Here is a 72,089-nt window from a genome sequence, read left to right on the forward strand (position 1 = left end):
TTGTAGACCTACGGGTCCGTAGTTAGTAGCTAGATGGCTTCCTCTCTCTTTTGATTCTCAATACAATGGTCTCTTGGAGATCCATATGATGTAACTCTTTTTGCGGTGTGTTTGTTGGGATCCGATGAACTTTGAGTTTATGATCAGACCTATCTTTTTATCCATGAAAGTTATTTGAGTCTTCTTTGATCTCTTATATGCATGATTGCTTATAGCCTCGTATTTCTTCTCCGATATTTGTGTTTTGTTTGGCCAACTTGATCTATTTATCTTGCAATGGGAAGAGGTGCTTTGTGATGGGTTCGATCTTACGGTGCTTGATCCCAGTGACAGAAAGGGAAACGACACGTATGTATCGTTGCTATTAAGGATAACAAGATGGGGTCTATTTCTACATAAATAGATCTTGTCTACATCATTTCATCGTTCTCATTGCATTACTCCGTTTCTCCATGAACTTAGTACACTAGATGCATGCTGGATAGCGGTTGATGTGTGGAGTAATATTAGTAGATGCATGCAGGAGCCGGTCTACTAATCTTGGATGTGATGCCTATATAATGATCATTGCCTGGAAATCGTCATGATTATTTGAAGTTCTATTAATTGCCCAACAATAATTTGTTCACCCACCTTTTGTTATTTTTCTCGAGAGAAGCCACAGTGAAATCTATGGCCCCCAGGTCTCTTCTTTATTATATTTGCTTTTGCTATCTAGTTTTATTTGCTTTTATTTCTATATCTATTAAACCAAAAATACAAAAATACCTTGCTGCACTTTATTTGTTTTGTGATCTAATTATCCAATCTATTGCAACTTTACCCCGTTTCTTTACCAATTTCTGGCGGCTTTACCCAAAAGGGATTGACAACCCCTTTAGCACGTCGGGTTGCGAGTATTTGTTATTTGTGTGCAGGTGTTGTTTACGTAGTGTTGCTTGGTTCTCCTACTGGTTCGATAACCTTGGTCTCATCACTGAGGGAAATACCTACCGTTGTTGTGATGCATCATCCCTTCCTCTTTGGGGAAATACCGACGTAGTTCTATCAGACATCAAAAGAAATTTCTAGCGCCGTTGCTGGGGAGACATCATCAACATCTACCAGGTTCCTAATCACAAATCTCATCTCCTCGCAATTTACATTATTTGCCATTTGCCTCTTGTTTTCCTCTCCCCCACTTCATAAAAATTTGCCGTTTTAATCGCCCTCTTTTTCTTTCGCCGTTTTCTCGTCAGATCTATCTTTTGCTTACATTCATGAATGATTTCGGTATGGCAGCAACAAATGATGACCTAACTCCTAAGATAGGACGTACGGGCAATCTGGATGCTAAAACTTTTATCTTTGGGCAAGGGAATGTTATGGGGAAAGAACGTATCCAAGAATTTTCCAGTTGTGTTGGAAATTTAAGTCTTGATGATGCTCCTATACTTACAAAGACTATATCTTATGCGGAAGCTATTTCAGCACTAGTTCTGAAACTTGAAAGTAAATTTATCCGTACTCATCCTACTTTGCAAAGATTGTTTTTTGAGCTTCCCGTTATTAAGAATCCTAAAGCTAAAAAGTTGGCCACTCTCGTTCTTATGAATGAATTTGACTACATAATACGGGAAGCTAGGAAGTCTCTAATTTTTATGGTATGAATCGTGAAAAGCCCGTGATAGATGAGATTCTTTATAATAGTGATTACGCGTCAAGACATTTGCTTGGGGATACTCAAATCTTCGATGAGAATCTTAAAAAGGAAGTCCCCATTTTAGATGTAATCCACCAAGTTTTCAATAATGTTAATCAACATTACTCTTGGATTTTTGCCGGACACCAAAGGGGTTATGATGATAAGCAACTTAATAGTGCTAAAGTCTCTATGGATAATATGTTTTATGTTGTTTTTACAAAACCTCATGACAAAAATTCCTCTAAGGAAATTAAGGACAAAGGTAACAAAACGTAGATCCTTGCTTTATGCCTAGCTAGGGGCGTAAAACTATAGCGCTTGTTGGGAGGCAACCCAATGAATAGAATTTATTTTTGCTTTTTGATCTCTGTTCTTGAGTGTTTGCACAATTATGCTACTATTATGATTTTGTTTTTGGTGTTTAATTTAGTTTTTGTGCCAAGTAAAGCCTTTAGGATTATGTTGGGTGATAGTTGATTTGATCTTGCTGAAAAACAGAAACTTTTGCGCTCACGAAAATAATTCTTATTTTCAATAGGAGCGTGATAAAATACCAATTATTTTTGCAGAAGATTAATGTACAAATTGCTCACATGGTCCTAACTTTTTAGAATTTTTGGAGTTTCAGAAGTATTCGAAATATCCAGATTGCTACAGACTATTCTGTTTTTGACATATTCTGTATTCTTTGCATTGTGTGTTTGTTTTGATGATTCTATGGTTTTCTTTGAAGGGTTTTTGCCATAGAAAAGTTGGAATACAGTAGATATAATGCAAGAATAAAATATAAATTGGTTTGCTACAGTACTTATAGTAGTGATTTGTTTTCTTATACTAACATATCTCAGGAAGGTTTTGTTGAGTTTTGTGTGATTGAAGTTTTCAAGTTTTGGGTGATTTTACGACGGATGAAGGAATAAGGAGTAAGAAGAGCCTAAGCTTGGGGATACCCACGGCATCCCAAGCTATTATACAAAGAGAAGCAAGCAACTAAGCTTGGGGATGCCCGAGGGGCATCCCCTCTTTCCTCCAATGACCATCGGTACTTTACTCGGAACTATATTTTTATTCGTCACATACTATGAGTTTTGCTTGGAGCGTCTTGTATGATATGAGTCTTTGATTGTTTTGCTTTTTGTTTTGAGTCTTGAATCCTTGCTGGACACACCTATTTGAGAGAGCTAAAATTATGCCACGACTTGTTAGAATTGCTCTCTATGCTTCACTTAAATCTTTATGAGCTATGGAATTGCCCTAGTGCTTCACTTATATCTTTTTGAGCACGGTGTGCTTTAGTATTTTTTAAGAAATGATCTCATGCTTCACTTAGATTTATTTGAGAGTTAGTAATTTTTTAAGAGATTCTCTCTTGCTTCGCTTAAATTAATACAAGAGAAATAAATGTTATGCTCATGACTTTCACTTATATTTGTTTGAGCTTATCAAAAGCAACACTTGAAAATTAGTCCCAAAGTGATAGACATCCAAGAAGGATATAATAAAAACTTTCATGAAGATCATGGGACAAAATAAACTTGATTCTTTGTAATAGTTTTGAGATATGATGATGTGATATGTGAGTCATGTTGGTGAGTAATTATGCTTTAGTTAGAATATTGGTGTTAAGGTTTGTGATTCCCTATGCAAGCACGAAAGTCAATAGTTATGCAATGAAATTACATCCTACTTGTGGTGCATTATTCGGTGTTAATTATGCTTAATGCTCGCTTATGAGATGTTTCGTTTCATGGTTGGTCGCTTATCAATCTTTTGCTAGCCTTCATTTCGCACTAAGTAGGATCTCTACTTGTGCATCCAAAACCCTTTAAACCAGTTTTGCCATATGAGTCCACCATATCTACCTATATGCGGTATTCTTTTGCCGTTCTAAGCAAATTTGTATGTGCCATCTCTAATTTTCAAAATAAATTTCTCTTTCGTGTGCTCATACCGCTCGCGAGGCGGTGAGGGGTGGCCGATATTTTCCACGCTACATGTGTTATTCTTACGATGAGTGTTTATTCACTTGTCATTGCACGAGAGTAAGGCATAGGTATTGGGGATGCCCAATCCTGAAATGAAAAATGAATTTACTTTATGTTGTCAAATAATAAATTCATTGGAAAGTGTTGGTATGGAGGGCACCCGTGGATACGGTTAGCCATGGAAAGTGAAGGTATGGTGGAAAAAGGAATAAACTTTATTTTCTGTTTGGGAACCACCTATGATATATCTAGCATGGAAAGTGTGGTGTACTCTAAGTCATTTTTGTTGGTGGGAAAAGTATGCCTCCCAAAATGTTTTTATCTCTCAATTTTCGCTTTGAGCTCTAGCACCTCTACAAATCCCTACTTCACTCCGCAAAGGGCCTTTCTTTTAGTTTATTCAATTTTTATTTTTAATTTGAGTCTCCATCTACTCTTATAAAGCACCAACTAAGGGGCACTATGATCATACTTGAGCATTGGGTGTAGCTAATATGCAAGTATGTTTCATGAATGGATCAATGATTGAGCATAATGGGCAAGGGATAACTTATTTTAGCGTTGTTATTCTGAAAGACATGGTTGCTTGTTGATATGCTTGAGTATTTAAGTTATCATGTCAAAACTAGACTATTGCTGTGAACCATATAAAAGTCCAAATGCCCATGCTATAAAGAAAAGAATATGTGATGAACATGTTAGGCAGCATTCCACATCAAAAATTCTGTTTTTCTCATTTACCTACTCGAGGACGAGCAGGAATTAAGCTTGGGGATGCTGATACATCTCCAACGTATCTATAATTTTTTTATTGTTCCATGCTGTTATATTATCATTCTTGGATGTTTTACAATCATTTCATTGTCATTTTATATCATTTTTGGTACTAACCTATTGAGATAGTGCCCAGTGCCAGTTGTTGTTTTCTGCATGTTTTTACATCGCAGGAAATCAATACCAAACGGAGTCCAAACGCAGTGAAACTTTTTGTGGATTTTGTTGGACCAGAAGACATCCTGTGGGCCGAAGAAGCACCTGGGGGGTGCTCCGAGGGGAGCACAACCCACTAGGGCGCGCCCAGGCGGGTTGTGCCTACCTCGGTGGCCTCCCGCACCGCCTCTTTGCTCTATAAATACCCCAATATTCCAGAAACCCTAGGGGAGTCGACAAAAATCAATTCCAGCCGCCGCAAGTTCCAAAACCACCAGATCCAATCCAGACACCATCACGGGGGGGGGGGGGGTTCATCATGCCCATTGGTCCCTCTCTGATTATGCGTGAGTAGTTCTTTGTAGACCTACATGTCTGTAGTTAGTAGCTAGATGGCTTCCTCTCTCTCTTTTGATTCTCAATACAATGGTCTCTTGGAGATCCATATGATGTAACTCTTTTTGCGGTGTGTTTGTTGGGATCTGATGAACTTTGAGTTTGTGATCAGATCTATCTTTTTATCCATGGAAGTTATTTGAGTCTTCTTTGATCTCTTATAGGCATGATTGCTTATAGCCTTGTATTTCTTCTCCGATATTTGGGTTTTGTTTGGCCAACTTAATCTATTTATCTTGCAATGGGAAGAGGTGCTTTGTGATGGGTTCGATCTTACGGTGCTTGATCCTAGTGACAGACAGGGAAACGACACGTATGTATCGTTGCTATTAAGGATAACAAGATGGGCTCTATTTCTAGATAAATATATCTTGTCTACATCAGGTCATCGTTCTTATAGCATTACTCCGTTTCTCCATGAACTTAATACACTAGATGCATCACTGTTGCGCGTCGGTCCTAAACAAACGGTTTTTAACCCCTTTCCGCGACGGCAGTTGGAATCGTCGCCAAGTGAGTATGTGCGATAGGGTGTCCTTCCCACACGACCTAGAAACCGTCGGGGGATATGGAGCAGTGATCCATAGGCCTTCCAAAATGTAATCGTGTGCGATGCATCACACACTAAATTCTTTCGCACGTGTGGTATCGGTGATTAAGCGTTTCTAATGACGCAGTGAAATCATACGGTCTATCGTAATGAACCGTTTGGGAAACAGTATGTAAGGCACATGGGCCAATATATGAACTGTGTGCGATTTGTGCCCTATCGCACACGAGTTTTCTGCGTAACCCGTCTGCCATGCTAGACTCCATTGCACACATTTTCCAACAATTACCGTCTACGATAATGTTCTATCACAAACGGAGGAGCCACTTCGCACACATACAAGTGTTGCAGACCGTTTGTGATTTGTTAGGTATCATCGACGGTTGCCGCAAGAGTGACGTGTGCTTTTCGTTTGGGATCCCACACGTTTCCTGAAAAAATTACGACTAGGATTGTATTTTGCATTGGGCACAGTTTACTCCCAGTTCTCGTGTGCGATAACGCGATATCACAAACGGTTCCGGAGAACGTGCGCTACAAATCGTTTGCGATCTGCTGTGTACCATCGACGGTTCCGCTACGATTGATGTATGCTTTCCGATGTGGATCGCACACACTCATTTAGTTGAACCGTTTGCGGAGCAATTGCCAGGTTAAAACAAAAATATCCCATTTTGAATCGGCACGCAAAAAGCAAATTCGCCACAATATTCAATTGAACAAATAAACAAAAATATCTGATTTTGAATCGGCACGCAAAAAAGCAAATTCGCCACAATATTCAATTGAACAAATAGTGTCCACATGAAGAACATTCATCAGATTTCGCAACAATTGCAGTTGAACATATGGTAGCTAAATTCCAATGATTTGTCCACACATATATCCATTACATAATTAATCATAGTGTACGAAATATGAACACCTCATCAGATGGAAAACAATGAATCAATGCGTTATATGTTTAGCAGCTAACTCTTACTCAATGTTTCAGGAGAAGGCATGCTGAAATCTTCATTATCACAAGTGGAATTGATGTAGTGATCCAGGAAGAAGTCGCTGATAACTCTCCGAACCATCAGCAATTCACCAGCCGGGAGCGGTTCAGGCGTCCTCGGTTTTAAGATGAGCTGCATTATTTTTAAGATCAGAATGTGCCATATGAGCAGAGTAGAAGATATTAATTAAGATAGACTTACTGGTACTAATTCGCGAGGATCGTCACAACTATCAGCAGATTTGCAGATGGAGATCATGTGTGTGCAAACATAGTATCGACAAAGGTTGGTCCCTGCTTCATGTATTTGTCCTGTTAGGAACAACCTAACCGGTGTTAGATGTATTTTTTTTCTTTGGACAAAATAGAAAGAGGTTTATTTAGAAGCTTGAACATTTGACCAGCGTAAGGAAAGGTATTTGCAGACTGTTGGATAAATTTTCCGAAAATAACGGATTTTGGTGTGTTACCGGAGAAACGATCTCGTGCTGCACGGGTTGTTCCGTCTTGAACAGGTTCCCTGGTTTACTTTTCCACAATGCGAGCACACTGCAAATGATGATGAATTTTGACAACATCAATTATTGAACCAGATATGAATGCAAATTAATTTCAACATCATAGGATTCAATACCTATCCAAGAATTGTTGAACATGCGTCAGATCCTAAGCGTTTGTTGACTCTCTGAGAGAATCGATGTAGTAAATTGTGTTCTTATTTGGAATAATGAATACCAATATCCAGTGATTGCTACATATTAAGAAAGTCATGAACTTACAAATGATGTCGAAATCTGAAAGACAATCAGTGTATGCATGGTTGTTTACTTGACTTACCGTTCATGACATGGCCAGAGAAATGATTGTGCATGGGACGTGTTTTCGAAGATACGGAGGGCCGTGTTAATGGCCCAGTCCCGTCGGTCCTTACCATCTAATGTTGTGCCATTTGCTAATGCATGATCTATGAAATACACAATCTCCCTTTTTCTTCTCTGCGTGTTCAATCCCCTGAGAGGAATAAAATGCAGTTAGCTGTTTATCATTTACAGCTTTGTATGGAGAAGTTGATCAGAGTTTGTTAAGTACTTACAAAATTAGGCATCTAACAAGAGTGGCATCGAGCACGTTGCAGTTGAAGAAGAGATGTAAGTCCTCGAAACTCACATTGATGGAACCAGCATCATGTCGGAAATGATCTCTATTGTAGTGGACTAGCAAAACATGATGACCTATTGACATTTGATCCATGCAATATTCATGTAACTCGCGGCAACTGGAGCTGCACTCATCAAAGTATTCTCCAAAAAGAAATGGCTGGCCATGGACATAATTGTGTGCTTCAAGTATGTCTGCTTTTCTTTTAGCAAGCAACAATTCTACTTCTTCATCATCCATGGTGTCAGAAATAATATTACTCCCCGATTCAAACAAGCTGTTGTTAATTTGGTTCTGGGCGATGAGTGCTTTAAGTAAGAGGCAATAGTTCTCTTTCCTCTTCACTTTCCCACTACGCTTCCTCATGGTCGTGGGTGTAGCCTTTTTGGCCACTTCCTTCTTGGTACTTGAAGCATTTCTAGCAGAACGTCTGGTTTCCTGCATGGTAGACTGCCGAGCAGACGGTGAAGCTTGGGCGGACTTCTTACCAGACTGTTTATCTATGCCGGACCGCTGAGTTGGCGGTGCTGCTGTGACGGACTGCTGGGCTGTAGGAGCAGAGGCATCGGACTGCTGACCATGCGTTGAAGCTATGTCGGGTTTCTGTGCAGGTGGTGCCAACTTGTCGGTGTGCTGAGGAGGCCGTGCCAACGCGTTGGTTTGCTGAGCAGGAAGTGCTGACGCATTGGTATGCTGATCACGCGCCTGCGGACCGACGGACTTATGAGCAGTCGGTCCTAGACCTACAGACTGCTTAGCAGGCGGTTCTGAAGCATCAGACTGCTTAGCAGTCTGTTCCACCAGGTTGGTCTGCTGAGCATGTGCTGTAGCTGGGTCTCCCCCCGCTGCTTCAGCGGCTGGCATCTGAACCGTTGGTGCGTCATCAGCAGTTGTAGGCCTTGCCACTGGCTGCTTTGGGGCGAAGGATGACATGGCCTGTACGCCACAAAGTCGGTCCAGTTGATCACAGGTTGATGCATCAGCCCGCGAGAGCTGCTGTGGCAAGGAGAGCGTCACCGGTTGAGGGGCAACAGTGGTTGCTCTTGGCGGGGCTTCAGGAATCTAATCGATGAACTCTATTTCCTTTCATGGCCACTGGATCTGATTTAACAGTGTTTCTCCCAAGGTCCTTTGCTCATCGAAGTCTCCTAGGACATTCTTCAGGGCTAATTCATAGAATCCAGGCTTTACTTCAGTCACGTAGCACTTCACATAGCCCGGCTTTAATGGCACATTGTCCAAGAAGAGGCCATCCTCCAAGATGGGTGGGTAAACCAACGCTGTTGCACATTTTAATGTACCTTCATAATGTGTAAGCACGCCCTCCAGTCTGTCTTTCATTCCAGATAGATCAGATATAGCATCATCACGAGCAGCTGCAGTCTCAGTGTCGCTGGGGTCAGCTGATGCACAACTACTCTTGTGCAGTGTTGTCGCGCAATAAGCAGCATCATCCATGCCCGCCTCCCCTCCCATCTGCTGGCTATCTGTCAATGTTAGAGTCTTCTGCATCATCATTGACTCCCCAACATCCTTTCGATCAGCCGGATAAATCTCCTTCTTCAACTTTTCAAACAATGCATTCTGCTTCATTTCACTCCTCGCTTTTTTCATGCTGAGCCTCTCTTCTTTGCTGAGTGTGAAAGCCCTCTTGTGCGGGACATTAACACCTATATCCCTTGCACGGCCAGGGAGCTCTTTTGTGTCCAGAGCAATGGACACAATGTCATATGGCCCTGAGTTCCTGTAGAACCTTCCAGGGATCTTGGAAGCGTCTACCATCACTTCATACAGTTTGGCGTCACGTGCGTTTTCAAAGTAATAAGTTTCGTCATCACGCCTCTTTGCATGTGCCCGCAAGTAGTCTCTGGTGCGTTCGCCCCTGATTTCACTAAAGGCCGGATTCCCACCCGCCGCTATTGCTTCTTTGTCCTCTTGTTCCCATATCAGTTTCATGCCGTAGTATCCTGCCACACCCATAAAGTGGGGGTGTATGTTCTTCTTCTGAAGTTCCGATTGCTTGAAACTCTTCTTAGCAAACTCTGGAGTTGCCCTGACCCTTTTGAATTCTGCCCAGTCTGCCTTTGTAATTTGGGGGTATGTGAGGATTGGGTCCTTGCCTTCACTCAAGTACTTCTTGTACAGCACGTGCTTCCAGTTTCTCCAAGCATCCCTAGCCTTCTTCAGTGCAGCGTGTTCCACCTGCATTCTCCACTGCTCTGGAACGTTGAAGTGATCATGATCTCCCGGACTATCCTTCACCGTGTTTCTGTGTCAGCCTTCCGAAACCCCGACAGATTAATGTTGAGCCATGCCCTGCCAACAAATCCACACACACTCCTGAACCTCATGCGTGCTTTATCTGGTTTAGTTGGAGCCCAGGACTTTAAATCAATCTCGGTTACTTCATATACACCTTTAGGCTAGTGTGTGGGCTTCCTTGGAGCGTTCATCCGTGTCCTGACCGGAAGGGTAATTGCTGCAGCTCTATCCCGTTCAAGACTACTTGATCCCTCACAATCTGCTGAAGACCTCTGGTTGTCCGAATCAGATGAAGATACATGGCCTGAATGAGTGTTGTCGCTGCTACTCGGCATCTACAGAGAACACATGCGAAACTCAGGAAAGGAGGATAAGCATAAAACTAACAACTTGGTATCAAGCTTTCTAAACATGCCATGCAATAATTTAGAAAATGTACGGCTAATTTGTTAAGTTTGTGTGACTCAGGCGCCCGCGATCTGTAAATAGGCAGTAACTTATTGGAACAAATACAACTTATATGTAGTAAGCAAGGTAGATAATGAACATATATACGCTCTCCGTTATTTTATAGCCAATTTGGGAATATACGGAACGAAATTGGAAGAGGGATTGCAAGGAAATATGCCTCACCGCGATAGAGAGCAGTAACTAATAGGCTTCTTAATGCAAACCCTGCCGGACCACAGGAGAGGCGAGGGTTACTGCATCGATATGCTTGAGGGTGGCTGGCGAGCAAACGAAGATGGCGAGGCGCGGGCTGCCGCGTGTTGGGAACGACAGTGGAGGTAGGCTTGCCGAGGGGGAGCTGGCGAAGGAGATTGGGCGGACTAGTTGAGTGAAATGCAGGCGGACGGTGGCGGGGTGTTGGCGGCCTAGGTGAAAAGGGTAAAAAATATCCCCGGTCGCCGCTCGCGCGGAAAGGCCTATGCAAACAGTTGCCTCTAAGCGCTCGTGTGCACAAACAGAATAATTTCGTTTGAAATGAAGACGTACTAATTTTGAAATGAAGACATGAGTTCATTGTTTCGCCTCTAAATTTTTCGCACGTAAACCAATCACAATTTTACCACGGGTTTGATTTGCTGGTGCATTTCTGGTCTCGTGTGCTATATGTAAGACATTTTTTGGCATTTACCGTGTATGTTGGCATATAAATCAATTCCTAGCCGGACTGCATTTCCTGTCGAAAGGGATGAGGATTGCCGTTCGATCTAGGAGCATCCAACGGTGCAGACGTACGATCCGTGGGGTTTGGGTTCTGGCCAATCAGAACGCACGACTCAGATCGCGCGCGCAGCGAGGGGGGGCATCGGCCACGGTTTGGTAGGCACACGGCTTTCGTGTGTGAACCGTGTGCTATTTGAAAACATTTTCCTGAGAGGGGCTATTTGAAAACATGTACATGTGTTGTCGAAAGGGATGGGGATCGCCGTTCGATCAAGGAGAATCCAACGGTGTAGACGTACGATCCGTGGGGTTTGGGTTCTGGCCAATCAGAACGCACGACTCAGATTGCGCGCGTGGCAGAGGGGTGGGGGTGCATCGGCCACGGTTTAGTGGACACACGGCTTTCCTGAGTGAACCGTGTGCTCATTGAAAACATTTATATTACCTAACATCATATTTTTCTTCGAATGAAAACACGAGTTCATCGTTTCGCCTCCAATTTTTTTCCATGATAAGAAATCATGAGTATAGTGGAGAGTGTCATATACTAGTATGATGAATATACAGTACATATGATACTAGTGTATGATACTATCTTTAATTAATTATAGCACATAGTATAATACATAGAGAGTATAGTATCATATATAGATCATATTTATTGCCATGCATGACACAAATTAGCATCGCATTTAACATGATACGATATCTACCTACTATATGTTACTCTAACCCTCTTTATATATATATATTTAATTATTTGCCACATCAGCATACTTGCTATTTCCGAGTGCATGACATCGTCGGCTATGATACCACCACTATGGCCAGCCTTATATAGTGGGGAGTATCATATACTATATAGTATCATGCATATGATACTACGTACGTACCTTCATAGTGCATATATAGTATCATAGAGTAGTACTAGATCCCTCTGTAAACTAATATAAAAGTGTTTAGATTACTAAATAGTGACCTAAACGCTTTTACATTAGTTTACGGAGGAAGTATATATCATAGATGACCGTATTTATGGCCATGCATGACACAAACTAGTATAACATTTATTATATATATGTGTTACGATATCTACCTATGTTACTGCTTCTTTGCCACATCATCATATTTTCTATTCCCAGGTGCATGATACCGGCTATGATATCCCCACTACGGCCACCCTAATAAGGCTGGTCGTAATATAGGAGTATCAAGCGGTATGATGCATGCCAACTAGACTTTTTGGATGATGTGGCACACAGTTAAATGATGAAAAGAGGGTGTGTGGGTATAATATCATGATACCGTATCATATTAAATGTTGTACTACTTTGTGTCATGCATGGTAATTAATAAGGAACCTAAGATACTAACTTATGATACTATGCATGCGCGCATTACGGAGGTATTGCCGATCATATACTAGTATCATGCATATATACTCACTCCTTTCCTGTTTATAGGCTTATCTCAAAATTTTAGTTTTTCCATTTTATAAGGCTCAATTTGGTTGTTTCCCATCACATGTCCAGATTCCAAGGTGCATTAAATCATTGCATGCAAGTATTAAGAGAAAGTTGACCAATGCATGTACTTTATATATGCATGCATGTATTGCAATTAATACATTGGAAAAACATAAATTTTTGAGGAAAACAAAAGCATTAATTGGGTGTTTTTGCAAACTACAAAAAGTATTCCACCACTCACCATCTACCTTGGTTGGTGAGATTTTTGAACTGAGCCCTATAAGGCTGGTTGTAATGGGGAGTATCATATATACTAGTAGTATCATGCATATATATGATAGTGTAGCTAGGATACTACTTCCGTAATGCATAGTATCATAAGTTAACATCTTAGGTTGCCTTACTAATTGTCATGCATCACACAAAGTAGTAGTACAACATTTAATATGACACGGTATCATGATATGATACCACATCCTCTCTTGTGTGCCATATCATCCAGAAAGTCTAGTAGGCATGCATGATACCGCTTATGATAATACCATTACAACCAGCCTAAACCGGAAAGGAGGGAGTATGAGACTAGCCACAATGAAGAGTAATACACTAGTAACATACACATATCCCTAGACTATATATGTTACTACCTTCGTAGTGAGTAGTAACATAAGTGTAGTGTCATGCAAAGCTTCATTTCTTAGGTTACAGACTCATATTGCATTGGGACATGTGATGCTACAGTAACTAGCTAAGTTACTGAAACTATCTCTCTCCTCATTAACTTATTACCACATAAGCAAGTTTGCTGAGTTGGAGTCGGTGTTACTGTTGAAGTTACTCTCACTGTGGCTAGTCTGATACTAGCTAGTCGTCTATGATATACTAGCTACCTCACTAAGAGCATGGTTAATAATACAGCCAAGGGTCGACAATAAGAAGTTGCAATGTCATATATAGTCAACCTCTTAGCGGGCATATACAATAATAAGTTTTATATACGTACTAGTTTATCAATAGTTGGCCCACCTTACATCCTCGCAAAGTGTCTTGGGTCTCGTGTTGCAGCTGGCTCTACTAACCAAGAGCCCGCTTCTCTTTTTTTCCTCCAACTAATAAGCACATATATATTATTCTATTCCTTATAGCCAGACTACCCACAGTGGGAGTAACATATGTAGTAACATCACACATATCTTTACCTAATATTAAAAGACGGAAGCTTTCATAGTTCTCCATACGTCATCTTTTTTATCCGTTAATTTTGTGTTAACAAAAAAGATTGACGGCTAAGATTAAAAAAAGGTTGCTTTACAGGAAAACCCCCGGTATTTTGTGAAACGAAGCCGCCATCCAGGATTAAGTGAAAAAATGATTCGCTATGTAAAAAAAACCCGACCAGCATCCTCCTAAACTCACGCGCCTCTGCTCCGACGGAATTCCTGCTCCGACCCGATGCGACGAGGCGATGCCTCTCCTGGCATCGTCCTCGGGCCACTCGCCGTACGCCCACCATGGCGCCGGTGGTGACTCGGCCCCCGCCCGCCCTTGCCGCCTACCACCACCAACCTCACAGTTCTCTCTCTCCGCCCTAGAGCGATTTGGACTGGAACCCGCCCCTCCTTTCCGTCTCCAATCTCAGCATGCCATGTCACCGGCAACAGCAGCTCCTGTAGGACGGATCCAGGCGGGCTGACCCGTGGTACCCTTCTTCTACTGGATCCCCTCCTCTAGTAGCATGCCCTCCACGAGCACGACCTTACCTCCCCAAGTAGGAAGGCGAGCACGAGATCCCCTCCCCGAGAAAGACCACGCCTTGACCTCCACAAGCCACTTCTCCGATGTACTTCAAAACTGCCAATGGACGAACATCAATTTCTTCATATTTCTTCCATTCAGTTTTTGTTTGCTGGGGAATTAGTAAATTGAATGTACAAATAGCATTGTTGTAGGTACGTGGCGTGGAGCAGCACCTTCAACTTCTCATCTGATCTCACCCTACTCTTTGACTGCATGAAGGTAACAATTCATCTCTGGCTCTTTTGTTTTGCTCTGTTTGTCCTGCTCCTTGCCATGGTGGAATTAACAAATGGATGTTTCATTTCTTGACAAAATAAAGCAGGACAGATTACATTAGTTATATAGTTTACTGTTTGAATAAATCAATATGATTATAAATGCCATTAATCTTCCGCGTCATCCCTTTTTATCCGTTAATTTTGTGTTAACAAAAAGATTGACGGCAAAGGTATGATGCATGTGCCTGGAATCAACAATTTATTTTCTTCGAAACCGTCTTCATAATTCATACTGTATTAGAAAGATCCGAATTAGGCCATTAATTTCCCTTTATGTCCACAGAAACATACTTTAGAAGTTAGTTTCCATCATTTTGATGATTCAGAGTTGATTTGAGATATAGCGATTGAAGAACAACATATCCAAATTGTAAAGTTTGAAGATGGCATGTATGCAGTTCAATGCTCTGTACACAACGACGTGGCACAAAATCAGGACTGCAAGCATCCCAATGCGATAAACAACTCGGTAATTTTCCTTTTAGTTTATTTTCATGTTAATCCGTTCTAAAAATGATGTTAGATTAAGAGCAAGTGGAACTTTTATGTCAAAGCTGAGATATCTGCACAACGGGTCTTTGATGCATATTGTAGGCTGATAAAATCAAAACCTTTTCGATAAACTACAGAGTAGCTAGATAATTGTTTTGATAACTGAATAATAAAGAATAGAAAATTGTTTCGGTTACTGGATAATACAGAGTATTTTAGTTCTCATGGTAACAGAAAAGGCCTCAGTTGTAATTTATTTGAGTTTTCATTTTCATTATATGTTTGGTCAAGATTGAGCTTACTTTTTGTCCATGTTGTGCTGGTATAATGCATCATCAAGATTTAAATTTTATAAGATGATATTGTGTAATTCAGCATATGGATAAGGGATATGGTGTATTGTCTCAAAATAGTAAAACACCATCTCTAATCAACTGTAATGGTCTTTGTTTCATTTTTTTTGGCCAAAAATAGGTGCCGAAAGTGGGAGATGGCTCGCAGAAGAAAATTGTTGGTTGTGCTGAACGAATAGCAGACAGCGTCATGGTGTGCTGTGGTGCTAGAACCCTAGGACAACACTGGTACGAGGATATTCTATTTAACTTTGTTACTTGGATCATATAATTGCCTTCTGTAGTAGTGCACACGAACATATAATTGGGGATTTATTCTAGCTTAAAATTTCTAACCAGGAATGGTTTGCTTCACATTTCAACCAGCAGTACTGCTGCCGTGGCAGTACGTGAACCTGGGAGTGAGCCGACATTCTACTCCAAGTGGTTCAAGGCGGTGACCCCGCTGTCTACAGTTATATCTACGACAACCTAGGAGCATATTCACCCACGACCAGTCACCCGACGAAATCATCACCTTCTGCTCCAACAAGTAGTAGTCTTATATTCTTATCCTCTCTAAAATTCCTTCATGTTTGTGTATCTTGTGGTCAGAGAATTCAATTCTTAACACAATCATATGCGTGTATGGTCCATCAGTGAGTCTGTCCAGATTCTAGATCCCAAATAAAAAAGAATAATTTTTTGAATCAAAATAAAACTGCAGCAATCATATACACTATCAATGTTCTTCCCTATGCTGTCAATTCTGAATGGCTTCCTGTTGAAAATTGCTTATGTGATTATTCAGATTGATTCATTGTTGTGTTTAGTTAACTAATGTAATTATTCAGTATGTACAAGTGGCCACCATATCATGTTTGGCTGGGTTACAGTCACAAGTATTTCAAGGGTAATCAAGTTGATAAGCACAAGCTTAAATTCAACCAAAAACTTTATGGTGTGATCTCAAATCTGTGTGCACACTCACATCCTAGCACACGATTTTCTGAAACCACATTACACAATCTGATCTACAGAACTACGCAACCACTGGAATTTTTAATTGAGAGACAACTAATTTCTCATTGTTTGATTCATCATGTTTACATGGCCTATCCTAGAGAGACTAACATTGTTCTTTGGTTTGGTTGATTCACTTCAGGTAAATTTTCTGGTAGCTTCATTATGTACATTAGCATGAAAAGGTGTTTTTTGTTTAGACGAATTAACTGTTGAATACTCCATTGAAGAGGTAGGCCAGTCACATGATTGGGAAGAATAAGGTGTATGCTATGTTAACTGTTGAATACTCCATTGAAGAGGTAGGCCAGTCACATGATTGGGAAGAATAAGCGGTATGCTATGGTTGAACTGATTCCTTTTGGAAGACCATTTAACATGGTCTACTGATTATATCCTTCTGTCTTGAACTGTAGGCAGAAGTGAGATAGCAATTGCTGCTTTATGCTCTCAAGCGGCTGATTTTGTACCGCGGACTCTAAAGCTGCATATATTGAGTCCCTCTGTACCAGCTGGGAGGAGAGCAAGCGGCGTCGTGGTGGCCTCGACGGTGACTAACAGGAGGAGCACGGCGAGCTGAGCCGGAGGAGGACGAGCCGTCCACGTGCAGGAGGCTCCCCGGCGGATCTGGGAGACGGCGGGAGGCATCTCCGACGGCGTGGGCCGGGCCTCCTTGCTTCCTCAGATCCGCGTTTCTATCGTGCATCCAGTTTGTCGCTTCCCTTGACGTTGATGGCTCTATGATTAGCCGTGTTCTCTTCCTGCTGTGTGGCTACACCGCCTCATCCTCCAAGTACTAAGCCACGATGAGATGTAAGTGCACCCTCTATTTTTCTTTAGATTACTGCATACCATTGCTGTCATCCACATGTTTGACGGAATGCCCAACCACATTGCTCACACAAAATTCGATGGAAAAAGGAAGCAACCTGGCTTATTAGGGCCATTAGGCAAACTGATAGTTGCTTACAAATCTCTTGCATACGATGCTAAAGGAATTTCTTTCCACTTTGAACTCACAATTGCAGCCCATGCTCTCATAAAACTATTGGTGAGTTTTCTCAAAATCCATGCTTCCTTAGTTTTTTTTTACTTTTGTAGTGTCTTGTAATTTTTGTACTGATCAATTTTAATAGCTCTCATACTTTCATTGTAAATTATAAAAAGAGGTATGTTAAAATTGTATACTTTTACAATGAATGAAAAGACTAATGCTCTGCTATGCCAGCGGCAATGGAAGAAATAAAAATAAGAAAGAATTTTTGTGGTGGATCTCTAGGAAAATTTGGAACAGTATCTGATCTGGGAACAGCAACTATGAAAACAACTGATCTTGGATTTGAGTTTCTTTTAATCTAGAAATGATGTACGGGGCCAGCAAATTCAGTTATTTGGTTTTCTAACTTGCATTGTGGAGAAAAAAGAGATAGGTGAGGTAGAGAGAGAGAGCAGAGAGAGACGTGCACATCACCGAACCCTTTCGATTCTATTGCAATTTGCAAGGTCAAATAGTTATTCGTGTTCTATCTCTCTGGGATAATCTGCAGTTATTTGGCTCATCCTCGCGCCTCAAGTTTCCGACAGCACCGTGGCTGTACACCGTCGACTTCGCCGGAAATCCGTCTACACATACTCTACTGTCCGCCAAAACTTTGTCTGACCTAAGGTACATACTACAGTGTCATCGATTTGTATCTGTCATCAACTACTTACTTCTTACGTTTGTATGTCATCAACTATACTACTTATTAAAAGGGAGAAAGAGAGGATACGTTAGAGCTAGATGAAAAAATAGCCCTGTAAAAGAGAGGATTCTGCTTTCTATGTGAGTATCTTGGTGCATGCTTTTTCTGAATAAAATGTAGAGGTCATGAATGAATTAAACCATGCTACTCTGAAATCAGAGAGCAGGCAAGGGTATGTTTATTTTCAGTTAAAGTAGTATTAGTTGTATACATCCCATTTGAAAAAATAGTATGTATATGCTCCTTGCAAACTACTACGTATTATGTGTTAAAAAAAACTACTACGTATTATTTAAACGTTTTACATAAGACTGTTCGTCCAGATACAATAACTAATTAGTATTTTAATAACTTGAGTTGCATGGCTTGATCGCTCTGCTTGGGTCTTCTCTTATGTATGAGTGCACCATATGTGAGTTAAATAAGTCTTCTAACTGTCTGGGCTAATTTGCCTTTTGTTTTGATTTGAGCTGATGGGGATGAGATGTGACCCCGCTGCTGGGCGTCGCAAATGCCACTGCTCCAATGTGTGCCCCAGCTTTGGTGATGCATGGGCGAGGCTACTCGATTTGGGGCCCTCCTTACAAGAAATCACGTTTTTTCGTTCAGATTTTAGAGCTCTTGAGTTTCAGCTTAGTTCAAGGATAGAAAAGCATACTCCTTATGGATTCAATGAGGAAGACCATTAGCCGCTACCTTTTCAGAATTGGATGGTGTGATGGACCTTCATCTTACTGTCCAATTTCTTAGCTTATTCGCTTTAACTGTACTACAGTTATATAGCAGGATAAAGATCTAATCCTGTGACGCCTCTGCAATTGCACCATCGTCAAAAGTTGCACATGAGTTGATTCAGACTTTCAGAGTTCATAGAAAATCTAGCAGAGTTCATTGGCCTGAAAGCATATCAGATCCTAAGGAAAGGGGGCCCGGTTCAGATTTCTCGCTACTCTGTGCTGTTGGATAGCCATGGTGTGTATTAGTTTTGTTTTACCACAGAAATTCGTTTCTTGGGAGTTAGGATATCAGGTGTATACATTACTTTTCTTATGAATTTGTTCTCTTTTAGTGCACTATCTATCTATCAAAGTTTTCAAAGAAATTGATGGCGGCGGCTCAGCAACATCATGGCGAATGGCAAAGCTTCTAAAATGGACGGGAGAGAGGTGGTGACGCACGGCTGGGAGACGTACAGATTTGAGGAAATATGACTCATGAGGTTTCATATTAAAAAAATGATAGCCTTTGTAAGAAAAGATATGACGTACATTTGTGCAAATTGATAATGTAAGATCATCTCGAAACTTTATTATTTTTCAAGATTGATTTACTTGGTGGTGCTAACTTCCATTTTGTCAAAACAGGACATGCATGCTATTTCTGAAAAAAGAAGCTTCTCTGTTGGCATCCCTGATGGTACCTTTAGATATGCAGGAAGAGAAATGGTGTCTCATAATTCATTGGATGTGACCAGTAGGTCATATCATCATGTTTTGCTATTGATGTAATGCTACATTCCTTGACTGAAATGAAACCCTTTAGTTGCTACTGTGGTGCTCCTATTATTGTTATATTCCTTCACAGAAAGCAAACCTTATTCATGGCTAGCCTATAGAATAGCGGATACAGAGTTCAAAAACCATCAATCTCAGGAACACTTTGACCATGTGTTTGATTCTATTGAAGACCCAATAGATGATGAGGTGCTGCAACTCCTAATGTTGAGCTATATGGACTCAATGAGCAGAACCACCATGACAAACATACGGGTCAATAGAATTAAAAAAAGTTGCAGTTTATTTGCCCTGAAACTACTCTATGGATGATGGTTTATGTTGTTGATCACTGCACGACCCTAATCAAACGGTCTGCTACAGTTTAATTCTATGCATGGATGGCTCGATCTCACTGTCGTCCAAAAATCGCCTTATTGGTGTTGTGTTCATATATTCAATAATGTCTTCAGTTTCAATTAATATCATTAACTAGACTCCCATGATTGCAGTGGCGTATTATTCGGCAAAAAGTAGTATTGCCACCTTTTTAATGTTTTCATTCACATCCATGGTCATATATGCTACTTGGACGAAACAATTGATCAACTCTGAATGCGGCTGGTAGGGGTCATGATGGACAGGGCGAATGAACGCAACGGATAGGGCACCAAACGGCGGCTGCTCCCCCCCCCCCCCCCCCCCCCCCCCACCCCAACCCCGTGGGGAACCCTACACTACGGCGCGAGGAAGGGATAGGCCCATCTCGACGGAGGAGGTAGACATGACACGGGCGGCGACGGCGTAGAGCACTTCGACAAGGGAGACTTAGAATGGGGAACCATAAGGAAGATGAGTTCGTGCGTCCTTATATTAATAAAAGTTAACATCAAGTGCTTTGTTTGGGCCAAGCTCAAATAGTTAAAAAAAAGAATAAACTCTTCTCAACCAAACAACAATCTGTAAAAAATCCCTAACAAAAATTCTATACAAAATTCTGTAGAGAAAACTTAACACGGTAAAAATAGCTTTAAAATGTTCACAATTTTACATATGTTCACACTATCTTTGTTTCACAAAAATATGTTCGCATTTTTTACAAAAACTTAAAAATTCCCCCAAAAGTTCCATTTTTTACTGAAACAAAGTCCATCTAGAAATGTACAACCGAAAAACAAAACATTCTTTTCATTAAAAACATCTATTCAAAAAATATTCTTTTTTCCGTAAAAAATGTTCTTTTCTAGAGAAATGTTCTATTTTTCATAACTATTCTTAAAAAGTGTTCCAATTTTTACGAAAACATTAACCTTTTAATAGAAATAAAGAATTTCCCCCGTTTAACCTTATTATGGATGTTTATTAAAATTAAATATAAAAATAATGCACAATGGCACATGAAACTGGTTATGCCCTTTTTTCGCCCGGTGCAACACACGGGCATTTGTACTAGTCTAGATAAAATAGATGATGTGGCAAGCAATAAATGAAGAAATGGAGGAAAGTGGATATGTATGATGTTACTACCTATGTTACTCCCACTGTGGGTACAGTCTTACTATAGTATGAAACTACCCACAATGGGAGTAACATAGGTAGTAACATCAGACATATCTAGATAAAGTAGATGATGTGGCAAGCAAACATAGCTAGTTACTAGTAGTATGAGTAACATCACATGTACATATCAAGGCAAGATGTGTCTATAACCTAATAAATGAAGTGTTGCATGTTACCACACATATGTTACTCCCCACTATAGAGGTAGTAACATAGACTAGTAACACATGTGCATGTTACTAGTCTATGTTACTACCCATTGTGGCTAGTCTGAGTAACATCACACATCTCAAGGCAAGATGAGTCTATAGCCTAATAAATGAAGTGTTGCATGTTACTACACATATGTTACTCCCCACTATAGAGGTAGTAACATAGACTAGTAACATTCTATCTTACTACCCATTGTGGCTAGTCTTATGTCACTCTATTGTGTACTTAATTGCTCTAATGCATAGTATCATAGAGTAGCTAGTATCATATGTAGTACTTTATTTATATTGTCATGCATGACACATAGTAGAATAACATTTATTATGATACGATTTCATGATATGATACTTAACCCTCTCTTTCTTTATTTAATTAATTCTATGACAGCTCATCAAAATTGCCTAGTTGGCATGCATGATACTAGTTATGATACCCCCTTACTATCAGCCTAGCAAAGGTGTACAGATCATTTGTGCGTCGCTTTGTGAGTTTTCATCCGTTTGTTCGAGAAGCGGGGAGAAGTTTCAAACATTTCGGCCGCGAGGTGCGGCCACTGGCGTAGACCTAGTTGGTATTTTAATTACAGAAAATTTAGATGGAGTTCGGACATCATCAAAATCGATGTGTGCCTGTGGCATGCTCTCACGACCCCGTGGAAAAAAAATGGTAAAGTTTGGCACATGTTTTGATGACCGCTCCTTCCAAACCGGAGCATCTCACATGAAGGATCATGGTTTTCCAAAAGGAGACATGTCAATTCAAACTCCTGTGGCCAGTGACTTCATCGTTTGGCCTCATAAAAATTTCCACGGTACGCAATCACCATTATACCACGGGTTTGATTTTCTGGCGCATTTCAGGTATCGTTAGCTATATTTAAGACTTTTTTTGAGATTAACGTGCATTTTGTGCATAAAAATAAAATTACAACTGGAACTGCATGTGCTGTCGAAAGGGATGAGGATCGCCGCACGATATGGGAGCATCCAACGGTGCAGACGTACGATCCGCGGGGTTTGGGTTCTGGCCAATCAGAAAGCACGACTCGGTTCGTGGGCGGGATGGTGGGGTTTGGTCGACACACGGCTTTCATCAACGAACCGTGTGCTATTCGCAAACCAGAGTGCATATTTTTGTTCACACATACTGTAGTGCGATCGATTGAGTGTGCTACCTCTATGATATAATAATAATAATAATAATAATAACAAAAAACAATTCATATTCATTGCCTGAGCTGACAGCATATCAAGGTCAACATATTAACGGTTCTTACATCAACAGAAAACCGGGCATAACTCACAAATTCAGTATAGGCGACAGTTCTAAATTGAACGAATTAAGTTGCAGGGTAGGCATAAAGACTAGTCTCACGGCTTAATTCCCATGTACATGGGGAACTGGGATCATTAAGTTGACCCCGAATGAACTTGGGTTTTTTGATGATTTTACGCTGCTCTGTTGCACGGGTGCGTGATTCCTTGGTTGGCAACTCATCAAATTCATCGTACTCGTCCTCATCGGGAACATCGTCGACACCCAGTACCCTTCTCTTCCCATGCATCGCTAAATGGCCGTTCTTATGCAAGGGGTCTTCCACAAAGAAAATCTGGGTAGCATCGCTGGCAAGAATGAATGGGTCTGCGTGATATGTCATCGTTGTCCTGTTAACACAGGTCTTCTTGTACTCATCCATCCTTACCTGACCAAGAGGGATCCATGCGCACCTGAATAATGCCACCTTAACTTTCACATAGTCAAGCTCCCAAATCTCTTTGATGGTTCCATAGTATACCCTTTTATCAGCTTCATTTACAGTCATGCATTCTATTCGAACAGAGCTGTTCTGACACAAGGTCTTCTTATCACGTTCCTCAGTGTAGAACGTGTATCCATTTATGTCATATGCTTGGTACGTCAACACCGTAGGTGATGGCTTTTGTGCCAACCACGTAGGAATGTCATCGATGGATCCTTGTGCCAAACGATTCTTCAGCCATTCGGTGTACTTCTTAGTGTGCTCCTTCATCTCCACTTCTGATGAAGGCGCCATTGGTAAGAAGCTTTGGCATATCTCCGCCAAGTGTTCTTCGGCATAAGCGATGAGAAGTGGGCTGTTAAGCAGTACCGTCAAATGGGCTTTCTCAGCCAATTCTCCCGGTGCAGCCATTTGCGTGCCAGCAAGGACCGGCTTACCTTTCAACCTTCCCTCGTGGCGAGAGAGGGCCAAACCTATAGGTCTCTGTTTCATGTATTCGGTGCAAAACTCAACCATCTCCTCCGCGGTATAACCTTGTACGATGCTTGCCTCTGGATAGTTTCGGTTCCGACCAAAGCGCTTCAGTATTCCCATGAACCGCTCGAAGGGATACATGTTGCGAAGAAACATAGGACCACAATACTTTATCTCGTCGACAAGGTGCACAGTGAGATGGACCATGACATCAAAGAATGACGGTGGGAAAAACATCTCTAGGTTGGACAATATTCTTGCAATATCATCTTGCATATGATCCAACTCTTCAGGATTTACAACTTTCTGCCATAGTTGGTTGAAGAAATCATAGAGGTCAATGAGTGTGTTTCTTATATCTTTGTCCATCAGATTCCTGATGGCCACCGGGAGGATTTGTGTCAACATTACGTGGCAATCATGTGACTTCATGTGTCCCAACTTCATTTTACCTGAGCTCACATCCACGAGACTTCTGATGGTTGCGCAGTAGGAAGAGGGTGTCTTAACTGACAACAAATAGGGGAAGAACTGTGTTGCTTCTTTTGTACTGAAATTGTAACTCTGGCGAGCTTTGATGAATTTGTCATCATCTTCTGCTTCACTCTTGCGTTGTGATTAATCAGCAAGCATATCGAGCCGTGAACCGTCACCATCCTTTCTTTTACCTTTAATCTTGAGCAGAGTACCAAGGATGCTTTCACATACGTTCTTATCTACGTGCATGACATCGATGGAGTGACGTACACGTAGAATCTCCCAGTAAGGTAATTTCCAGAACACCGATTTCTTCTTAAACACTTGATCCTTGCATGTTAGTTTCACCGTCAAAGGGTGGTTCTTGCCAAGCACAACATCATTTTTTAGCCATGTTGTGGACCACCTCCCCTTCATAGGGTCTTGGGCCCTCAGCTGCCTCTGCCGTACCATCAAATCAGCTTTCATCTTTCGGTATGGGTGATTTTTCCGTAAGAACCTACGATGGCGCAAATACACTGTTTTGCGTGACTTGGGAAGTCTTCTGCTAGCTATCCTATCCATGCATGTGACACACCCTACATCTCCCCTTGTTTTCTGCCCCGATGTGTTGCCTAATGCCGGCATATCTTGAATGGTGTGCACCAACATCACATGTAGATCAAAAATCTCCTTTCTGTAAGCATCATAACATTTTACAGCATGCGCATCTATCCACACTGTCAGCAGTTCTTCTACCAGTAGCTGAAAGTAAATGTCGATGTTATTTCTAGGTTGCTTCGGGCCTTGGATAATCATTGACATCATAATGTAATTTTTCTTCACACACAACCAAGGAGCTAGGTTATATATGCATAGAAGCACCGGCCATGTGCTGTGATTGGTGCTCATATCGCCAAAAGGATTCATCCCGTCAGTACACTCCCCGAGCCTTATACTTCTGGGATCCTTGGCAAATTTTTCAAACTTGTTGTCAATTAATTCCCACTGAGCCCCATCTTTCGGGTCCCTCATAAACCTATCCGCAATTCGCTCATCATGATGCCACCGCAACCTCTTAGCCTCTCTAGGGTTTGCAAACAAATGCCTCAACCTTGGAATTAAAGGCAAGTACCAAACAACCTTGAACGGGATTCCTGTCTTGATCTCGTCGTCCAATTTGTACTTGTCCTTTGCTCTCCTGCGTTTGTATCGTGCATGCTTGCATGTGGGACATGCACGAAAATCTTGTACTCACCACGGTACAATATACAATCATTCACACAAGCGTGTATCTTCTGTACTTCAAGTTCCAATGGGTAAACAATTTTCTTCACTTCATTCGTGCTTCTGGGGAGCACATTATCTTCCGGAAGAATTTCTTTCAAAAGACCTAACATCTCTGTGAAGCCCTTGTTTGATAGACCGTTTGCTGCTTTAAATCTGAGAAGCGCCAGGGTGGCACTCAACCTGGAATATTTCTTTTTGCAACCTGGATACAATTCTTTCTTGGAGACCGCATCAATGGTTGGCAGATCCTTGTACCCAATCATATCCTTTTTTGTGCCCTCGAAATCTGCAATCATAGCAGCAAAATCTGGCATATCAAGATCGTCGTCATCTGCGTGGACGTCTTGGTTTTCCAGTGGGCATTTCGGCTTTCCGGTGTTCCATTGGTAGCTTGACGCCTCTGCCCCGATGTTAGATTCAACATCCATGTGACACTGATCGGGGTTTGGCATCTCGCTGCCATGGGTATCTTCATCCATGACCTCCTCTTCACCATGTCTAGTCCAACATGTATATCCATCCATGAATCCCCTAGAGACTAAGTGCATCTGGACATCTGCAACTTCATGTGACTCTGTATTGGCACAATCAGTACATGGAGACAGGATGTAATCCGCATCACCAATTCTCCTCTTTGTACTTTCAGCCAAATTCATGAACTCTGTCACGCCACTGATAAAATCTGTGGTTTTCCGATTCTTCATCCATCGAGATCGTTCCATCTGCACCAGACGAATGGTAATTAAAAACAAAACAACAACATTAATACATGGATTAACTGCTGCCCAGAGATGCGTGCATAAATCACAAGGTTTTATTTTAATAATTACTGAGGGCGCTCCATGTTGTTATCCAGACATGCAATGACAAAAATTAATGGCCAGTCAATTTACACACAGAGTACTAGTACAACACTACACTTAGGAATTGAATACCTTAATTAAGCCACTCACGAAAAGAATACCTTAATTAATTAGCCGCGCGTCGACCTCCACCCAGCAGACAGACAAGCGCGATGCGGCGGCATGCCGACACAGCAGGGTCGAGGAGCAAAGCTTAGTGTGGCTGCCGCCTGAAGTTCGACCTCCACTATCCCGCCATCGATCGTGATGGATGTGCTCGAATCACGCCGCCGCCGACCTCGATGGTTGAGCTCCTCCTATCTCCCGCTGCAGACCGAGGATTGACCTCCTATGACGCCGCCACCGCCCATCGACCGAGGATTGACCTCTTCTCCGGTAGCCGCTGCCGCCATCTCTATATGCAGAGCGGGTGTTTTTTTTGACGGATATCCGCGGAGCGGCTGTTTACACGGTATCTCACCGTAACTCAATTATATGGACAGGGTAGTACATCACATACGGTTATGTAACAACAACCATGTCTAACCTACGTTGTCTTCTCACACGGTCTGGTGCGGAAATCGTGTGTGACGTTGTAATACCTAACACAAATGACATGTACAAACAGTGTGCCGTATACAACATATATATAGTGTCATTAGTAGTTCCCGACCGTTAGCTTATCTCCATTTCCCCCAAATCCCTACATAGCCTCCAAATTCCCTCGCGTGGCATTGACATTGGGGGAATGTTGACGAGTGGTGCTGATGTTTTCGGTGCGGCTGCTCCAGCTCGTATCGCCGCCGAGCACTTGCCTAAGGTCATCAGAAGGCAGGTGTACTACGGATACGAATCGTCCTGTCAGGTTCCAATCTATCCCGATCTTTTTTAGCATGTCCAAAGTACAGATCCTTTCTGAATCCGTCCCGAATGCCCCCCCAGGAAAGCGATCTGCCGCCGGATCCGAAGATTGAATCCAGACTCCCGCAACACGAGTTCGACTCCGAGTTTTGCGCCACCGAGAAGTACCAAAAGCTGGGTTGTGTGCACGGGCACACTCCCGCTCAACGTGTATGCACGGAGGGATTCGACATTGCTAGACGGTTTCTCAGTTGACCCTTAGAGGTTAGTGCTAATTAAATTCATCATTTTACTTCAGTTAATGCCACCTCTCATCTAGAATACTATTTAACATTGGCAGGGATATGAGGCTTGTGCCTTTCTTAACTGGCTAGATGAAGAATGGCATGGCAGGGCTCAGAGTGTTATCACCAAGCTCGTAGAAGATAACGTAAAGCTAAAGAAGAAACTGGCTGATCTGGAATGTAGAATCAGTATGATGAAGCAAGAAAGAATCAATCACAGGCAACAGATGAAAGCAAGAGACAAGAAGGAACTAGCATGTGTAGTTGTGGTTGTCGCATTACCCATGTTCTATGCGTTGTTTGCAATGATGATTAGGGGTTTTGTTTGATAGTATTGCTAAAGCACATCTAGATGTGCTCTAAGTAATGCACATCTAGGTCCTATGCCATTGATGTTACGCGAAGATTCGTGCATATATTTTTCTTTGTCTTTTTTCTTTTCCTTTCTAGATTGATTTTTACTGGCTTTATCAATAAGAAGAGCTCAATGTATTGCTTGCCAACTGTCCTACTCCGTTTGTACTGATACTGGTGCATAATCCCAAAACTCGTTCCTTGTTTTTGTCCTGAAAAAGGAAACCAGCCAAATAGCCAATAGGACTCCTGCGCAACCCCGGGAATTTGGAGCTACTGGGTACAAATAATTGCGGTTGATTATATCAGCGGTTAGATAATACGTCAACCCCCGCTTCAATCCCCGCTTCAATTGGTAGTTCCTCTTCTCTGCATACCCCGCTTAAGTGTCCACCATCTTCATCGTCCCCGGCAGGCCGCGCTACACACTAGCACACACTCTGCAGCCATGTCGAGCAATAGCGAGGATGACAGTTCGGCCAGTAGTCTGGCGCCCGATGATGGGTCAACATCGGAATCATCCTGCTCGTCTTCCATGAGTCCGGCGTCGAGCCCAGACCTCAATTATATCCGGTTCATGGAAGGGACACCGCCTCTGGAGTCGTCAGACGACAACCAGATGGACGAGGAGCCGTCAAAGGACGAAGAAGAGGACGACGATGATGATGAGGAGGAATGGTCGAACGAGGAGGAGGACAACGACGACAGCAACGATGATGACGACGGCGACAGCGATGTAAAGCCAACGGTCAGTGAGGGAATCCTGGATTAAGGGGTCCTCGGGTGTCCGGTCTATGTGACGTGGGCCGGACTGATGGGTCGTGAAGATACAAGACAGAAGACGACACTCCCGTGTCCGGACAGGACTCTCCTTTGCGTGGAAGGCAAGCTTGGTGTTCGGATATGAAGATTACTTTCTCTGTAAACTGACTCTGTACAATCCTAGGCCCCTCCGATGTCTATATGAACCGGAGGGTTTAGTCCATACAGGCGATCAAAATCATACAGGCAAGACATCTAGGGTTTAGCCATTATGATCTCGTGGTAGATCAACTCTTGTAATCCTCATATTCATCAAGATCAATCAAGCAGGAAGTAGGGTATAACCTCCATCAAGAGGGCCCGAACCTAGGTAAACATCGTGTCCCCCGTCTCCTGTTACCAGCGACCTTAGACGCACAGTTCGGGACCCCCTACCCGAGATCCACCGGTTTTGACACCGACATTGGTGCTTTCATTAAGAGTTCCGCCGTGACGTCAAAGACAGGATCGATGGCTCGCCTCGTTAAAGAGGACAGCATCACCTTCGGAGGAGCCCTGGCCTCAGGCCAAACCCTCCGACTGGGCGGCTTTACCATGACCGCCCGCTCGGCTGTCAAGCCGATGATGACTTCTCAGGTCATTGGAACTCGTCTCCGTGTTGACTCCGAATACTCCAAGCAGATGGGTCCGGCGGAGTTGTCTTCTTTAAACGAACTCCTGGATCGCATCGCTGCTATGGGCGTCGCTACAGACTATGATCAGATTGGGCTTAAACCCAATCAGAGAAAAATCAAATCTCCGTCGATCACCCATCAGATAGCGGTCAAGAGGAGCAAAACAACAACTCTTCCCCTATGTTGAAGACGAGTTGTGTTCGAATTTCCGAGCTCAAAGAGCCGGATACCTGTCTGCGGGACGACACTCCCGGCCCTTCGAAACTAGAATCAGACGTCGAGCCCGGAAAATCGTTTAACATCCCGGAGCCCAAACTAATAAGCTCGGAAGTTCTTCAAATTCCGGACTCCAAATGGGGTCAGGGATCGGATTTAAAGCCACCCACCCACCAAAAGCAATATTCACCAAGCAATTCCGGCCCTCCGGATATATGCGACCTCATGTACGTACGACAGCAGTATCAGGAAACAGTCCATCACTTTTGGGCCAGATTCCTCCTTGTCAAAGACAAGATTAAAGATTGCCGTGACGAGGACGCGATTTCAGTAATCTGCAATAATTGCACGGATGAAGGAATCCTCAACGCCATTAACCGCCAGCGCGTATTGCACTTTGCTGACTTGGCAACCATAGTACAGAAGTACTGCGCAATGGAAAGCGCCTGGAAAACTCAGACAACTCACTGGGAACCACCGGTCTCCACTCAACCCCCCTGGCGATCAAAAAGGATGCACCCTCGCGGGGCATCCGACCCCATAGTGAAGAAAACTAAGCCCACTACGGGACGCAAAACCGTTCTGGAGGGATGGTTCGATACGCCATGCAAAATACACACGACACCGGATGCCCTACCAACCCACAGCCTTAGAGCATGTTGGATACTCCTGCAAGTGGCCAAGAGAGGCGAGGATATCCTCACCAAAGACACCCCAGAGCAACACCCCCGGAGGACGACGACCTCAGAGTATTGACGGTCTTCGAGACTTCCGCTTCAAACAATCGACGCAAGAGGGCACTACGCGACCCCTGGAACGACATGGCCATAACTTTCAATGCCAGTGACGAACCAAAAATCCGGCCAGTCCGGGCACCAGCCGCCCTGGTCCTCAATCCAATTGTGGATGGCTTTCGGCTCACTAAAGTGCTCATGGACGGCGGCAGCGGGCTAAACCTCATCTACGAGGACACACTCAATAAAATGGAGATAGACAAGAGCAACATCGAGCAAAGTAATACAACCTTCCGAGGAATCATTCCCAGCCGGGAGGCGCGATGCGTGGGGAAAATTACACTTGACGTGGTATTCGGCACGCCGGAGAACTACCGGTCGGAAGAGATAACCTTCCAAGTGGCCCCTTTCAACAGTGGATATCACGCCCTGTTGGGGCGAGACACATTCACACGCTTTCAAGCCATACCTCATTACGGGTATATGAAGCTCAAGATGCTCGGGTCCAATGGTATTATCACTCTCACCAGTGATCCGGACATAGCCCTCCGCGCCGAAAATAAAACCGCATCCCTAGCCCTCGAGGCACTGTCCGAGGCCCACGCGGCCGAAGAATTAACCGCACTATGTTCCACGGTGGATAGGGACGACGTAATCCTTGATAAGCGACCCAAATCCACCTCTTTCAAACCAGCAGACGAAATAGTCAAATTTCAAGTCCACCCGACGGACCCCAAGAAGACAGCTTCCATCGGGGCACACCTAGAACCAACGGTTGATGCCGCACTACGAGCGTTCATGCGCGAGTACTGGGACATATTCGCCTGGCACCCTTCTGATATGCCAGGAATCCCATGTAGGTTGGCCGAACACAGCCTATTGAAGGGATATAAGCCGGTCAAGCAAACACTGCGGCGCTTTTCCGAACCCAAACGACAATCTATGGGGGAGGAGCTAGCCAAGTTAATCGAGGCCGGATTCATTAGAGAAATAAAACACCCGGACTGGCTAGCAAACCTGGTGATGGTGCCAAAGAAGGACAAATCCTGGCGCCCGTGCGTCGATTTCAAAGACCTCAACAAGGCCTGCCCTAAGGATCCCTTCCCCTCCCCCGCATCGATCAGATTATTGATGCTACTACAGGACACGACTCACTGTGTTTCCTCGACGCATACTCCGCATACCATCAAATCAATATGAAGGAGTCCGATCAAGCTGCAACGGCATTCATTACCCCATACGGGCCTTTCTGCTTCAACACTATGCCCTTCGGGCTCAAAAACGCCGGCGCCACCTACCAACGCATGATTCAAACATGCTTGGAGAAACAAATCGGCAAGACAGTTGAAGCATATGTGGATGACGTCGTCATCAAGACTAGTCACGTTGAGTCATTAATAGACGACCTACGTCTCACATTCGACAACCTCCGCACATATGACATCAAGCTCAATCTGGAAAAGTGTGTTTTCGGTGTCCCCGCTGGAAAACTGCTGGGCTTCATCATTTCCAATAGAGGAATTGAGGTAAATCCAGCCAAAATCCAAGCTTTATCACAATTGGCTACACCAGTAGACCTTAAACAGGTCCAAAAACTAGCCGGATGCGTGGCAGCTTTGAGCCGCTTTATCTCCAGACTAGGAGAAAAAGCATTGCCACTTTATCGCCTTCTCCGACACACCGACCACTTCGAGTGGACGGATGCGGCAACGGCTGGACTGGAAGAAATAAAGGCTCTTTTAGCGAGCAACCCGATCCTGGTCGCGCCGAACATCGGCGAACCGATGTTATTATACATCTCTGCACACACCAGGTAGTGAGCGCGGTGCTCGTCGTTGAGCGAGAGGAGGACGGACACAAATTCCCACTCCAGAAACCAGTATACTACATATCCACTGTCCTCACACCATGCAAATCCTGGTACCCTTATTACCAAAAGATAGCATATGCAGTCTTCATGGCATCCCGGAAGCTACGACACTACTTCCAAGAGTGCTCGATCACGGTGGCTTCCGAAGTACCACTCAATGACATAATAAACAACCGTGATGCTACAGGCCAGATTGCCAAGTGGGCCATTGAGCTCCTGCCATTCGACATAACATACAAACCACGCCAAGCCATTAAATCCCAAGTATTGGCCGACTTCGTCGCCGAATGGACGGAGGCCGAACTCCCTAAAGAGTATGGCACATATTCCAACTAGGTCATGCACTTCGATGGCTCTAAAATGCTGGCCGGCTTAGGAGCGGGCGTTGTCTTAACGTCCCCCACTGGAGACACAGTCCACTACGTACCCCAAATATTATACACAGACTCCAACAATGCAGCCGAATACGAGGCCTTATTGCACGGTCTTCGGATGGCAGCCTCCATGGGCATACAACGCTTGGAGGTGCGCGGGGATTCAAATCTCGCAACATCCCAAATAAATGGAGACTTCGACGCAAAAGATCCGAAGATGGCGGCCTATCGTAATGCCATACTCAAAATATCAGCTGGGTTCGAGGGACTTGAGTTTCATCATGTGGCTCGATAAAGTAATCAAGCGGCGGATGTCCTTGCTCGCATGGGCGCCAAGCGTGACCCCGTCCCGCCTAACATCTTTCTGGAAAGGCTCTTCAAGCCATCCGTGGTGTGGCAGGGTGAGAGCAGCAACACCAGTCCGGATCCGATTACACCCTCAGATTCCGAACACGATACCGATATCATCGGAGGCTCAGCCACCGAAATAACATTATCGGCCCATCTAATAATGGCAGTAATTGCCCCATGGACAGAACCCTTCTTGGCATACCTTAATAGGCGAGAGCTCCCTGAGGACCAGAATGAGGCTCGCTGCATTGTTCGGCGCTCGAAAGTGTACAAGGTCCATGATGGAGAGCTCTACAAGAAAAGCGCTACCGGAGTCCTTCAAAGATGTATCTCCGAAGAAGATGGACGGCAGCTCCTGGCCGAAATCCATGCTGGTCTCGGCGGTCACCACGCCGCGGCTCGGGCCCTCGTAAGTAAGGCCTTCCGTACATGCTTCTTTTGGCCGACGGCCTGGGCAGATGCACAGGACCTTGTCCAACCTTGTGTCGGATGCCAGCTTTTCGCCAATCAAAGCCATATGCCGCCTACCGCTCTACAAACAATCCCCATTACTTGGCCTTTCACGGTTTGGGGGCTTGATATGGTCGGACCCCTTAAAGGAGGAAGCCACAAGAAAAAATATCTGCTAGTCATGGTAGATAAATTCACCAAGTGGATAGAGGCGAAACCAGTTAAAACGGTTGAAGTCGGACTCGTGATAGACTTTATATCCGGTGTCGTGCACCGTTATGGTGTCCCACACGACATCATCACCGTTAACGGCTCCAATTTCACAGCCAATGAAGTGAAAACCTGGTGTGCTAAACTGGGCATTAAGCTCGATTACGCCTCGGTCTATCACCCACAAACAAACGGTCAAGTCGAACGAGCTAATGGTCTTATCATGAGCGACATTAAGCCTAGACTAGTGCGGTCCTTGAAAGAATCAGACAAGCACTGGGTTGAGGAGCTCGACTCCGTACTCTGGGGGCTGCGGACCACACCCAATCGCACTACCGGATACACACCATTCTTTATGGTATACAGCACAGAGGCCATTTTTCCCTATGACATCATTCACGACTCTCCTCGAGTGCACATGTACGAAGAGAGAGAGGCCGAGCTAGATCGGCAGGACAGTCTAGATAGGCTGGAGGAGGAGCGCGACGTTGCAAAGGCACGTTCTGCATTCTATCAACAATAGGCTTGCAGATATCAAAGCAGAGAAGTGCGGGCCAAGACTTATAATGTTGGCGAACTCATTCTACGCTTGCCAGAAAAGAAAAAGGACAAACTCAAGCCCAAGTGGGAGGGTCCCTTCATCATAGATGAAGTTCTCACTGGAGGAGCGTACCGCCTGTGTGATGCATCGGACAATTGCTTAGCGCCGAACCCGTGGAATGCCGCCAGACTCCAAAGAATCTACGCCTAGAGCCGTACTCTTTGTTCGTCTTCTTCTCCCTTTGTTTCCATTTTTCTCTCTTTTTAATTTCTCCTCTAGCTCTATAGCTCTTGTGCTGCCAAACCGCACACTTACGACGTACACATCTTTAAATGTATACGCTCATCATACCTAGGGGCTTCTTTTACAGAAGCTTATTATTATTTTTCAAGCATCAAGCTCACCACATATGTGTCCTTTCCTCATATGTACCTTTTCTTCTCCATTATATGCACCGTTATGACTTAAGTTTTTGCCAAGCTGGGTTGCCTGGCTCCTGTGCTTATGCCCTACGTTCCCGTTTGTTCGGCTAGGGCATAAAGGGAGCACCTCTGCGATTGTTACAGCCGGGTCATCCAGACTTGTACCTTAGACTGGGTGAAGTCGAAAGCTAGCGTTCTTAAGGGAATATTCGGTCGGTGGACTAAAGATGTTATACCCTAATTACACTGTGAACCCCCAGATGTTACGTATACTGCGATTTTTCAATCACAGTTCGGGCATGCATACTAACACATGTTCACCCAGGGAAAGGAACCCTTAACGGAACTATTCTCCCAGGAAGATGTTTTTTACAATCAACAAGTGATATAACATAGCTAGCCGGATACTACTTGTCTGTTCAAGCAACTATGACCCCTACGCATACCCCGGTCTATATTGCCGCTCCGGTATTCGGAAACACTCCGCACCTTCGGGTCCAGAGGTCAAAGCGAAAAGGTCTGCCATGACAATCGTTTTACAATCCGGCTAGAGACAAATTTGTTAATTGAAGTACATAGTCACTTAGACTCAAAAACTTCTTCTTCTATGCCGTCCAACAGGCTGTCTAGCTTACAATCCTGTTGGGAGAACTTGGTGGCTATCTTTACTTGGTCATATACCAAACTCACTGGAATTTCTTGTCCATCTGACCCCCGAGGTCCGACCCGGACCATATGATTCGGATCAAGCTTGGTGTACTGTGTTTTTACCATGGCCCAGGCCTCTTGCACACCTTCTCAGCAGGCCGATATCTTCCATAATCGAAAGCATCGTCGAGCTCCCTGGAACAGCTTCACAAGCTCCTCCATACTTCGTGGAGGGGAGGGGGATGGCCACAAAGCCTTGGCAACGCTCCGCATTGCTTGCCGAGCTCGCTCGTGCACTTGGGACAGCTCTTGAAGCAGATCGCCTTGAGATCCGGACACTTCCTCTTCGGGACGGCCAGTCAGCATACCTACAGACATGAATCCGTCAGCTCATTTTTTTGCTGAATTACACGGAGGAAAGTTCAAAAGCATACTGAATATGCCGCCTCGTAGCCTCCTATTTTCCTTCATGGCGTCAGCTAGCTGGGCTCGTACATCTTTTAGCTCTTCGCCCTGCAGGGTGTTGGAATCATGCAGCTTGTTCTTATCATCCCTGGCCCGTGTCAGCACACGCTCGCCTGCGGCTAGTTGCCTTCTGGCCTCTTGTTCACCCGCCTGCGCGACTTTCAGTTCCTCTTTCAGTGGATCCACCGATCCTGTCATCGGAACTGCAACGGTATTACAATTACTGGTACATCATTATACTTTTCCTAGATGGAAGGGAACATTACCAGGCGGTGCCTCCTTGGACTTTTCCAGTTCGGCGGTAACTACAGCTAGCTGAGTCTGGCGCTTTTCCAGCTCCTGAGACAGCATGTTGTTCTTCTCTGTGAGTACTTGATTATACAATGATCCTTAAATCAGTTGTTTCAACTGTTTCAAGTCTCAAGGGCTACTGGTACATGATTACCAGATCTGTACAATGCATACTTACCTGCATATGTTTCAAATACTGGTCAGTGGCCCTGGTAAGCCCATCCCGAGCAGCTCGGATGTACGCATCAGCCGAGCTGAAGGCGTTGAACGCCTCTTTAGCAAATCCAGGGTCGCGAAGAGTGGCCCTCCGGCGCCGATGATTCATGGCGCTCTCCACTTCAGAGTTCGTGACGGATACATTATCCGAATCCTCTGAAGGAGGACAATCCGACGTCACTCCCGTGTCAGCCCCCGCCCTAGAGGCAGGATCTAGAACCTGACTGATGGAGGCGTGACCGGCAGGATTCCCGGACATAGTCCGGCAAAAACTCTTCCTGATAAACACAGCGGGCAATGTCACAGTTCGATGTGACTGCCAGGCGGCATATTTAAAGTCATACCTCTTTGATGAAGGCTCGGCTGCGTTGTCATTTGCCTTCCTCTTTGAAGGCCCACCCGACGTAGGCGCCGCTCTCGTATGAGACGCCTCTGGTGCGGCATGACGCGCCGAGCGCCTCCCCTTTGGAGCACAAGACAGTGCAGTGGGTGAGGCATAATGAGGAAGCTCTTTCGGAGGAGATGTCTCCTGGATCCTTACATGTGAGGCAGGAAGAAGGCCAGGATAATTGGCCACGATGGCCACTTCTGTGCCATCATAGCTCGCCTGGTAGAAAACTCCCTCTTTGAGTTCTACAAATATGTCCGGATCCTCTTCAAATCCGGGATCGAGGTCTCGGTTATGGTCCTCCGGCTGTGGAGCGGGGCTATAAATCCCCGCGACTGCCTTCCGCCACTCCTATTAAAAATGGACCGGTAAATGTCAATTAACATGACTCGAGGAAAGGATTGAGTAAGGATGTGGGATTAAAACTCACCCAGCTAGGGGGATTGTACATGGAGAATCCCTCTTGGCGCTTAAGGCGAGTGAACTCCTCTTTCTCCCCTTTATACAGATCGGCCAATATTGTGGCCAGGGCGGCAGGGGTGTCCGGACCTTTCTGTCCGTAGCATGAGGCGTCATCTTCCCCATTGTAGTGCCACATAGGGAGCCCTCTGAATTGGAGTGACTGAACACCCCGCACTATGGAAGTTGCCATTACCTCGATTATTGATAATCCGGACTGGACGAGTGTCCGTATCTTGCCCATTAATTGTTGAACTTCTGCACTGTCCTCCTCCTCGAGGCTCCGAGGACGCCAGCTATGGCATTTCCTCAATGGAGCGCTGGAAAACTCGGGAAGGCCCATTCCGACTGGGTCGGGGAGAGCGACATCTTCAATATAAAACCACTCCGAGGGCCACTCTTCGGATGCCTTCTTCAGCGTGCCGGATAAGTATCCGGTCCCGGCTATGCGCCACATCTCGGTGTCGCCCACCTCGAACACGGATCCCTTTTGGGTACGAGGGACGAGGCAGAAAAGTTTCCTCCATATTTGAAAGTGGGCCTCACAGCCCAGGAATAGCTCGCAAAGAGCGACGAAACCCGCAATATGCAGGATGGAGGCCGGAGTGAAGTTGTGCAGTTGGAGGCCGTAGTACTCCAGAAGGCCTCGGAGCAAAGGGTGGATTGGAAACCCGATGCCTCTTATTAAGAAGGATATGAAGCACACTCGCTCCCCCCTGGTCGGATTAGGGAAATTTTCCGCTAGGGCTTCACCTGTAAAAAAGGTTAATCCTGCTCGGACGGGGACTAGATCTGCAGGGTGAAGGAATCCCTACGTTTGAAGCTTACTCAGCTGGCCATGGGATACAGAACATTTCTCCCAATCGCCTTTTTCGGAGCCGTGGGGGTGGGAGGAAGAACTGGGAGCGCTAGCCATGCTGGAATGGTTTCTCCTAGCAAGCTCTAAGGATTTTTCGACTGGTGTGAGATGGCATCTGAGATTCAATCCACTTAAATATACGCCTTTCTTACATGGCCAGGGTGTTATGTGCAAAAATACTCTGACCTTTCGTGTTCGCTCGACGCGTGGAAGCCGAAGCAATGGAGGCGCTGAAGCCAAGGGGTACGACATTAAAACGTTGATCAAACGCTTTGAAGTATTCGGAGGAAGAACTCGCCTTGCAATGCCTGATGACCCACAAGTATAGGGGATCTATCGTAGTCCTTTCGATAAGTAAGAGTGTTGAACCCAACGAGGAGCAGAAGGAAATGACAAGCGGTTTTCAGTAAGGTATTCTCTGCAAGCACTGAAATTATCGGTAACAGATAGTTTTGTGATAAGGTAATTTGTAACAGGTAACAAGTAATGAAAGTAAATAAAGTGCAGCAAGATGGCCCAATCCTTTTTGTAGCAAAGGACAAGCCTGGACAAACTCTTATATGAAGGAAAGCGCTCCCGAGGACACATGGGAATTATCGTCAAGCTAGTTTTCATCACGCTCATATGATTCGCGTTCGTTACTTTGATAATTTGATATGTGGGTGGACCGATGCTTGGGTACTGCCCTTCCTTGGACAAGCATCCCACTTATGATTAACCCCTATTGCAAGCATCCGCAACTACAAAAGAAGTATTAAGGTAAACCTAACCATAGCATGAAACATATGGATCCAAATCAGCCCCTTATGAAGCAACGCATAAACTAGGGTTTAAGCTTCTGTCACTCTAGCAACCCATCATCTACTTATTACTTCCCAATGCCTTCCTCTAGGCCCAAACAATGGTGAAGTGTCATGTAGTCGACGTTCACATAACACCACACTACAAAAAAAATACACTTCCGTGATGATACGTGTTTGTCACAGTAGGTCACGTTTTCTGTCATGCATGTACATCCATGACAATTTTATGACAGAATAAAGATAGTCATACCTGTGCTGTCGTAGAAGTGTTCCATGACATTACCAAAATTATCATCACGGAAGTGTCCACTTCCATGACGATAAATAGCGCGTCACAGAAGTGCTTTCGTCAAGGGTGACCGACACGTGGCATCCACCATAACAGAATGCCGTTAAGCTATCGGGTCTGGTTTTGGATCCGATAACCCGTTAACAGCCCCGACCAATGGGGCTTTTCCACGTGTAAAATCATCATTGGCTGGAGGGAACACGTGTCGGCTCGCCGTTGGGACAGATGTCATCCACTCATTGGACCCAAAGCGCCTATGATACGTCGACACGTGGCACGGCCCAACAAAGGCCCATTCCTGTAAAAAGGTCGGCCCGTTTGACTTGGTCAAAAGGTGGCAGGCCGGCCCACGGCAAGCCTGTTAACGGCCTGTTCGCATATAGCCCATTTACAGCCCGCTAACCCAGGGCCCGTTTACGGCCTATCCGAATTAGGCCCAGTAGCGTCATCTGGGCCGTCCAATATAATTCCAGCCCGTTTTAATTTCCGGCCCATGTATGGCCCATGACATCTTTCGGCCCATATGAGGCCCTTAGTAACCCTCGACCCATTAATGGCCCGTGGTAAAACTGGCCCGTAATGAACAATGTATCACTTTATACCCATTAACGGCCCATTATTCCGTTGGGCCGTTCCAGCCCATGTTATCTTTCGGCCTTCTCAGGGCCCATTTATTCTTGGGCTCATTTCCAGCATTTGTTTACTTTTGGCCCGTTACTGTCATTTTCTGCTTGTGGGCCAAATTCAGCCCGTGGTTACAGTCGGCCCGTTTGTGGCCCGTTAATACGTTGGGCCGTTTTCATAGCGTCATCAAATACGGCCGATTAACGACGACCCGTTATGGTCGGCCGATGGACGGACGATTTTAACTCTAGCCCATTTACGGCCATAATGTGGTCTGTTATCGGCCCATGTTTGGCCAACCGATCATACGACCCGTAGAAGGCCCATTGATGATACGGCCCGTAGAAGGCCCATTGTGTCTACAACCCGTATAAGGCCCATTGTTTCTACGCCCCGTAGAAGGCCCATTGTTTCTACGGCCCTTATAAGGCCCATTGTTTCTACGGCCCGTAGGAGGCCCATGTTAACTACAGTAAATATGTAGCCCATGGTTAATGTGGACTAGTTTTAAAAAATAGGTTATTGCGGCCACTAGCAAACCGCGGAAAAGAACTGCACTGACTACAAGAAAACAAATAAACAAGACAATAAGGAAATAAATAGGCAAGCAACTTACGCTAGGCTATCACGGCTATTACACATATTACATCCACTGGGCATCAAAGTTCGCCACCAGTGCAAATATAGGGAACAAAGCAGTATATAAACGCCGCAGCAAAACAAGTCCAGAACTGAAACCACTTTAGAAGAGCTCAAGAAACAATATCCTGGGTACCCATAATGCTGGCAAGATGCTTAGCAAGCTTATTAACTTTCTCTTGTTTGGCGCTTAAATCCTCCAGCACTTGTTGTTGCACCAGAAAGTATGCATCTGAATTCTGCAGGGACTTCCTCAATTCTTCGGCTTCCTGTCACATAACATCTGATTGATGTCTTTCAACTTCAAGTTGAGACTCAAGAAGCCGAACTGATTCAGGTAGCGAGTTCGAAGAGCTGGTGCCAGTAGTAGTAGCCAGTAACTCGAACACTACATCAAGACAGGACTTTGGGGTTGTCTCAGTGTCTTCAATATAGTTTTTATCAGCTTTCTTGGAGACCAACAGGGATGTCCCACTATCTTGAACCTTATCTGCATTACTTCCTGTACCATTGCATAACGGGGTACTCTTCTCCAATATTTTATCTGCATTCTAAAAGAGAAACAAACAAACACATCACAGGTTTACAATGTAGTATATGAAACTCATTTTGGTAAACCAGTTCAGTAGTAAGGTGGACAGGATAATAGCATGAAACAAACATATATCTATGTAGTATGGTCACTGTATGGTCTATATCATTCTAGTTTATGTTGACAAATCAAGATATACACAGTTCGAATCATATCTATTTAAGAAAAAGCAGCTCAGACAGAATATAAGTGTGGGAAACTACACAGCAATAAAAACACTTGTAAGGTGCATGGCATGAAAATACAACTGTTTATTCAATTGAAACTGAAATCAACATAGAGCAAGTTACAACAGCAAACACGTTAAAGAAACAGGTTTAAAACATACCTGTTGCGCCATTGGAGTTTCAGTTGCATCCTTCAAATTTGAAATTAGTTGGTATGAGTAAATACAGTGATGCAAGAGCAAAGTAGTATGAACCATAGCTACGGAACCTGACTTGAGAATAATTCTTCTTCTGCTTTAAGCGTTGACTTGGGGTCCGGAGTGGTGGTCCTCGTGCTTTGGGCACTGCAGTTGCCTATACTAACTGCTCATCTTTGGGTGCTCTGTGGTGGAGACGGTGCTGTGTCAACGGGAACTGGGTTACTATCAGCTGGGGTTGGGGTTAGAAGGGGTGTAGCTGGTTCTCTGTCCAACTGGGTAGGGGTACAATCTGTGTGAGTCTGGGTTATGTGTGGTGGGGCTGGTTCTTGGGCAAGTACAATCGTGGTTCTATCTCCCTCGACAGGTAGCACGATCTTTCCTGAAGACCGTGTTTTTACTCCCACAGATACTGCCATCACCCCCTCTAATTGAAATGGCTGATAAACAAGAAAAGTAATTGAATGTACAGACATTGTAAGATAGACAGGTGCAATGGATAGTAGGGAAGAAAACAGGGCATGGAATAATTCATATTATGTTGTCTAACCAAACAGAATAGCAGGACATAATTTCACATATATGATGGCTAATTAAACAGGATAGCATGACACAATTTCACATGTATGATGGCTAACTAAACAGGATAGAATGACATACTTCAAAATATGATGACTATGTAAACAGGATGACATGATATAACTATACGATGTGTTTATTAAAGTGGTTGGCATGCCATAAATCACAAACATGCCGTCAATGGAAACATGATGGCATGATATAATTCACGGATAGAATGACATAATTCAAAATATGATGACTATGTGAACAGGATGAGATGATATAACTATATTATGTCTTTAAAAAATGGGTTGGCATGCCATAATTCAGATACATGCTGTCTATGTAAACATCATGGCATGATATAATTCAAATATATGATTTATATACTAAGGAAGTGAGCAGAGGCCAATCGCATATATGATGTGTCAACTAAGGAGATGGCATTCAATATCATGTATATGATGTAAAAACTAAGCATTGCAATACAACATATGCATGATATGAGTAATATAACCCTGCCAAGTTTGAGCATACACCTCAGGGGGATAATAGGACTGGTCATCTGCCTCTGAATCCTCCTTTGAAGAGCTATCTGTAACCAGCAAGATATCTGCTTCACCAGGTAGCATTGTCTGCTCTGAAGACCTTGTTTTCACTCCAGATTTCTCCATCACCAATTCAAATGGCTGATGCATAGGAAGAGCAGTTGAATATACAAACATTGTCGACAAAAGCAATGAGAAATACAAAAAAAGGACGGCATGATATAATTCACATATATGACGCTTGGCTAAAGAGCATGGCATTGCATAATTCACATACATAATGCCTTGCAACAAGATAGCATTGCATAATTCACATATATAATGTCTTGCAACAAGATGGCATTGCATAATTCACATATATGGTAATTAGACACTAAAAGGTGGCATTCACACAAAGCATGTCTAAACTAAGCAAATGACATAGCAATGCAAGATACCATACGCACGATATGAGCAACATAACCCTGCCAAGTTAGAGCATGCACCTCGGGGGGGGGGGGATAGGACTGGTCATCTGTCTCTGAATCCTCCTCTGAGGAGCTATCTGTAACCAGCAAGACATGCGCTTCGTCAGATAGCATTGTCTGCTCTGAAGACCTTGTTTCCACTCTAGATTTTTCCATGACCGTGCCGAATGGCTGATGCACAGGAAGAGTAATTGAATGTACTAAAATTGTTGACAAATTTAACACGTAATAAAAATGATGTCATGATATAATTCACATATAAGATGACTGGCTAACCAGGGTGGCATTGCAAAATTCACATATATGATGCCTGGCTAAACAAGATGGCATTGCATGATTCACATATACGATAAAGAAACTAAACAGATGGCATTGACACAAAGCATGTCTAAACTAAGCAGATGACATCTTTAATGTATACAGTAAGCAATGCAAGGCACCATATGCATGATATTACCAACATCAGCATGCCAAGTTAGAGAGAAGACCTCATGGGGTAAATAGGAGTGGTCTTCTGCTTCTGAATCCCCTTAGAACAGTTATCTTCCTCCTGATTACGATCCGAAATGGGTTGAGGGGGGGCTGCCTTTGCGCCCACCATGGAGCGACGTCTGCATGAAATTTTATTGCCACACAAGGCTCGTCTCTTTTACTCTACATGTTCAGTTCTATTGTGTACAATAACTGACATGCATAGGAATAAAACATAGTGAGATTATGTAAGGAGTGCATGCACAAATCCAGATGGTAGAAAACTGTGGATAGACCCAAAACAAATGATAGCAGGCAGATAATAGCTTTAGTTAAAAAATACAGATAATGGCTCCTTTAATGTTTGTTTGCACCCAACATGAAACTCATAGTACACACCCGAGATTAACCAGATAGTAGATAGATAGTACTGATTGCTGCCCCCAATATGTACCCCACAACCATTTAAAAACTCAAGTTTCAGCATAAGTTTGGACCTGAGTCAGAGTCTAATAGGTGAACACGACGATAAAGTAGCATGTCATCATATTAAGCAATGCATAACGTAAGCAGACACGGAAGAGTGCGACCTCTCTTGCGGACCCGTGTAGTCCTCGAGGTCATCTGCTCAGTTGATGATGGTAATGCAGTTGTCGTGGCTGTCGGTGGCAGGGAAGAAGATCGGAGGCGGTGAAAGATAGTCTGGAGAGCGGATCCCTGCTGTGGTGAACCCTTCCGTCATTGGAGCAACTGAGCTGGGGTGGAACACAGCACCGCAGGAGCAGGACAAACCACACAAGGTTTTCTTTGATACATATCTGTAAAAGTAGTAATTGTGTAAGGGCTTGTTTGAATTTGAGGATTCTAACAATGCAGGGATAGGAAATAGACAGGAATAGGATAGGAATGCACGTGCAAAACAGAGAATTTAAAAACACAGGATTTCTGCCAATCTGGGTGTTTGGTTCACAAGAATTGGAAGATCACAGGATGCAAAGAAGCATGGTGAGATTAAGTCAAACCACAAGAAGTGTACAACCTCTTTGGCGAAGCCATGTTGATCTCAGCGTGATTGGGTTGGCCGGTGAGGATGCTCCGGCTGACTTGGCTGTCGGAGGAGGGGAAGAAGATCTTAGGCGTCTGGGGATGGAGCCCGAGGTACTGCTCCGCTGTGATGGAGGGTTTCGTCGTTGGAGCAGCTCTGGTGAGTTGTATGACGCCGAGGCTGAAGTAGGACAAGAGAGACAACGTTAACCTGAGTGGAATTCTAATAGCATCTGCAGTAGATGACGTAAAATACATAACCACAAAGTGCTAGATGTATACATCAGCTGCTCATCTATGAACTTAACTATCGAAACTGAACTTAACTGTCGAAACTGAATTTTGCTGTCGAAACTGAACACACTAGAGGTGAGGCTACACGTCAGTCGACTGACTTTTTCATCTCTGGTCAGTCGATTTTGCAGCCGTTGGATACGAAATCAAGGGCCTGCAGTTCATCTTCAACCTCCACCCCCCTGAGCCGCCAGCCACCACTGGCCAAACAGCCGCCCCCCCGCCGCCCGCGGCCGCCGGTGCGCCGCCCCTCCCGCCCCGAAAACACTCCCCACCGCCGGTCCGCCGCTGCCCCGGCCATCCCTTTAGGCCCCCCGTGTCGAGCTTTTTCTCCGGCGATCCCCACGCCACCGCCCCACCACCGCCGGCGACCACCGCCTCCACCCTGAACCCTTAGATAGATAGTGGGGTACCTCTCCGGCGAGCCCCCGTCCCCGCTGCGGCTGGTTCTTCCTTAACTCCAGCGAGCCCCCCACCCCCTGAAAATCGACTGACCCAAAAGTCGATTCAGTCGACTGAAGTGTAGCTAAATCGGAGCAGCATCGCAAGCAAGAGCAAGAGCGAGAGCAGCAGCAAGAGCAAGAGAAAGAGCAGACCAGGCAGGGGACCGAGACCAAGAGCAGAGCAGCAGCACGAGCGAGAGCTAAAGCAGCAGCAGCTCCTACTGATGTGGATTTCGCCACCGAGGGAGCGGCGTCATGGAGGAAGTGGCCGGCGATGCCGCCGTGGATGGAGCCGCGCCGTGTTGGCTTGGGACCGAGCACCGGCAGCACCGTGAGATCAAATCAAGAAGAAAATGCGGCGATTAGTGTACAACCCCTTTGGTGGCGCCGATTAGGCCACAACTTCATCCGAGGAAACGGTGATGATGATGCTCTTCCGGTGGTGCAGGTTTAGACGGTGGTGTGGGAATGGAGGTGGCGCGAAAGACGAGGGGAACGTCGGGGCAGCTCCTTGGAGGTGGAGGACGGGGTGGCTGAACCGACGGGATGACCAGATCGATGAAGGATCCTCATCCGGTACGGTGGATGAGGGACGTCGAGGTGTTGCTGTGGACGACGTCGTCGGGGAAGAGGCTCCGGCTGGGTGGCGGACGGAGGAGGGTGTGGGGCTTCGCGGGTTTTCTTGGCCTCGGTGTACGAATGGGTGGGCGGATGGGATGGGGGTGGGGAACCATGGCTTAGGGACGCGCTTGTCTGAAATGTGGGGTAAGTTAAGAAAGTACCCCCGCCGATTTGAGGCGGTTATTTTGGTTCAGGGGTATCACGGGCATTTCGCGTTTTGGGATTTCACAGGAGGTGGGAGTTTTCGCGCGCGTTGTAATTTTGGAATAGCAAGGCGCGGGTTGAGATGGAGGGAGTTGTCGGAGCACAACGAGACAAAGATTTATCTTAAATATTTCGGGGAAACAAGGCGCGGGTTGAAGAGGCGGGAGTTTCGCAGCACGATAGAAAGAGACGCTAGCTCGAAATTTTGGCATAACAAGCCACGGCTTGAAATTTCGGGAGAACAAGCTTAACATGTACCCAAAAAAAGACAATTTAGACCAGTATGATATACTACGTACAATGTTTTTAACACGCACAACACACACACAGACACCATTTAGACTTGTAAGGTACACGTGCATTGCACGCATCAGATTTGGCAACCAAATTATGAATAAATACCACATTATAGCATGTAAGCTTTGAGTCATATATGCATGATGTAGATGTTCGTTTAATTCTTATAGTTCATTTCATTCAAAATCATCTAGTTTTTATAAGAAAGCTAATCTATTTTAAGATTCATGGAATTGTGCGTTGTAAGGCATAAAGTAAAAACAAATCATGTAGAAAAACATTTGGGCAATTCTGATACGGAAGATTCTAGAACAAAGAAGAAGTGCTTGTGTTTTGAGGTTTGTGCATTATGCTTAAGTTCAACCATAGAGTCTTCTAGATTGTACATGTGGCAAAATTTGGTGGAATCTAGATGATATCCAACGACCAGTAGTGCTCAAATTTGCCAGCTCTGCACCATCAGATTGGCCTCATCCAATGACCATCTTTCAAAGTTAAAGTTATCCGCACACTATATAAAAATATAAAATATAATATATATATATAGGGGTATAGATATAGATATGTGATGCGAAAGCCACCCATCATCTCCAATTAGAATAGTGTGTCCATGCACGGATGCAATGTGGCCAAACGATGTCTGCCATCGATATCTCAAATTCAAACCAGTCTAACCTTCTTCAATGTGTATACATTGCAACATGCTCGTTTCCAAACCACACCGCGCAGATCTCCATTATATTCATGCATGCATGGGTTTCAAACATCATGATCTCTTATTAAAATATTTGAATTCAACTTTACATTGATTATGACCTCACCTAGTCTTTTACACCCACACATTGGTCTTCTCTTTATAATTGTACCACTAACTTTCTCTCGTGCATGCATGCACACACACTACCAGTCGGCATTATCCATCGCACACATGCAATCTTTTTCTTCAGGTCGGTCTCCCATGAAGGCACACACACACATCCCCCTCTCCATCATATCGGGCATTCTTTATCTCTCACGTGCATGCGCAATGATCGATGTTCCTCTATGTGTGTGTGTATATAGCTAGGCCTTTCATAGTTTTCCACATAAACCGATCAATCTATATATCTAGTGAGGTCTCACCCTCTTTCCCACGTCCACATCGATCAATCTATACCTCTCTATATAGGATTACATATATAGCTAATACACCCACATTAATTATATATCCAATGCCCCCCTCTCATCATCCATGCCTTCATCTTCATCTCTCAGACGCGCGCACAATGGCGAAGACAGGGGCAGCAAGGGCCCTGCCCCCCTAACATCACTATATATCGAGGCTAATATGAATGTGATCATTAGACAATTGCTGGTAAAAATGGTTTAAGTTGATGAATTGGCCCTCCTCGTAAAGGATTAGCAATGCTTGGCCCCCTAGCTCATGGGACATTTTCATGGCTCCGCCACTGCGCGCAACAGCGCACGTTCTCACCCCCTCTCTCTAAATATCGATCTCGCAGTTCTGCACTCCTTCATAGTCTCCCTCCACTCGGCCCCTCGCACCATCTTCTAGCCCCCACCGGATTTTGCCACATGTACAATCTAGCAGACTCCATGGTTGAACTTAAGCATAATGCACAAATCTCAAAACAACAGTGGTTCTCCTTTGTTCTAGAATCTTCCGTATCATAACCGCCCAAACTTTTTTTCTAGTTGAATTGCCATTATTTGTTTTTACTTTATGCTTTACAACGCACAATTCCATGAATCATAAAATAGATTAAGGGCTTCTTTGATTCAAAGGATTCTCGAAGGAATTTTGGAGGATTCTAATCCTTAGGAATTTTTCCTATCTTGGTTGTTTGATTCGTAGGATTGTAAACCATAGGAATTTTTCCATATGATTCATTTGCACTAGATTTCATAGGAAACATCCCATCCAATCAAACCTCTTTGAAAGAATTCCGTGTCTTTTCTATGCACAATCAAACACTCGTACCATCCTGTAGGATTCAAGATGACATTCCACTCTAATGCCATGTTCTTCCTATTCCCACGTTTTGGAAATCCTACGAATCAAAGAGGCCCTAGGTTTTTTATAAAAACTAATTGATTTTGAATGAGATGAACTATAAGAATTAAACGAAGGTCTACATCAGGCATATATGACTCAGAGCTTACATGCTACAGTGTAGTATTTATTCATAATTTGGTTGCAAAATCTGACGCGTGCAATGCACGTGTACCTTACTAGTACTTCGAGTATGTGCAAAACACAATGGCACGCTACACAGTGTCTCTCTTACAGTTCATGAAGCCACGTGGCACATGTGGAGGCGTTGTCGCGACATCCTTGTGTGGATTGATCACAGTGACGTGCTGCTGGTTCCAGAAGAATGTACTCGTCCTCCCTGAGCCGCACTGGCGGTACATGCACGAAGCGAAGATGTGCACGCACGCCACGCACGCACTCATTCCCTCGCACGCACACGCGGGTACACGGGCGGATGCAATTTTGTACCAAGATCCACCCCATGTGATAATTTGATGCGTGTAAAGTCCTTCACTTCATTGATGGTCAATTAATACAGCGCATGCAAATTGAGTGGATGTGAGGGCGGAAGAAAGACATTACTACTCCACTGTGCGCATGCGAGTAGTTAAATCATGGGTTGCTAGTAGTACTTCCATTGGTCTCCTTTGTATTTTGTGCCAATTTTTGACAGTAACATAATATTTACGCATCTGAGCAGTGTAGTCTACTTGAAATTTGTGTTCCACTAAACTCATCGGGAGCCGTTTCGGGCATCAAAACCAAAAACCATCAATTAATCTTTACCTTGTTCCCATTACATTCGAAAGTACTAGTGATACAATTAAGTGCAAGCCTGCTCACACCTACCAGTACGTACCAAACCTGAACGTGTTCCCACTATGCAGGTTTTAGTACTAGTGCTAGTACTTAGGTTATAAAAAGGGGAACTACCTAACCGAAAATTACTCTACCTTCCTCCTCATAAGTCCTCCTTCTTCATCCGTCCTTGCTATGGCCGGTGTGCAGAGCTCTAGGTCGAGAACTACTCGTAACAAGGGAGCGGCAACCAAGGCCGTGGAAAAAAAAGAGGGCTTGCCGCCACGCAGAGACCTCGAAAGATCTCTCACGGGCAGGCGATGGCTCCCAGGAGCGCCCTAGACGCGGAGGCGAACATGCCGAGCTGGCGGCGCTGGTGTCATTATCCCTCGACGGCATGCCCGATCAACTCAATAAGCACCTCAATAAGCAGAAGGAGTTCATCCACAGCTTGGTGGAGCTGCTGAAGGAGAGCCTCAACGACATGCCCGCTGAGCTCAATGAGCAGGGGGAGTTGACCGCCGGCTTGGTGATGCTGCTGAAGAAGAGCATTGCCTCGGAGAAGAAGGCGACCGGCAAAATCCTGCAACTTCAGGAGGACAAGGCGAAGCTCTGCCACGAGCTCGACCTGCTAAAGGAGGAGAACGCCGACTGGAAGAAGCTGCATGAGAATAGTAGTTCCTCGATGAAGATGTTGCAGGCCCTCGTCATGGAACAGAACGAGGAGTTGGCGAAGCTCTGCATCGAGCACCCGGCTGCTGTCAAGGTACGTAATGCGGCCGTGGAACTGATGATGAAGGCTCGCGTCGAGAAATCCCGCGTCATGGACACAGTGAATAAGATGGCGGAGGAGACGCGCAAGGAGATGGAGGTCGTGGAGGCGATGAAGAAGCAGTTACGACTCCGCGGCCAGCAACCCTTCATGTAGTGATTGCAGCGCCCCAGACTTGTGTGTGCGTCTTCCTTCTTTTTTGGGGGTGATAATCCTCCTTCTTCTTTTGCTCCTGTGTTTCTTATTTTGCTTCGGGTGTTTTGCCGCACGTGTCACCTTCTCTGCGAGGCATGAATAGAATAATGCTAAAAATGAGATGACTAGCAAATTAGATCATTCTTTATCGCCAATAGAACAATGCCTCTTGCTAGTAATATATAATAAGAGTAGAGAGTAGAGGATATGGCACTGGGCTGCCATGTTTCGTGCTCCTCCGTCGTACTCCAGTGGAAAACTTGAGTATACCGCATGGTTCTTTGCTCCTCCTCAGGTCGTCGGCACATTTATACGAGCAGTCAAATCACAAGGCCCCGCCTTCCAGTAGTAATGAGCCGTCAAATCACAAAGGCCCTCGCCTCTCGTGAAAAGGACCAAGCTAGACTACCCCGCCCTCTAGCCTTTTAAAAATGTATACATTTGTACAGTAGTAGTATCGATGGATTGCGCCATGGAGCAAAACTAACAAGATGTAATTAAAGAAAAAAGGTGGTACATATAGAGAGCGCTCGTCGCGAAATTATGCATATACTATATGACACTACCCACTATGAAGGTACTAGTAACATAGACTAGTAACTAGTCTATGTTACTCTCCTCTATGACCAGCCAAAGTCGAGGCGCGGATACCAACGAGGGCCTGGTTGTGTCTATACTTGGACAACTCACCCGACTGCATGCGCTCCAGGCAGACGAAGCTCGTGTCGTGTTGGTGCCGTGTGCGGCCCACACATTAACCAAAACCTCGCGCCTCCATCTTAGCCTCCGTGTTTTAAACTTCTCAATCTCAAGGCCAAGGAGCAACGTGAAAACTATGATAGAGCCAATCGGATGGTTGAGAACACTACAATTCGTAGCTACAGATGCGTGTATGAGAGAGGATGAGTGCGTGTGTGCACCTCTTCTCAGAGTACAACTGTATGTGGGTGGCATCGACCTAGGGAGCAGTGATGGTGCGTGTGAGAAGTCCCGAGAGATAGGTGTAATGCGTCTGAAAAAATACTAGTCTATAGCTCGCCACGAGGCTATTCCTGTCGAACGCCAAGTGTAAGATATGTATCCGACGGTGCCAGTTTTTGCACGTACACAACAGTAGAAAAAGAACTAGTACCATGGCATATGCTACACCACGGCTGAGAAAACGTGCCGACGTTACGCCATCCGGGAATAGTGCCGCACTTCGAAACTAGAACCGTCAATAAATTTTTAGCGCGTCTCGTCACATTCCAAATTACTACTACTACCACGCTATATTTAATTGCAAACCTGTTCACACCGATCACAACCTAAACGGTTTCCCACTTAGGAGCGTATTAGTAGTACTCGGTTATAAATACTACTATGCTAAGATGACTGCACATTCCTCCTCAACTCCTCATCCACAAAAAACAATCAAGTCAATCAAGCCATAGCCAGCGTGAGTTCTGGGTCGAGAGATTTCCACCAGGGAGAGGTGAGCATGGAAGAGGAAGCACGAGAGATGTCCCGCCTCGCCGCGAAAGCAGCCGACATGTCCAGCCGCGCAGCAGTAGCAGCACAGAGGTCCTGCCGCGCCGCCGAAGCAGCACGGAGGTCCCGCCGCACCGTCGATGTAGCAGACTGGTTCGGCCACGCTGCGGAAGCAGCAGAGATGTCCCACCGCACCGCCAAAGCAGCAGGGAGGTCCCGCCGCGCCGCGGCAGCCTGGGAAAATTTCTCGCGGGCAGGCGAGGACTCTTACAGGCGCATGCATGCGATAGTCCATAGCCAGATGGATCAGATCTCCGGCTGGGCGAGGATGCAGGACGAGGCTACCGGCATCATCCGACAACTAGGGGAGGGCAATGCAAAGCTCTGGGGCGAGCGCGACCTGCTGAGGGCGAAGATCGCCAGAAGGGCGAAGCTGGAGGAGGAGACCGCTGCCTTGTTGTAGAGGACGGGCGTCATCATCAAGAAACTTATGGACGAGAATGCCATGCTCCGCATCGAGCGCAACAGGCTGGTGGAGGAATCCATGGATGCTGCCAAGCAGCGTATTAAGGACATGAAACCGATGAAAGAGATCATCGCCCGCCGCGAGAACTAGTCTCCGCGACCTGCAGCTCATAAAGAAAGTAGAGATCAGCGAGCCAGATCGTTGTATACGTCTTCCTTCTTCTTTTGCCCTTGTGTATTTCGGGCATAGCCGCATGTGGCTTTTTTAATTATCTTCCTAATTATGCAAGACAATTATTATCCACTCTCGTCGTCCTTATATATATTCATCAGTCTTGCTATAAGTCGCAGTAGATGCTATATAGGTCCGTCGGATCTTACATCAAGATCCATGCAAAATTTTCTTTTCAGATTTTCTTTTTTCTCTCTTAAATCTCAGTCGAGTGATACATTGCCACACCATTAGACAGAGGCTCGGGCGCCATTAATGGAGACCTTGGCATTGAGGTGGACGGCAGATGGAGGTCAAAGGGCTCTCCTCCCGATAAGTACGCGCAGGGGTCTGATCGCACGCCTCCCGTACTCAAATAGCTACCCTGCACAGCGCCTCCTAGCTAATAAAAAAAGGGGACACGTGGCGGCACGTAAATGGTAAATAGAACGCCCACGCTTTCAATAATACTTGTGTTTCCGATTGTAACGTGACATCACTTGTTCCAAAATGACTTTGTTGATTGTTAATGTGTGCGCCTTCGCAAATCGGACAACAAAATTACCACAACATGTTGGTGCCATGTCATGGCACCAAGCCAAGTTTCATGATTTTCATGCGTGTTTTGGATTTACAGGAATTAAAAAACCAAGTTTCTCAATGTTTCCAGCCGAGCCATGACGCCCAGATGTTTGAATTTCATTCCCATTTCTGGCATGGGACCTAGAAATTTACCCGAGGACACACATCTGATTTTTCAACCAGCTTTGGTGCACTGGAGCATGTGCTTGTATTTAAAATTTGAATTATGCACACAAAGGTGACACGTTCCCTCTCAGAACCACGAGCCTTCTTGAGAGAAGCTCCGGTTTGCAAGAAACTTATACCAAAACTTGTTCCTATTCTGCAATTTTTTACCACAACATGGTAGTACCATGACATGACACCATGCCAATTTTCATGATTTTCAGGCGTGTTTTGGATTTACAAGAATTTTAAAACCAAGCTTCTCAATGTTCTCGGCCGAACCACGATGCCTAGATGTTTGAATTTCATTCCCATTTATTGCATGGGACCTAGAAATTCACCCGAGGACACACACGTGATTTTTCAGTCAACTTTGGTGCACGGGAGCATGTGCTTGTAGTTCAAATTTGAATTATGCACATTAAATGACCAGAAACTGAATTAATGTATAAAAAAGGCCAAACAAACCCAGAATAATTCCAAAATTTAACAGGGCACTCATATAGTTCTATGTTGCCTCTGTAAAGAAAAACTGGGGGGAGACAACATATATTGTTTCGCACACAAAGGTATAAAGAAATAAACAAATAAAGAAATTAGCATACCTATTTAATTCTTGGGTTCTTATTATTTAAGCCACTAGTTGTGTATCACTACTCAGTTTTGCCATTATAAGTTACAACTACTCAAAAAATGCCATCGATCCGTGAGATGCCTGCTCAAAAATGCAATTAGATATCTAAAAAATGCCATCGTTAAGTTAGATGTTTGCTCAGAAATGCCATTAGACATTGTTATTTTCACGTCAAACTCGTTGACCATGTTACATGACAAAAATAAGCCGATTCTCACAATGATAAGTTAATGGTGTCCAGCACAACACACCCCTCAAACAAAACTAAGCACCCTAGAATTCTTTGACAAAACTAAGCACCCTGAAATTCTTTGACAACTAAACTGCTGGCTATATGATGTTGGCCATATATATTGTACGTATATAATGTCAAGAAACGAGTGGTAGTACTGTACCAACTAAAAGATGAAATGTACGAAATATAACGAGAAGAAACATAACATAGTTCTGCTGGGGGCTCATCATGACACACCCCTCAAATAAAACTAAGCACACCAGAAATTAAACTAAGCAACTAATCCGGTAGACACTGCATTAGAACCACCATGAGCAACGACACTGCCACATTACTCGGAGTCCTCGTCCATGTCCTCGACTTCGTCCTTGTCCCTCTTCCTCTTGGGCGATACTTCTTTGCTTGAACCGCACACTTGGCTCTTGCTCTTCATCCAACCCTTGTAGATATTGAAACAAACGTAGCCATCCATTGCAGCGTAGTGGATGTGGTCTATATCTAGTATAGTCCACTGCCATGCACGATGAAACGTGTGCGGAGGTTTCTTTAGTTCACCGTACGAAGGATGAACCATGGCTCCTGCCAGGGTCAGCATTGAAGGTTGATCAACGGAGAGCACCAGCCCTTCCTTCTGGAGGTCGAAGGGGTCGCCTACAACGAGGCCTATCCGACCCAAGATTTCCTTGTCGTTCCTAAAGTCTACAGTAACGAATTTGACTCGGCCGCCCTTGAGGAACTTCTTAAATTCCTCGCACTCAACGTCGTCATGGCATATGTGGTAGACCAAGCATAAGTCATGCACGCAAACCTGGATCACGGCGGGCTTCTTCTTCTCTGCCTCCTTTAGTTTCTTCTCGCTTCCCAGGACTATGGTGTACTCAACATCTAGCCCAGCGACCCACTCATCATTTGAGTTTTCGAACATGCGTTTGAAGCGAGCAAGGCATTCTTTCACCGTTGCGGAAGAACGGGTGTAGATGACGTCGAACTCATCGCCGGTGATGGTTCTAACCTTGTACTTACCGCAGATCATGGAGATTTGGGACGCCATGGATTTGGGAGGAGGGTTAGGATTGGTGGAACTGCCGTAATGTGAAAGGACGGGACGACTAGGAGCGGTTTATCGATTGTAAAAATGTCGAGTGGGGGGCGCGTGTGAATGGCAGGGTAGTGGCTTGCCTGGTGGATAAATGGATTCATGCGCAGTACTATGGGGGCCCAATTAGATGTCATGTCTACTCGACACCCAATTAAATGGCTTTCGATGTCATGTCAAGCGTTAGGAAAATTACAGGTGATACGAAGCTTTCCATTCTCCCATGATACAGGCTTCCGAGAGCCCTTGGATATGAGATCGAACGGCTGCATGGCTTGATTCTAGACCTATGGGTGAATATCCTATCCTGGAGGGTTATTCTGCAAATTTTTAGCAACTTAGCATGCGACCGTTCGATCTCAGATCCAAGGGCTGCCAGCAGCCCGTATCATGGCCGCGCCTACCACGACCGTCGCCTCGCTCGCGCGGTCGCGCCCTTGGAGATTTAACACAGTGCGTTAGGCTATTTGATGTTAGCATGTCATACATAGTCATCACTTAGTCACTCATACAACAAGGTTAGCTATAAGGTTGGCTATAAGAGTATTTTTTGTTTACTTCTCTCTATCTCTTTCTTCGTAGTATTTATTGCATTTTCTAAGGAGTGATCTCTTCCAATGAAATGGTGCTTAGATGAGGTGCTATGGGCATTAAATGGCTTAGCAACTAAAGTCCCCAATGCATATGTGCTTAGTTTTTTGTTGCTAAGTTTGCTTCATCTAGGTACACGCGCTTATCACCGTTTCTTCCTGGGGTCACCAAACTAGTCTCTCTCTTCTTAATTAACTTGCCACATCAGACTTTATTCCTATGTGGCAGGCTTAGCACCTGTAGGATCAAGTACAATAGTGAGCTATAAGCCCGCTTTACATGGCATTTTTGCATATGTGGGGGAAAGAAGCAAGGAAAAAGTGGAGGAGTGGGCTCTCAAGCAAGAGCTAGCCTCTACATGGTGGAGCATCGGGAGAGGCACCTGTATGGAGGTGGTCAGGAATCGGGAGACTCAAGCCGGTCGTAGCACCACAGTTAAAATGATAATGGCAGGTCAAATCACCGGGCCCCACCTGTCCAGCAGTAACTCACTGTCAAATCACACAGCCCAACGTTTGCAGCAGCCTACTCCCTCATCTTCTTGCATCTCTGTCGAACCGACTAGGCGGAACTGCCCCGCCTACCGCGCGGGAAAAGCCCTGCCCTCGACTTTTAAATAGTACAATATACTAATTTTGTATCCATGGATTGCGCCATGGAGCAAAGCCTCAAGAAAACGGCGTTACACATGTACGGAGTATACAGCACGCCCGTCGTGTTCGCGTCGCACCCCAGATGGTCGGTCGGTCTGGCACGCCGCTCTCCGAATGGAACGCGCGTCATATTGCGTTTGCACACACATGTGGGACCGCAATTGAGAACCGACCATAGGCACACTCCCTGGCCCCGCAAGTCGGGTGAGTTAATAGAAGAGAGAGACGAGCGATAGTACTACTAGACACGGAAGATCAGTTCGTCCATGCATGTGACCAGACTCCTGCAGGCACGCCTGGATTGGCTATCGTCTACATATCGTGCAGGCTGTGTTGTACAGGGCTGTAGTTCTGGTGAGAAATCTAAAAAAGGTTTCTTGTCATCTCGCAAAATTAGGTGTCATGTGCTTCGGATCACTGCGAGGGTTAAGCAGCGACAACTGAGTTGGGCTAGTCATTGGGGGCACATGCACGAAGACTACTCGGCTGCCATCAAGGTCAAGCCGGCTATGTTAATTAGGACATCTATCGACGGACCCCTTTTCTACGAGTTTATCTTTAATTTGAGCTTTGATCCTCATCTAGTTTGTCCGTCAGGATTCATCTTGTCTCCTTTGGGCAGTGAGGTTATGATTTCTTGTCATGTGGCATTTTTTCGTGTTATATGTTATATTCCGGTGCTTCAGATCAAAATGACGACAACTGCGCCTCCGGGGCACATGCATGAAGACTTCTCGACAGTCATTGCCGAGGTCAAGCCAGCTCCGGCCGGTAGACAAAAGAAAACTAGTACTCCACTATATAGGCAGGAGCCTCTGCGCTTGCTTGCTAGTGTTGCTCTCTTCACACTGTCTCGTCCTCTCCAGATCTAAACATGACAGCGGTGGCCACACACTCTCTCTCTACTCACCGCTGGTCACAGATCCAGCCGGATCCTCTCCGCCGGGGAAGGTGAGAAGGTGCAATATTCACGCGGTCGTCCTCGGCGACGACTCTTACCCACTGCCGGCGCGTCTCGATCAGCATGCCTTGCCGTTCTCTCCCAAGCATCGCTGGCGAGGGAGGGCCTCCCACCCCTTCTTCCTTGCTGCCGTAGTGTGGGAAGATCCGGCCTCCCGCCGCCCACCTAGCGACATCCCGGCGACCCTCAGGTATAACTTCCTTCAAAAACAGCCTTGCTCTACTTCCTAAGCTTCCGACGTCGCTGCATTTGTATCTTTTACTATTTCTCAGGCCCCCTCGTGTAGATAGGATCGATCGGCTGTTCGAAAACCACCTAATTTTTTACTGTTAAGAGGTAAAACTAGTTCATGCACTCGAATCTAGTAGTACTTGGTTAAAACAAGGAAGAAAGGGGGTGGGGGGTGGGGGAAGATTTGTTACTTGAATCTAGGACTTGGTCAAAAGAGGAAATAATGGGGGCGAAAAGAGCAGAGACTGGCTATCCAACTTGTCTCTAGGTCTAATAGGGAAATAAAGGGAACGCAGTACAAACTCAATATAAACCCGATCTATTGGTTGAAAAAGGAAAGAAAGTGGGGACTGGGGGACAAGTCAACAGAGTAAGTCCAGCACTAGATTTGCTAGCCTCACACATTATAAGGTGGCTATATACCGAACAAAAATGGGACCAACCCAGATATCCTCTTCTGATGTTTGTTGCCCCGAGCCGCTCTTAGTTTGAAATAAACTTAGTTTGACGTTTCAATATCGAGGAATTTCTCGAGGTTATATTCTGGAATAAACTTAGTTTGACGTTTCAATTCTTCATAACCCAAAAGCAGACTAAGTTGATTATGATGTGCAAGGGAAATCAAGTCATCAGAATTTTTGGACACGATTCGATCATGAAACAATTTGCATTTGATATTTAAATGACCATGTTCATTGCAAAGTTCACAAGTATGGCTAAGATATTTTAAATTTTCAGCACTAACATTTAGCCTCTCTTGCAACCATTTAGTTTCTAAGTACTTGTGCCTCTTACAAAATCTATCTTCCCTTTTTGGTATGTATTTGCAAACTCTATGCACTCCACAAAAATCGACATGCTTATAAGAAATATTTTCATCATGACTAGTGCAATCATCATTAGTACCATGGATATTCAAGGAGTTCATACTAACAACATTGCAATCATGCTCATCATTCAAAGATTTAGTGCCAAACATTTTAATGCATTCTTCTTCTAACACTTTGGCACAATTTTCCTTTCCATCATAACCACGAAAGATATTAAAAAGATGAAGCGTATGAGACAAACTCAATTCCATTTTTTTGTAGTTTTCTTTTATAAACTAAACTAGTGCTAAAACAAGAAACAAAAAGATTCGATTGCAAGATCTAAAGATATACCTTCAAGCATTCACCTCCCCGGCAACGGCGCCAGAAAAGAGTTTGATGTCTACTACTCAACCTTCTTCTTGTAGACGTTGTTGGGCCTCCAAGTGCAGAGGTTTGTAGGACAGTAGCAAATTTCCCTCAAGTGGATGACCTAAGGTTTATCAATCCGTGGGAGGCGTAGGATGAAGATGGTCTCTCTCAAACAACCCTGCATCCAAATAACAAAGAGTCTCTTGTGTCCCCAACACACCCAATACAATGGTAAATTGTATAGGTGCACTAGTTCGGCGAAGAGATGGTGATACAAGTGCAATATGGATGGTAGATATAGGTTTTTGTAATCTGAAAATATAAAACAGCAAGGTAACTAATGATAAAAGTGAGCACAGACGGTATTGCAATGCGTTGAAACAAGGCCTAGGGTTCATACTTTCACTAGTGCAAGTTCTCTCAACAATAATAACATAATTGGATCATATAACTATCCCTCAACATGCAACAAAGGGTCACTCCAAAGTCACTAATAGAGGAGAACAAACAAAGAGATTATGGTAGGGTATGAAACCACCTCAAAGTTATCCTTTTTGATCGATCTATTCAAGAGTTCGTAGTAAAATAACACGAAGCTATTCTTTCCGTTCAATCTATCCTAGAGTTCGCACTAGAATAACACCTTAAGACACAAATCAACCAAAACCCTAATGTCACCTAGATATTCCAATGTCACCTCGAGTATCCGTGGGTATGATTATACGATATGCATCACACAATCTCAGATTCATCTATTCAACCAACACAAAGTACTTCAAGAGTGCCCCAAAGTTTCTACCGGAGAGTCAAGACGAAAACATGTGCCAACCCCTATGCATAGGTTCATGGGCGGAACCCGCAAGTTGATCACCAAAACATACATCAAGTGGATCACGTGATATCCCATTGTCACCAGAGATACGCACATGCAAGACATACATCAAGTGTTCTCAAATCCTTAAAGACTCAATCCGATAAGATAACTTCAAAGGGAAAACCCAATCCATTACAAGAGAGTAGAGGGGGAGAAACATCATAAGATCATACTATAATAGCAAAGCTCGCGATACATCAAGATCGTATCACCTCAAGAACACGAGAGAGAGAGAGATCAAACACATAGCTACTGGTACATACCCTCAGCCCCGAGGGTGAACTACTCCCTCCTCGTCATGGAGAGCGTCGGGATGATGAACATGGCCACCGGTGAGGGATCCCCCCCTCCGGCAGGGTGCCGGAACAGGGCCCCGATTGGTTTTTGGTGGCTACAGAGGCTTGCGGCAGTGGAACTCCCGATCTAGGTTATTTTCTGGAGGTTTCAGTATTTATAGGATTTTTTGGTGTAGGTCCCACGTCAGGGGGGTCTCCGGGTTGTCCATGAGGCAGGGGCCCACGCCCAGGGGGGGTGGGCGCGCCCCCCACCCTCGTGGGCAGCCCGGGACTCTCCTGGCCCAACTCTTTTACTCCGGGCGCTTCTTTTGGTCCAGAAAAAATCATCAAAAATTGGCATGTCAATTGGACTCCGTTCGGTATTCCTTTTCTTTAAAACTCAAAAAAAGGAAAAAACAGAAACTGGCATTGGGCTCTAGGTTAATAGGTTAGTCCCAAAAATCATATAAAATAGCATATAAATGCATTTAAAACATCCTAGAAGGATAATATAATAGCATGAATACTTCATAAATTATAGATACGTTGGAGACGTATCAGCATCCCCAAGCTTAATTCCTGCTCGTCCTCGAGTAGGTAAATGATAAAAGAAAGAATTTATGAAGTGTGAATGCTAGCAGGTGCACAAGTTTGATCGATGATAATTTCAATCACCTTTTCTAGCATCATTATATGTCATAATAGTAGCTCAACTCATAAAACCTTTCATGATCAAGTAACAAGCTATTCACATGTTAAAGCATAGACCATAAACTTTCTTGAAAACTTAGAAACTATGTTCTCAGTCATCAAACAATTGCAATTCATCTTATTTTCAGGAAGGGTCTATGTAAGAGCTTTGGTTTAGCAAATACCACATACTCAACTATCATATAGTCTTCCATGATTTCTACCACTCAAAGCATATTTTTAGAACAAATAGCATCCATCAAACACAGAGAAAGATAGGGGCTTAATGTTTCGCCTCCCAACTTATTTATCATATAGATAATTGTCAACAATAATAATCCATGATCAAATATATTTTAATGGCCATATATGCTTAGATCTTTCTCCACCACATGATGCTTGCGAACTAAAAAGTAGGTTGGAATGAGAAGGAATACTACTGACTCTTGCATAAAAGTAAAAGATAGGCCCTTCGCAGAGGGAAGCAGGGATTTGCAGAGGTGCCAGAGCTCGAAGCTTTAAAACAGAGATGAAAATAATTTTGAGAGGTATGCTTTCATTGTCAACATAACGACCAAGAGTTCCCAATATCTTCCATACTAGATACATTATAGGCAGTTCCCAAACAGAAAGGTAAAGATTTTACTCCCCCTCCACCAACAATCACACTCCACGGCTTGTCCGAAACAACGGGTGCTGTCCAACTTTCAACAATCCTGGGGGAGTTTGTTTAAATTATTTGCGAATTTGTTTTTGATCTTTTGATCATAGGACTGGGCATCCCAGTTACCAGCCATTTTCCCGTGAGTGATGAGCTTAGTCCACTCATCATGAGAATAACCCACCTAGCATGGAAGATACTGACAGCCCCTAGTCGCTACATGAGCAATTCGGGCATACAAAACAGATTATTATTTGAAGGTTTAGAGTTTGGCACATGCAAATTTACTTGGAACGGCAGGTAAATACCGCATATAGGTAGATATGGTGGACACTCATGGAAGAAACTTGGTTCAAGGAATTTGGATGCACAAGCAGTATTCCTGCTTAGTACAGATATTTTGGCTAGCAAAGGATTCTAAATAGCAAGCACCACATGTTAGAGGATCCATAACAATATAACTTCTATACAAATATACCCAAGCATAACTCACTATGTTATCTTCCTTGTTCAACTAATTTGCTCAGGTTTGAAAATAATTAATGGGGCTCACAATCATAGAAGATGTCCGAGATAGTATATTTATATGTGAAATCTCTCTTCCTTCGATATTCTTTCATGAATTGTTCAAGTGACCAATACAATGTTTGCTAACCTTCAATAAATTTACCACCTCTACTTCTTATATGTGAAGTCATTACTCCCCATGGGATAAGCATATGAAACATATATAATTTCAGATTTATTATATTCAAATCATTCAACCATTTACTCATAGGATATAAGTGAAGCACACGAGTAAATGACAAACTACTCCAAAAAAATATAAGTGAAGATCAATGAGTAGTTTAATAATTATGTAGCTATGTGAAGACTCCCTCTCATTTAAGAATTTCAGATCTTGATACTTTATTCAAACAGCAAGCAAAACAAAATAAAATGACATGACGCTCCAAGCAAAACACATATCATGTGGTGAATAAAAATATAGCTCCAAGTAAGGTTACCGATGAACGAAGATGAAAGAGGGGATGCCATCCGGGGCATCCCCAAGTTTAGGCTCTTGGTTGTCCTTGAATATTACCTTGGGGTGCCTTGGGCATCCCCAAGCTTAGGCTCTTGCCACTCCTTATTCCATAGTCCATCGAATCTTTACCCAAAACTTGAAAACTTCACAACACAAAACTTAACAGAAGATCTCGTGAGCTCCGTTAGCGAAAGAAAACAAAACACCACTTCAAGGTACTGTAATGAACTCATTATTTATTTGTATTGGTGTTAAAACTACTGTATTCCAACTTCTCTATGGTTTATAAATTATTTACTAGCCATAGATTCATCAAAATAAGCAAACAACACACGAAAAACAGAATCTGTCAAAAACAGAACAGTCTGTAGTAATCTGTAACTAACGCAAACTTCTGGAACTCAAAAACTTCTACAAAAATAGGAATACCTAGATAATTTGATTATTGATCTGCTGCAATTGGAATGAGTGTTTTACCACGTTCTGGTGATTTTAAACAATTGTTTTCGTGAACAGAAAGTTTCTGGAATTTTCAGCAAGATCAAATAACTATCATCCAAGAAGATCTTATAGGTCTTACTTGGCACAAACACTAATTAAAACATAAAACCACATCTAGCCAGAGGCTAGATCAAATATTTATTACTAAAAAGAACCAAAAAGAAAGAAAAAAACTAAAAATTGGGTTGCCTCCCAGCAAGCGCTAACGTTTAACGCCCCTAGCTAGGCATGATGATTTCAATGATGCTCGCATAAAAGATAAGAGTTGAAACATAAAGAGAGCATCATGAAGAATATGACTAGCACATTTAAGTCTAACCCACTTCCTATGCATAGGGATTTTGTGAGCAAACAACTTATGGGAACAATAATCAACTAGCATAGGAAGGCAAAACAAGCATAACTTCAAAACTTTAAGCACATAGAGAGGAAACTTGATATTATTGCAATTCCTACAAGCATACATTCCTCCCTCATAATAATTTTTAGTAGCATCATGAATGAATTCAACAATATAACCAGCACCTAAAGCATTCTTTTCATGATCTACTTGCATAGAAATTTTACTACTCTCCACATAAGCAAAATTCTTCTCATTCGGAATAGTGGGAGTATCATAAGAGACTTGAATACTATAAATTGTTTCCACATTAAAAGAGTGATGTTCAGAAAAAGGGTAATCATAATCATGCCAAGTTTTATAAATATAATCATCTCTACTTTTTATAGCATAAGTATCATCACAATAATCATCATAAGTAGGAGGCATGCTATCATCATAATAAATTTGCTCATCAAAACTTGGGAGGCTAAAAATATCATCTTCATTAAACGTAGCATCCCCAAGCTTGGGACAAACATTAATTGCAGCAAATATATTCTCAAAAACATCATCTTCATCAAACATAGCATCCCCAAGCTTGGGCCTTTTCATATCATAAGCATAATCACTCTCATCATTAATAGTATGGATAGCACCAATAGTATAGCAATTATCATCATCACGATGAGTAATAGGCGCAACATCATTTGGGAGAGATACCTTTCTACCTTTGCTTCTCCGTCTTTTCTTTTTCTTCTTCACATGATGTGTAGGTTCAATCCTCTTTTTGGAGCTCCTTATTGATGAGATTGGTTGAATAGAAGGCTCCTCCTCGTTACCTGATTCATCATAAGAAATAATAGGAGAATATTGGGAAGTCTCTTCCCTTTCGTTAGTATTCTCTTCATCTTCTATTTGTTTTCTTTTCTTTATGTAATTGGCAATATAAGGATTTTCAATGCAATTCACCGCATAATACATATAAATTTCTTCTAGATCAATATCGAGGAATTTCTCGAGGTTATATTCTGGAATAAACTTAGTTTGACGTTTCAATTCTTCATAACCCAAAAGCAGACTAAGTTCATTATGATGTGCAAGGGAAATCAAGTCATCACAATTTTTGGACACGATTCGATCATGAAACAATTTGCATTTGATATTTAAATGACCATGTTCATTGCAAAGTTCACAAGTATGGCTAAGATATTTTAAATTTTCAGCACTAACATTTAGCCTCTCTTGCAACCATTTAGTTTCTAAGTATTTGTGCCTCTTACAAAATCTATCTTCCCTTTTTGGTATGTATTTGCAAACTCTATGCACTCCACAAAAATCGACATGCTTATAAGGAATATTTTCATCATGACTAGTGCAATCATCATTAGTACCATGGATATTCAAGGAGTTCATACTAACAACATTGCAATCATGCTCATCATTCAAAGATTCAGTGCCAAACATTTTAATGCATTATTCTTCTAACACTTTGGCACAATTTTCCTTTCCATCATACTCACGAAAGATATTAAAAAGATGAAGCGTATGAGACAAACTCAATTCCATTTTTTGTAGTTTTCTTTTATAAACTAAACTAGTGCTAAAACAAGAAACAAAAAGATTCGATTGCAAGATCTAAAGATATACCTTCAAGCACTCACCTCCCCGGCAACGGCGCCAGAAAAGAGCTTGATGTCTACTACTAAACCTTCTTCTTGTAGACGTTGTTGGGCCTCCAAGTGCAGAGGTTTGTAGGACAGTAGCAAATTTCCCTCAAGTGGATGACCTAAGGTTTATCAATCCGTGGGAGGCGTAGGATGAAGATGGTCTCTCTCAAACAACCCTGCAACCAAATAACAAAGAGTCTCTTGTGTCCCCAACACACCCAATACAATGGTAAATTGTATAGGTGCACTAGTTCGGCGAAGAGATGGTGATACAAGTGCAATAAGGATGGTAGATATAGGTTTTTGTAATCTAAAAATATAAAACAGCAAGGTAACTAATGATAAAAATGAGCACAAACGGTATTGCAATGCGTTGAAACAAGGCCTAGGGTTCATACTTTCACTAGTGCAAGTTCTCTCAACAATAATAACATAATTGGATCATATAACTATCCCTCAACATGCAGCAAAGAGTCACTCCAAAGTCACTAATAGAGGAGAACAAACGAAGAGATTATTGTAGGGTACGAAACCACCTCAAAGTTATCCTTTCTGATCGATCTATTCAAGAGTTCGTAGTAAAATAACACGAAGCTATTCTTTCCGTTCAATCTATCCTGGAGTTCGCACTAGAATAACACCTTAAGACACAAATCAACCAAAACCCTAATGTCACCTAGATACTCCAATGTCACCTCGAGTATCCATGGGTATGATTATACGATATGCATCACACAATCTCAGATTCATCTATTCAACCAACACAAAGTACTTCAAGAGTGCCCCAAAGTTTCTACCAGAGAGTCAAGATGAAGACATGTGCCAACCCCTATGCATAGGTTCATGGGCGGAACCCGCAAATTGATCACCAAAACATACATCAAGTGGATCACGTGATATCCCATTGTCACCACAGATACGCACATGCAAGACATACATCAAGTGTTCTCAAATCCTTAAAGACTCAATCCGATAAGATAACTTCAAAGGGAAAACTCAATCCATTACAAGAGAGTAGAGGGGGAGAAACATCATAAGATCCAACTATAATAGCAAAGCTCGCGATACATCAAGATCGTATCACCTCAAGAACACGAGAGAGAGAGAGATCAAACACATAGCTACTGGTACATACCCTCAGCCCCGAGGGTGAACTACTCCCTCCTCGTCATGGAGAGCGCCGGGATGATGAACATGGCCACCGGTGAGGGACCCCCCCCTCCGGCAGGGTGCCGGAATAGGGTCCCGATTGGTTTTTGGTGGCTACAGAGGCTTGTGGCGGCGGAACTCCCGATCTAGGTTATTTTCTGGAGGTTTCAGTATTTATAGGATTTTTTGGCGTAGGTCTCACGTCAGGGGAGTCTCCGAGTTGTCCATGAGGCAGGGGCCCACGCCCAGGGGGTGGGCGCGCCCCCCACCCTCGTGGGCAGCCCGGGACTCTCCTGGCCCAACTCTTTTACTCCGGGGGCTTCTTTTGGTCCAGAAAAAATCATCAAAAATTGGCATGTCAATTGGACTCCGTTTGGTATTACTTTTCTGTAAAACTCAAATACAAGGAAAAAACAGAAACTGGCACTGGGCTCTAGGTTAATAGGTTAGTCCCAAAAATCATATAAAATAGCATATAAATGCATATAAAACATCCTAGAAGGATAATATAATAGCATGAATACTTCATAAATTATAGATACATTGGAGACGTATCACAGTCGAACTGTTAAAAGTAAGGACACGTTAAACCAATGTTGTTTTCAATGTAATGCCTCCAGTAATATGAATCAATGTCACTTTTTTTCATGTCCTGCTAAATTTCCCATTAAGATAAGTTGCCTATTGTCATTAGAGATGCAACTGTCCTGGTCCGCCACTCCAAGAGCTTCACGACCAACCTTGATGTTGCTCAATTTTATTGCAACTAATGAAGAAGAAGCTCTGTGGTTTCGTTTTCTGATGGAAATGGAACCGGGGCTGGAGCCCTTTTCTTAAAAAAGAAGAAGAAGAAGCTGGTAGCTCATGGGACATTGCATCATTTTAGGTGAACTGCACCAAAAGGTCCCATGAATTGAATCATCCATGTTGGTGACTGGTGTCATCCCTTCTACGATGGCGTTGACTGCAGATATGGTTCCCATCACGAGGTATGTTCCTTTTGGGTCTGACCGTTTGCCAAAGATCCTGCATGTTGATCCTGCTCTTGTGCTACTGTTTTGGCACTGCCATGATAAAGCAGTAATGTTATTATTTTGCACCTTAATCTAGTGGCACTATTAAGTTGAGGCAATGTTTTGGCACCGCTAGTGCCACTGTTTTTTATATATCGAAAGAGGGGGTTCCCTCCAATTTCATTAAAGAAACCCAACCATAGAGAACCATTATCCGACAACATCTCAGTGTAAACGGGCAATTATGCAACTACTACTAGAACGGACTGAGTACTAGCAGGAGACAAGTTCGCCACATAAGCTAGGCAGGTAGGGGGAGGCAACACCAGCTCGACCAAGTTTGGATTACAACCCAAATGCTACCACAGAAACATTAGGGGGAAGATAGGGACTGAAAGAGCCAGCTTCAGCATCCCAGTCTAAGCACCCCCGACCTTCATCCTTGCGACGCACGGTACACCTCGTTTGCCACCTGCTCGACCCTAGTGTCACTGATAAAATGAAGTAATAATACAGTTAAAATAGAGCGAGTGTCCTCTCTATCATTTCATTTCCAATGTAGATAAAGAAAGTGCTTCTCTTTGTTAATGTATGTTTCATCAACTAGTCCCATTGTTAATGTTTAAGTGTTTCTTCAAACTGGGGTGCTTAATTTTAGTTGATCTGCACAAAAATAGAGATTTGAATGTCTCAAGGCCCCTCCTTGTACTACCGCTGTACACTGATGTTCATCACTGGCAGAAGGTGTATCGGGGAGACTTGGGACGATTTCCAGTATGAGGCATGGCGTATCGTATGAGGCGTCGTAGGGCCCATCTCGCCCTCGCAGCATGGCATACTATGATACTATCGCAATATTTTCTTCTATTTATTTTGCGTGTTCCATCAACTAGTGCCACTATAATGTAATCACGCTTTTTCATTATCTGTGCAAACAGGGTTATTCAGCTGCATTTTGGTGGAACTGCACAAATGTACGGATGGAACCGACATATATGCAGAGTGCGAGGTGTGCCAAGTAAAAATTACCGACACCAACCATGCTCCATGCACGCATTGGCATCCACCACCAGTGGGATGTGTGACGCTCTCTGTGGACGGATCTTTCTCGACAGCAAATCCTCTAACCAAATACTAGTTGCTTATATTGCAGTTTTCTAGGGAGTACTCTTTTCTGAAAGAAGCACCAATCTATTTTTCTTTATTTGTACACAGTGTCACAACTTTTACCCAAAGGTCCAGAGCTATTTAAGGGTGATTGGCGTAGTACTCGGAGACTGATTGTAACCACGATTTTCATTAGCTGTCACACTGATTGTAAGCATGAGCAGGTGGAAGATTAGGTTAGTGCGAAGCTTACCTTAAACCCTACCGTCCTCGAAATCTCCCACTCATTGTCAAACCAAGTAAGGATCTCCTTCAACCTGGCTAACTTTGCCTGTACGCCGCCGGCGATCTGCCTGATTTGGTGCTAGCTTTGGAAGATGAGAGGAGAGACGGTGGTCTTGCAATAGAGAAGAGGGAGAGGCGAGACGGTGGTTTTGGAATGGAAAGGATGGAGAGGAGAGGAGGTGGTTTTACAATGGAGAAGAGGGAGAGGCGACACGGTGGTTTTGGAATGGAGATGATGGAGAGGAGAGGAGAGGAGGTGGTTTTGCAATGGAGAAGAGGGAGAGGAGCGTGCGGCAGCGATTTAGGATTGGACGAGGAGGCCGGCGCGCTGTGACTGGATCAAAATCAAAATCAATTTACCCTTCAATTAAGAAAGCGACCCCACATTAACTAGTCTCCCTTTTATTCTGGGTCATAATTGACCATGATTTTTGCAAATAAAATATATGTTATACGTTGCAAAAATAATATAATTTGAAAGTACATTCAGATACGAACCAAACGATACAATTTTTGGTGACATGCATTCACATTTTGCTTGTCAAATACAGTACGTGGTCAAACTTTGACCCAAAATATGCAAAACAAAAAAATACTTCCAACACCAGCGCTGCTCTTCTGCTCTTCTCCTCTTAAACCACCGCCGCTCCTCTCCTGTTCCAATCTAAATCCAACGCCGCTCCTCTCCTCTTCCATTTCAAAACCACCGCCCCTCCTCTCCTGTTCCAATCCAAAACTAGCGTCGCTCCTCTCCCGTTCTAAACCAAAACCAGCGCTGCTCCTCTTCTCTTCCATTCAAAAACCACCGCGGCGAGTGAAGGTGCTGTGGAGAAGTAGATCGATGGAGGAGTACAACCGATACGTGAGGATCGCAGACGGCGACCCTGTGAAGCTAGCTAGGATGTTGGAGATACAGTCTTGGTTTGACAACAAGGACCAACTAGCGGCGACGACGACATCCATGGCCAAATATCTGCAATAGAGCGAAAATGCGGCGATACTCCCGGAGGGAGTCACGTGGGAGTACATAGAGCTGCTCCTCTGGGCCATGGAGCAAACAAATTCACCGAATCCGATTGTGAGGGAGCGGTGGTGGGAGTATCAATCCCAGATGGAGCATCCACCAGAGATTGAAGGATCGAGCATCTACAGGGTGCCGTTTGTGAGGGTGTCGTGCCAGAGTGAGCCGGTGGAGTCTTCGTCGACCGAACCCAACTGCAAGAGGAGAAAAAAAGTTGGCCTGACGATGATTCCCCGCCATCCTCTCCCTCGCCGTTCACATCGTCTCACGGGGCGGCTGTCTGCCGCCGAGGAATAGGAGGGATTGCCCCCCCAGACCAATAGTCAGGCAGGTTGTGAATTGTCAGGAGGAGCTTAGGGTTGTTAGTATTTGCAGGTTGTGAATTGTGTTTTGTGTTCTGTATTTTGAGAGTACTTTCAGATATGAATGTCTTTCGAATTTCAGATTTGCAGTATTCAGCATATGAAGTATTTTATGAATTCTAGAGATCTATTTTTAGCACTTAAAAATGTAGTTTTATAGGAGTATAAAAGTGCAGACAATGTGATTCTCAAAGAAGAAACTGCAAGTTTCAGTTTCAGATAAGAAACTCCAAGTTCAGTTTCAGATAAGAAACTGCAACTTTCAGAGGCAGAGCATTTATATGAACACGACCTTTTCAAACAGTGTTAACATCATGCTGGAAGTTTTATTCATGGTCGAAACTGGAACTACCAGCCAGTTAACATCATGCTGATCAACATTCATGCATAGCACATCTTCATATGATGCATAGTCAAAAAGATATGCTATTTTCAAAATCCCACACAATGTCGAGTGTGCGAAAAACAGAGAAAACGAAGGACGAAGTTTTGGCAAGTGTTGGACGTGGTGTGCGTAGATGACAATTGGGACCCACATGTCAATAAAGGCAGAGGCAAAATTTTTGGAGATATTTTCTCTGCACAGGTGGAATCGAACCCGGGCGGAACAGCTGTCGGGTAGTGTCACTCGGCCACTGGGCTAGTTCAGTTGTTTCGTTACTAATAAGGCACTTCCTCAGGTGGTCGGATCTCCTCCTGCGCCTTTGTGCGCTCGCCGCGACGCCGCTGTCTGCCGTTGTGAACATGCTGAACAAACGAGAGGAATCTGGAGAGGACTGTACGTGGAGAGGCGGACAGTCGGGACCCACCAGGTCTATGGCCGTACGCAAGCAAGTGCCTCATCGAAAAAATACTTCCTCCTAATGCTATACTGACGTTGGGGCCCACGGGTTTTGTTGGAAATATGCCCTAGAGGCAATAATAAAATGGTTATTATTATATTTCCTTGTTCATCATAATTGTCTATTGTTCATGCTATAATTGTGTTATCCGGAAATCGTAATACATGTGTGAATACATAGACCACAACATGTCCCTAGTGAGCCTCTAGTTGACTAGCTCGTTGATCAACAGATAGTCATGGTTTCCTGACTATGGACATTGGATGTCATTGATAACGGGATCACATCATTAGGAGAATGATGTGATGGACAAGACCCAATCCTAAGAATAGCACAAGATCGTGTAGTTCGTTTGCTAGAGCTTTTCCAAATGTCAAGTATCAGTTCCTTAGACCATGAGATTGTGCAACTCCCGGATACCATAGGAGTGCTTTGGGTGTGCCAAACGTCACAACGTAACTGGGTGGCTATAAAGGTGCACTATGGGTATCTCTGAAAGTGTCTGTTGGGTTGGCACGAATCGAGACTGGGATTTGTCACTCCGTATGACGGAGAGGTATCTCTGGGCCCACTCGGTAATGCATCATCATAATGAGCTCAATGTGACCAAGTGTTTGGTCACGGGATCATGCATTACGGTACAAGTAAAGTGACTTGCCGGTAACGAGATTGAACAAGGTATTGGGATACCGACGATAGAATCTCGGGCAAGTAACGTACCGATTGACAAAGGGAATTGTATATGGGATTGATTGAATCCTCGACATCGTGGTTCATCCGATGAGATCATCGTGGAACATGTGGGAGCCAACATGGGTATCCAGATCCCGCTGTTGGTTATTGACCGGAGAGTCGTCTCGGTCATGTCTGCATGTCTCCCGAACCCGTAGGGTCTACACACTTAAGGTTCGGTGACGCTAGAGTTGTAGAGATATTAGTATGCGGTTAACCGAAAGTTGTTTGGAGTCCCGGATGAGATCCCGGACGTCACGAGGAGTTCCGGAATGGTCCGGAGGTAAAGATTTATATTTGGGAAGTCCTATTTTGGCCACCGGAAAATGTTTGGGATTTTTCGGTATTGTACCGGGAAGGTTCTAGAAGGTTCCGAAGTGGGGCCCACCTCCATGGAGGGACCCACATGAACGTGGGTAGTGGGGGCAAGGCCCCACACCCCTGGTCAAGGCGCGCCAAGATCCCACCTTAGAAGGAATAAGATCATATCCCGAAGGGATAAGATCAAGATCCCTAAAAAAGGGGGATAACAATCGGTGGGGAAGGGAAATGATGGGATTTCTTTCCCCCACCTTTGCCAACGCCCCAATGGACTTGGAGGGCAAGAAACCAGCCCCCTCCACCCCTATATATAGTGGGGAGGCGCATGGGAGCAGTACCCAAGCCCCTGGCGCCTCCCTCTCCCTCCCGTGACACCTCTCCCTCTCGCTGAGCTTGGCGAAGCCCTGCCGAGATCCCCGCTACTTCCACCACCACGCCGTCGTGCTGCTGGATCTCCATCAACCTCTCCTTCCCCCTTGCTGGATCAAGAAGGAGGAGACGTCTTCCCCAACCGTACGTGTGTTGAACGCGGAGGTGCCGTCCGTTCGGCGCTCGGTCATCGGTGATTTGGATCACGACGAGTACGACTCCATCAACCCCGTTCACTTGAACGCTTCCGCTCGCGATCTACAAGGGTATGTAGATGCACTCCTCTCTCTCGTTGCTAGATGGCTCCATAGATTGATCTTGGTGATGCGTAGAATTTTTTTAATTTCTGCTACAATCCCCAACAGTGGCATCATGAGCTAGGTCTATGCGTAGTTTCTATGCACGAGTAGAACACAAACTTGTTGTGGGCGTAGATGTTGTCAATTTTTCTTGCCACTACTAGTCTTATCTTGTTTCGGCGGCATCGTGGGATGAAGCGGCCCGGACTGACCTTACACGTACGCTTACGTGAGACAGGTTCCACCGACTGA

At 44.2% G+C, this 72,089-nt stretch overlaps 1 long non-coding RNA gene across 21 annotated transcripts; it reads left to right on the plus strand.

The window, feature by feature from the left end:
* The first annotated feature begins 13,994 nt into the window (after nt 1-13,994).
* Nucleotides 13,995-19,816, plus strand: LOC123164272 (uncharacterized). 21 transcript variants are annotated; one of them, XR_006482282.1, is made up of 9 exons: nt 13,995-14,617; nt 15,075-15,145; nt 15,643-15,749; nt 15,861-16,053; nt 16,754-16,858; nt 16,940-17,336; nt 18,071-19,240; nt 19,338-19,555; nt 19,633-19,816. It is a non-coding gene; the product is annotated as an uncharacterized lncRNA (long non-coding RNA). The 21 variants fall into 21 exon arrangements; XR_006482268.1 differs by having other exon boundaries at nt 15,891-16,858; nt 18,071-18,189; nt 18,739-19,240; XR_006482280.1 differs by having other exon boundaries at nt 15,891-16,858; nt 18,071-18,189; nt 19,044-19,240.
* Nucleotides 19,817-72,089: the final 52,273 nt, after the last annotated feature.

The sequence above is a fragment of the Triticum aestivum genome, chromosome 7D (assembly GCF_018294505.1).
Source record: "Triticum aestivum cultivar Chinese Spring chromosome 7D, IWGSC CS RefSeq v2.1, whole genome shotgun sequence".
NCBI lineage: Eukaryota > Viridiplantae > Streptophyta > Magnoliopsida > Poales > Poaceae > Triticum > Triticum aestivum.